This window comes from Microcaecilia unicolor, chromosome 2, assembly GCF_901765095.1.
Source record: "Microcaecilia unicolor chromosome 2, aMicUni1.1, whole genome shotgun sequence".
In the NCBI taxonomy this organism is placed as follows: Eukaryota; Metazoa; Chordata; class Amphibia; order Gymnophiona; family Siphonopidae; genus Microcaecilia; species Microcaecilia unicolor.
Genome location: NC_044032.1, coordinates 270,779,132 through 270,851,220, shown reverse-complemented (window position 1 = coordinate 270,851,220; position 72,089 = coordinate 270,779,132).

Genomic DNA, 72,089 nt, shown 5'->3' with positions numbered 1-72,089 from the left:
GATAATTCATCATGGCTTGGGAGATTTTAGAGCAGCTATTAAACATGATATTTCTTGATATAAATAAATGCTGAACCAGAAACACTTCATTTTCAAGTTCTGCTGGATACTGATTCAGTGGTTGGTCATAGTGAAAACCCTTTCCTGAACTATTATGTATATCTACCACACTGAGTGTCATGATTATAATTTAAGAGCCCGATATTCTGCTGGTGGTGATCGGTGTTCTGTTGACCGCCACTGGTGCGAAACCTGGAAATTTTTTTGGCGATAATGGAAACTAAAAACGCCCAGCTCAAAAACGTCCTAATCCGAGCCATTTGGTCGTGGGAGGGGCCATGAGTCGTAGTACACTGGCCCCCCTGATATGCCAGGACACCAACTGGGCACCCTAGGTCAGTGCGGTGGACTTCAGAAAAAGCTCCCACATGCATAGCTCCCTTACCACTGGTGCTGAGCTTCGAACCCCCCTCCTCTAAAACCCACTACCCACAAATGTACAACACTACCATAGCTCTTAGGGGTGAAGGGGACACCTCATGTGGGTTCAGTGGGTTTTGGAGGCCTCCCATTTACCAGCACAAGTGTTACAGGTGGGGTGGGGGGATGGGCCTGGGGACACTTGGCTGAAGTGCACTGCAGTACCCACTAAAAGTGCTCCAGGGACCTGCATACACGCAGGCCTCTAGGACTGGTTGCTGCTATAAAACATTGGCACACCAGTTGACACCTGAAGAATAATCTCTCCGAAAACGTCCTTTATTGGAATAACCGCCTTTGCTCACAGTTAACTGCAGGGCAGAGGTTGTGCCCCACTGGCAACGAGTCTCCCTGGTACTGAGATGAGCAGTAGGTCAGAGCTGGCAGAATGCTGTACAATGCCCTCTTTCAGCCACATTCAAGGTAAGAACTACGTTGTCTAACGTGGCTAACACAGGAAAGGGAACTAAAACTGGCTTACAAAAATGGCCACTACCGCATGGACTACAACAGGAAACACAACAGGGCACACTCTGACCAAGTAGGCAGGGGAAAAGCACCATGGGAGAAGAGCCTACCAACTACCAACATCGTGAGACTGTAACACATGCTAATGAAATCACGGAGCCCAATACCCTACACCCACCACAATGCAATGCTGATGTGACCCTGTACTGCACCCGAGAGCCACATCTGACCCAGGGAAAGGCTGTCACAGGATATAACACATTCTGCTGTCATGGAGGTGGGTACGGCATTTGAGGTTGGCATACAGGCTGGAAAAAAACATTTTTTAAGTTTTTTTTTTTTTGGTGGGGGGGGGGTTAGTGACCACTGGGGGAGTCCGGGGAGGTCATCCCCGATTCCCTCCAGTGGTCATCTGGGCAGTTGGAGCACTCTTTGGGACTGTTCATGAAAAAAGGTCCAAAAAAAGTGACCCAAAATCGCGGTAAAAACGTCTTTTTTTTCCAATTATCAACTAAAGACGCCCATCTCTCCTTGGCTGATAACCACGCCCAGGTTCCACCTCCACCACACCTCCAACATGCCCCCGTCAACTTATTCGTTCCGCAACGGAGTGCGGTTGGAAACGCCCAAAATCGGCTTTTGATTATACGATTTGGGCGCCTTTGCAAGACAAACGTCTATCTCCTGATTTAGGTCGCACTATAGGCGGTTTTCTCTTTCGATTATAAGCTGGATAGTATATATAAAAACATGGTCATGTCAAAGCTGATAGTATTATTACAATGTATAGATGAAACGTGGTTCCTCCTGAGGAAGAGTTATGAAATGCGGTCCAGCATTGGGAACCGGCTTGAATAGGAGAAGTACATCTGTCCTGAAGGCGGTTTAAGCACCTCTCTTCCATGACCTACAGCTGACTATAAAGGATGTTATTGGGCAGAGCGCTACTCACAGTTGCAGCAGTATCCAATTTGGGCATTGATGACATTCCAATTGACAACAACTGATTGGTGTTGTGATATACGTCATGCTTTTTTATGTTTGTTTCATGGACTAGCTGCACTGGACAGTGATCTATAGCGTACATACTGCTAATTAAGATATACATCAGTTCACTTCAATAAGTGACCCATAACAAGTACAATGTTGGGTTTTCATGTTTATTATGTGTTCCAGCAGATGTAAGATGATTATTTATATTTAAATCAACGAAGTAGGTATAATGGTCGAGTGGTGGATGAATGATGATTAACAAATGTTTTTGTGGATTATTTGTGTCAAGTGTTTTGTAAGGGCACATAAATGTAATAAAATGAGTTTTGTAAAAATTTACAGCGGGTGTCTTATTGTGATAGGCTGAATATATGTTGGCCAGATTATCTTTCTAATGCTCTTTTTTTTTCTTTCTGTTTCTTTACTACCTTTAAGACTCTTAGCTATACACTCTCAATTTTTTTCCTCTTTCTAAAGAGGGGAGAAAGTTGAGGGATGAGCTCTAAATGAAAAATGGAGGCTTCACTGTGGAGATTCATTTCTTAGCTCACCAAATCAAAATAATAATGATGACTTGCAATTCATTTGCCATGACATCCCATTTCAGGGTGCCCATACCCAGGAAGCTGGTGGATTTCTCCTTCCCCCCTCCCAATCTCATTTATGCAATGCCTCTTTCCCTGCTGGTTCCTCTTGCAGCACAGTTTGGCCTACCTTCTCTGGTGCTTCTATTTCTTTCACAAGATCTCAATCATTGCAGTACTTTTCAGGTATGCTTCCCATTTCTAGGGATGGGTTGTCATTTGAAACAAATGTCATCCACTTATAAGAGTGTGTGCAATTTATAGCATAAGGTCATTTGCACATATAACTTAATAAATTAATTAGATTCTAATTGACCATAACAACCAATTATTGCTAATTTGTGTTAGAGCTAATTGGCACTAATTGGCAGTTATGAGCACAACTGCCCTTAGTCAGTATTCTACAAGTTGCGTGCTCAAATTCCAGAGTGCAACTGGCAAGTCAAGGGCATGTCAGACAGTTACATACATAGGTTATAGAATACTAGCATTTAGCTGCCTAATTGCATAAAGTTAGGTGCGACTTACGCCAGCCCTTTGGCTGGCAAAAGTGCTTGAGCTAAAAGTTAGGTGCATAACTGCAAATTTATGCTATTATAATGGCAGTTCTGCGCACATCATGTTACTCTCAAACTTTATATGATCCATAGATAATTACCCACATATTTATTTATTTATGTGTGCACACTGCATGATCTTTAATTAAATTAATTTTCATATGGAAAAAAACCCCACAAACACAAAACAAAACTTTATGAGTGCCCACCCCTGCCCATCTCTTCTAGCGAGCCTTCTCACAATATCTAACAATAAATGCACATTAAAAACACAACAGCTCTGGCCCCTCTACAAAGGTTGTTCTTTCATGAAGTTCAGATAATAGTGTTCTTTCCTGTTCAGCTTGATTTGACTTCCCATCTTCTACTCAGATCACTAGGATAGTTAGAGGCTTAAATCCATCAACTCCTTTCACTGATCCATTTCCTTAAACAGTTCATGAATCCTTCTTACGTTTTATGTTATCTATAATTAATACCAGTTTTCCTTAATGCACTTTCCCTGATTGCTGGAAGCAAGCTGTTGACCATCAACGCTATAAAAATTAGTGCTGTCCAATTCACAATTCAAATCGATTTGCCAATTTGTTTTTGGTGAATCATTTTGTTTTGTTTTTTTTAACAGAGGAAAGGCAGTGGGGCATGCAGGAACAGTACTCAGTTGCACTTGCTCCTGTTCGCTGCTAGAGAAAACGAACCAGTTGTTTGAAAAAGTATAGAACATTCTGGTACGGATTGCTACCAGAATTGTTGTATTTAAAAGTAAAATTAAAGAAGGCTCAGAATCAGTGATACTCCTCGATAATTGTGGTTAGAACTGAGGGAACTTCTAGCTTGCTGCTGGTTTCTCTGAAATCGGGGGGACCACCTTGTCTCTTAAGGCCAGGCTCAACAGCAAATGTTGAGTCTTTCTTTTCAGGGTTGCCAGTAGCCATAATAGAATATAGTTGAGCAGCAAAAAAAAAAAAAAAAGTATAGCATAGATAGCTGAAGGGCAAACATATTTGGTAACAAGTGGGCCCCTGCAAAACAGAGGCTAAGTGGACATCTTGGATGCCTCCTAGTCCACCTGGGTCACAGAGAGCTGTTTCTATTAAAGTCCCCAAAGAAAACAAAGGGATAACTCAATATAGGAAGAGGGGAAAATAAATTATTACAAGAAAGAGGTGATGAATCTAGGAATTCTTTCAGAATTCATAGGTTAAAGGTACAATCGTCGTTATACTTTGGATATAGGGCTATATCTATCAGTAGATGAATATTTAAATTGCTTGTTCAGTAAAGGGGGGAAGAAGTGTGTAATCAAATTTAAAAAGTAAATGCAATTAGCTGCTTTTGTTGCCCGTTATTTAACAACTGAGGTGAGGGTAACTCAGTGTTCCCCATATTCATATAGGTATTATCCCGAAACTGCTATAAACACTGAGACACAGCACCTGTCTTTTAGCGAAAACAAGGTGAACTCATTTGTTGCAAATAGCATTAATTAATTTGGAAGGACTTCAACAAGAAATGCATTATATGTATTGCCAAATAAGGAAAGCAAATTCTGGATATATTCTTGATTTGTTTTTGTGTCCAGGATTTTTCCAAAATAAATGGCTGACCCAGTCCAGCACTCAATAGATTTGACAGAGAAAGAGAAGAATCAAGTGCAACATGCCCTGTTGTCTAGTGTTCACTTATATGGTCAGTATTTGAACAGTTGTATGATGATACTGAACTAAGATCCTAAGGTGACCTATCATCTGATTCTAATTTTGTCCTATCTCTAATCGCTTCTTCTTCTTTAAGGTTGTTGAAAAGATGGTGGCTGAAAAGATAATTGATTTTCTACAACCCCCCCCCCCCCCAAAAAAAAAAAAAAAACAACAATACACTACGTTCTAGACAGAAAGCCTAATGTTGCTATCACTCCACTGAATGCTCTTTTCTGGAACTTACAAGTAGTATAAAATTAATCTTGAATAGTGGTTGTGATGCTCTTCGTTTCTCTCGGCGTCTCTGCAGCTTTTGATTTACAAAAATACTCACTTAGTCAATGTTTAGGAGATCTAAAAATTCATGGTTGGCAGATCTAAAAATTCATGGAATTGTACTAACCTGATTTCAGTCCTATCATACCAATCGGTCATTTCTCATCTGCTGTTCTTCTGGCTCCTCAGTCATAAAGGGGCTCATTTTTGAAAAACGGCCAAAAAGTGGCAAAAGGATGTTTGTTTGCCAAACCTCCAAATCGCTCTTTTTTGAAATTCCATTTTAAGACATTTTCCTATGCAGTTCATATGCAGTGTGTTCACATCACAAAGGGACGTGTCAGAAGCATGTTGGAGGTGGGACATGGGTGTTCCCAAAGCTTGGGCATTTTTCTGCCATACTGGAACAAATCAAAAATGTCTGTCCCTAAAAGTTAGATTTTTTGGTCTAGACCTGTTTCAATCACGACTAAGTCATGAAAAGGTGTCCTTAATGACCACTGACTTTTCGTATTGATTTTTGCTACATGTTTAGCTTATTTGCTGATTTTTATAAAAAGAGGTTTTATTCAGTTATTTATTGGTTTACTTAATTATTTATTTATTTTTTTAGTTTCTACCAGACAGGTGAATATCTTGAATGATACCTGCTTGGTATGTAATCCATATTTTTAATCTTTTTGTTGCACTAGAATTGGCGACTAATGTGTTTGAACTGCTGTGGGTTCTATGGGGCCAATATTCAGACTGCTGGAGGTAGACAGGCTACCTTCTGTGTTCAACGCTGAGCTCGGATATTCAATGCCAGCTGTTTCCGTTGACTGACATTGAATATCCAGTGTATTTTTGTCTGGTTTCAATATAACCAGCCAAGCTGAAATTCAATATGTTCATATGCATTATGCTAGCTAAACCAGCAGCCCAACATCAGAAGAAAGACATTTTTTAATCAACTTTTTTATTGCAAAAATAAGCAAAATCATAACTTACTGCATGCAGCAGTTGGAACTCAGAAAGTCTTTCTGCCAGGGCAGGAGAGTCTTTGTACTGGGTATTCACAATTGCTGACAGGTTGATAATATAGCAGAGAGGTGGATTTGCAGTGTCTGAAGAACGGGTTGATTTATTGCAGAAGTGGAGTAATGTAGCACAGAAACTGAGGAAGTTGAAAAGTTAGATGAAAAGGAAAATGGGGAAAAGAGTCTGCTTTCCAAAGAGGAGAAGAGACAGAGGGCAGCAGCATATACAGAGCCAATATTAAGACTTCTCTACCTTGCAAGGAGGAGGGGCAAAAAGAAGACCCACAAAGTTAGAGGGCAAGGAAAGGAAACAATAAGGTCAGTGCCTGACATGAGGGAACAGTGCATATTACTAAGGAGTCCTTATACCAAGCCATGCTAAAAAGTGGCTGATTCTGGTGTCAGCTTGTGGGGTTTTCATGTGCTGTAGCTACTTTTAGCATGACAGTAACATGTCTGCCTTGCCATATTTTGTTGTAATGGCCACACACTCATTTCCCTATTAGTGTGTAGCTATTACTGCAGGAGCCCTTCCCGCCACCTATTTAGGAGGCTGTAAGGGCTCCCACATTACTCCCCATTAGCATGTGGTCATTATCGTGGAGCCCTTACTGCCACCGTGATGTGCCCAATTAGCACAGATTTGCTTGTTCTCCGCCCCATGGGCATGCCTCCTGTGCTGGAAAATAAAATGTTTTCCACTGTGGGATTAGTGCACACTGAGTAGGAAACTACCACGGGATTTTAGTTCCACCCAAGCCAGCCCCAAACCACATTCCCTTGGAATGGTGCTGAAATGAACACATGTGAATAGCATCTTTGTGAAATCAGTATTTACTTGGATATATTGGCTATAGTAAAAATAACTGATTCAGGCCCTCAACCCAGTTCCTGGTTAATTAAATACTGTATCAATATTATTATCAATATTATTCATTCCAGTTTAAGGGCCCTTTTTACTAAAGCATAGCATGCACCAACAGAATTAGCGAACGCTAAATGCTAGGATGCAGAGGTATAAAATGAGCATTTAACGCATGTTAATTTCATTAGTACACACTAAGCTTTAGTAAAAGGGCCTTTAAATTAGGGATGTACATTCATTTGAAATGATATGGGAATTATCAATGACATTTGCCATGTCATTTCATATTGACTTTAACCCAAAATCACAGGAGAAAACCTGAAATGACATTTTTCTTCTTTGTCGATAATAGTGTTCAATAGGCACCTTTTGAAGAATGATGAAATTGCTCTGAAATTAACATTTTGTTAAAAAGTTAACTGAAAAGAAAGCTACAAATGACATGGGAAACTAAACAATTACAAATCTAAACAGCTGATAGCTTGCCTCCATTGAACAAATTGAAACCAGAAAATGGCAGGCTATATAATATCTACAGAATATATAATTTAGCAGAAAGAGCAAGTGCCCTTAAAGAACTGTTGTTCACAGGTGGATGCTGTAGCTTACTATTTTAACTGGCAAGCTCTGGTCTTAAATATCTAGGAGTAGAATTATCTGAAGGCATGCTGGATACTAAGCAATAGGGAATAGAGAAAATTGAGAACTAGATTAACCAAGCTATTTCCACCTGTCTCTTAAACATCTTATTTAGTTGAGAAGGCTAGACTATCAATATGGTAATAGTCCCCCCAAGTAAATTATATTGTAAGCATGTTCCTGCTCATGTTTCCTTTAGTATTTTACAAAAAATGTGAAAACTAGTTGCACCTTTTTTTGTGGTACAATAAAAAAAGATTGTCTTGTGCAAATTGAAAAGGGTGCACCATTGTGTAAATTGTAATACCTTCAGCAACATGATGTGTTGTTGAGTACGTGCCATACTTTGCATTTTAGCAATAAGTTATAATCTGTTCCATGGCGCAAAACTCCTCTGCATCTATCTGGAACAACTCTTTTGTTAAAATAAGTAACAAAATGATATATTGGACAGACTGGGCTATGCATCGTGCTTGGTATATACATGAGCTGTTTAGCATGGGTTTCAGGACTTTGCAGCTATGAAGAAACAGTGTGTTTTAAGCCTGTAAATGTATTAGATATGTTCCTGCTTTAATTATGTGCTGAAGTGTATTTCGCCTATTTGGCCAGCAGGTGGTGTTTCTTTGCTGTAAAGCTGTTATAGGAAACTGAATTTTCTTTTTCTTCAACACAAGCACGAAGCAAGTAGCAGTATACGTTTACAACTTGTTGACTGGGCTCTGATTGGCCTGGAGTTTAAAACATTACTCAGTAGTACTGGCTGTTACTTCAGTCTTAGCCTGGGAGGAAAGAGAGACAGATCTCTTTGCTGAGGCTCAGTGAATTATATGTCCTGACCTTCCCAGATACTGTTTAGACAGTATATAGATGTTTAGTTAGTATTATAATTGATCCTTATTTCAGTTACCTGTTATTGTTTGCTGAATTCACATTTTATTTTCATTGTTCCTGCCTGTCTGGACTGATAAAGAATCCTGGTGGTTTGTGTATTGGGTCTGTGAATGCTTTCTGGGAACTGTGGGACAACTGTGAGTGTGGCCCCAGTAAACTAGAAATCACTGGAGATAATTTGAGAGTAGGAGACTCACCCAGAGGCAGTTGTGTCCCGGTCAGTAGGAGGAGGGTACTAGTGTAGAGCACAAGCAGCAGGTGCAGGTGGACCTGAGCTGTGCTGGGGATAGACTCTCTAAGTGGCTGTGGGGTAACCCCAGGTGGGTGGCTAGGCGTTTTGTGACAGACCTTTGCCCTTCTTTTTTGGTGGCAGCATGGTGGGATTGTCAGGCTCAGTGTGGAGAGTGAAGGTCACCATCCACTGAGTGGTTTAGAATCTTTTTCATGTGTAACCTCCAGACACAGAGCACAGTGAACAAGTGAAGCAGTAACAGGGTCCTCTTCCTGTTCAGTTTTTTTTTTTTTTGTAGTATTAGGAGATTAGCAGTGTGCTGATGGGTAGTCAGAAATGATATTTGATGGCACTGTCCGGTTTACTGTTACTGAATATCGTTGGTTAAGCAGCTCAGCAATTTAAATGGCCTGGATCTCCCCCTGCCCGATTAAATCAATCTGAATATGAGGGGAATCGCACAAAGAAAAAGGAAATAAGCACAGGAAGGAAAGTGAGTGAAATTAGAAGAGACATGTAGTTAGAAGCAGTTGCATGGCGAATATAGGGGAGAGAGAGAGGATATTTTAGATTTATCTGATATTTCAATAGAATTGTCATTTTTGATGTTATATCATTTAAACGTTTGAAAACTGCAGAAAACGTAGGGGTCCTTTTACTGAACAGTAGTAAGCCCATCTTGAGCATGCCATGCGCCAATCTGGAACTACCGCCAGGGTACCGCAGGAGCCTGGCCATAGTTCCCACCCCTAGCGAGCACCATTTCCGGCAATACAAAAAAATGTTTTATTTTTGTAGCAATGGAACTTAACTGGCGGTAATCAGGCTGCACTGCACACTGCCTGATTCACTTACTTCATGGCAAGTTCTTTCCCAAAAATGGAGAGACGTTTACCCACTAAGATAAGAGGGCCTCAGCATGCGTCAAAACACATGCTGATGCTAGCACAGGCACCTTTTTACTTCAGCTTAGTAAAAGGACCCCTTAGAGAAAAGACTCCTCCTTGGGCCTAGTGACAAGTGAGGCTCATTTAGCACCAGCTGAAAGAGCTTTCACTGTGGTGCTGCTTGAAATTCTTTCGTTAACGTGATCAATATTAGCACTAGAGACCGAGAAAGATATAGAAAAGAAACAGAGTACAGTACGTGGCATCAAACCAATAGCTAAGAAAATTAAGCCTGCAAGATTTGGGTTTTTTGTTTTGTTTTGTTTTTTTAAATTATAGATGTACCCACTTCAAGGAGAATCTTTCCTCTGTCCCACTAAAAGTAAGATATAAGAATGACTGTTATTTGAACCACTTATTACATTGTTACATTTTAAAATATTGGGGGGGGGGGGGGGGGGGGGTCTTTTACTTAAGCCTGCTTTTTTTTTAGCACGCGTTAAAAATAAGCACATGCTAAATGCTAAAGATCCCCATAGGAACACATTGGTTTCTTTAGCGTTTAGCACGCACCTATTTTTAACGCGAGCTAAAAACACCAGCGCGCTTTAGTAAAAGACCCTCTTAGTTACTTTGTGGCTAGTGGAAAAACACCCCATATGCATTTTATTCTCCCAACACAAATGTAGCTAAAAAAAAGTTTCTTTACTAAATCCCTAATATCACTCTACACCCACATCAATCAATATTCTCATGAGAAAGAAAGCCTACCTTTATAACTAGCAAATCAACCAAACCTGCTCAAACTGAGAAATAACAAAAAAAATTGACCTTCTGTGTGCAGCAATACCTTTTCCTAATCTTTCCCCCCGCCTGCCTACTCTGTCCAAGGATATTTTATAGGAATGATACAGATAGCAGTCCAAGGCAGGGGCGTATCTGCGTGGGGCCTCAGGGGCCTGGGCCCCCGCAGATTTCGCCCTGGACCCCCCTACCGCTGCCAACCCTCTCCCTCCGTTGCTCGCCTACCTTCGCTGGCGGGGGATCCCAACCCCCGCCAGCCGAGGTCCGCGTCCTCCTGCCCCTGCCGGCTGCCTTTAAAGAATTCCGTCAGCTGGCGGGGGACCCCCAACCCCCGCCAGCCAAGCCGAGGTCCTTTCATTTTTCCACCGAAGCTGGCGCCGACGAAAGTTTCTTTTGAGTCTGACGTCGCTGCACAGAGTTGCAGCCAATGATGTAAAACTGATAAAGACTATGCTGTGTGTAAAGATGAAATCCTCACATAAAGCCCTGAAACCAGTTTTATGGATTGTAAAATAGAGATCTGATTAACAAACAATGTTGATCAAAGAAGTCTGTTCAATGACCTTGGAGAAAATACAAAAGTTTGGGCTTGGATGGAAGTGCCTTTTTCCAGATGCTAGGAACTGCCCCTACTGAAAGGCTCCGAGTAACAAGTTGAAGAAGTAGAGGAAATCAAACCATGACTGGGGAGGAACGAACCAGAATGGATAGGATTGAGGGAAAGATAAGATACATAGATGGCAAGCTTTGATAGTTGGATCAAGGAAGGAGAGAAAGTATCCAAAGTGGAACAGTGAACATGATTTTGAGATATAGGCACAACAGGTGCAGTAGGTGGTGATGGTAGTGGAAAGACCATAGGTAATGCATCTTGCCAGAGGGTAATTTTAGAGGAGAAATGGGATGCTAAGGTCTCTGCAGGAGGGTATGATAGACCAGAGTTCAAAGAGGGCAAAAGAGACAGATGAGAGACCACTTAGAACAGGTTCCTAGCAGGATAACGTGAAGTACAGTATAAGATGAGTGAAAAGAATTTAGCTCTGCAACTGGGAATGGGTAGAAGTTGCTGACAGATTTGAACATATGGAGATGAAGTGATGAACTCTTATGCAAGTGGTGCTTAGCTTTAAAAAAAATGACAATAAATGAGATGGAGTTCACTGTGATACCAAGGCTGTTTGCAGGAATGAAAAGTGTTTAGAATCAGCTGAAACTACACAGGGGAAGTTGAGAGAAAAGAGAAACATTTCAACAGGAGGGAAGAAAAGTCAGAGAAACAAGTAAAGAGGGGTGTAAAAGAATTAGGATTTCGTTCAAGAAAATGGGATAGAGGTTGAAGTACAAGTTGGCTGAGGGGCAGTGAGGAGGGTATGAAAACCTGAAGGTCACAACTGGTTGGATCAGCACAGAGGATAACTAGAGAATGTGGCTGCAGAGTGAATACTGGAATTCAAAGTAATGATTAGACCTAACGTATGACCAATAATGTGGGTAGGAAGAGATTAACTGAATAATCCCAGTGTCTTCAATAAAAAAAAAAAGAGGCAGATGAGTGAGGAGATGGGAAGTCAACACGAATATTAAAGGCACCAACTAAAACCAATTTTGGAAATGGATAGTGGTTTCAGCCAGGGAGATAAGGAAAGCCTCCCACATAGGGGTGAAGATAGAAGGGGCAGTAGTAGACTAAAGAAGAAGCAATTTTAATAATTACAATTTCTGGATAAGAAAGGGTAGTGGGGGAAAACTTCAATAACAGAAAAAGCTGTAAGCAAACCACCAGGCCATCACTCCTTTTTGATTTCCTGGCTAGGTGGAAGACTGTAAAGCCAGAAGGGAGGCACTGATAAAGATAAGCTTCTTCATCTCTGAGCCAGGACTCACTGACATACAGAACATCAACATTATGCTCAGTAAATAAATCCTGAATTTAGAGGCTGATGTAGTTTTAAGGGAGTGGAAATTGAGGAGACTGAGCGATAGAGAGCATAGTAGAAGAGGAAAGTAAAAAGGTGAGTGGAGTGACAATAAGTGCAAGGAACCTGTAGTGGGAGTTTTCAGTGGGTGATAACCCCAGTGAACGGGGATGGGGGTAGGGGTGGAAGAACACAGGTGCACCATTGATAAGGGGGGGGGGGAGTAGGTATAGAAAAACCAATGCAGCTGTTCAGCAATATGATCATACTATCATACTAATCAAGGGTAAGTGACCAGTGGGTTACCCCAGAGATTGCAGCTGGAACCAGTACTCTTCATTGTCTTTATAAGAAGCGGGGAAGGTCACAAGTACAAAGTTATTACAGATGACTATATTAAGGATAAAGTGTGGATTTGTAACTGAAAAATGCTTTGCTGACAGCAACAACTGTAAAAGGAATGAGGCAAATCCAAAACAAAATATTGCTGGATATGAAAGTTGCCAGAGAAGACATGGTCAAGGGAATTAAATAAAAAAAAAAAAAAAGCCACACACACTACATAGAACCAGTAATTCTTTGCAAGATGTATGTTTACCTGGTAAAAAGCATTGCTTTACTGTTTGAAAAACAGTCAGATTGAATGGTTTTGAAGCATAGGATGAAAGCAAGTGTGATAATATATAAAACCATTAGATATCACCCACCAACTTCAAATACAGTTTAAGCCATACCCCTGGATGTGCAACATAACTGCTTAACAAGCTATTACTGCTGTTAATTAGCTCCGATTGGAGTTGCACAATGCATCTGTGATTTTATTACCTAGTGCTGGGCACCCCAAATGCCATAGCAAGCAACCCAAAAGAGTGTGTGTGTTTGGGGGGGGGGGGGGCTCAGGCATGGGTGGATCAGGGACTTTCCAATAATTTGGATACAGTGTTACTAAATAGTTGGAATATGTGTTCAACTTGTGTGCCAAGATTTACACCTGATTTCAGCAGATTTAAGTCCTCACAGCCAAAGGTGGGCACAGGAATTGGTAGTCAGTATTATTCTATAAAGGGTGCTCAACAGGGAATGTCTTTTATAGGCTAGCACTGAGGGCCATTTACTGAATCCAGCCTTCAGTATCCAGTCATGTACACAAAGCACACTAAACGATTCAAATCTATTTATTTATTTATTTATTGCATTTGTATCCTACATTTTCCCACCTATTTGCAGGCTCAATGAGGCTTACAATGTTCTGCCATGGCATTCGCCATTCCAGGGTGAAGGATATTGGTATTACATAGAAACATGGATGTCATAATTGAATTAAGCACACAGATACAGTGAAAAATATTCAGAATATAAGGTAGAGTGGTGATATGTTACAGTTTTAGTTATTGATCATTGTTGTGAGCCTTGTTGAAGAGATAGGTCTTCAGAGATCTACGAAAGTTGGGTATCTCAAAAGCTCAATTACTTGGTTTTGCAGTCAACCTTACAAGTAAGAAAACTGAATAATTAAGAACCAGAATTTATTTCCAGTTCATCTGTCTGCATATGACCAAGGGTAGCAGGGCTTTGTAAAATGTCCAAATCCGGGGGGGGGGGGGGGGGGGGGGGGGGGCGGGCAAAACCATATTTTCGAAAAAAAGATGGACGTCCATCTTTTGTTTAGAAAATACCAAAGACGTCCTTGGATTTGGACGTCCTTAGAGATAGACGTCCTTAGACATGGAAATCTTTGATTTTTTGCGATTTCGAAACCAAAGACATCCATGTCAAAAATGTCCAAATGCAAGCCATTTGGAAGTGGGAGGAGCCAGCATTGGTAGTGCACTGCTCCCCTTGACATGCCAGGACACCAACCAGGCACCTGCAGTGGACTTCATAAACTGCTCCCAGGTACACAGCTCCCTTACCGTGTATGCTGAGTCCCCTAACCCCCCCCCCCCCAAAAAAAAGCCACTACCCACAACTGTACACCACTACCATAGCCCTTACGGGTGAAGGGGGCCCATAGATGTGGGTACAGTGGGTTTGTGGCGGGTTTTGGAGGGCTTGCTGTTTCCTCCACAAACGTAACAGGTAAGGGGGGGTATGGCCTGGGGCCCGCCTGTCTGAAGTGCACTGCACCCACTAAAACTGCTCCAGGGACCTGCATGTGCTGTCATGGACCTGAGTATGACATCTGAGGCTGGCATAGAGGCTGGCACGAAATATTTTTAAAGATGTTTTTTGAGGGTGGGAGGGGGTTAATGACCACTGGGGGAGTAATGGGAGGTCATCCTCGATTCCCTCCGGTGGTCATCTGGTCATTTCAGGCACCTTTTTGTGCCTTATTTGTAAAAAAAACACGTCCGGGTGAAAACATCCAAGTTTTACTTTAGTACATCCCTGCTTTTTTTGATTATGGCTCAAAGATGTCCCCCCTTTCACCACGCCTCTGACACGTCCCCTTGAAATTTGGACGTCCTTGCAATGGACTGCAGTTGGATACGTCCAAAATTGGGTTTTCGATTATACCGATTTGGACGTCTCTGGGAGATGAACGTCCATTTTCCGATTTATGTGAAAGATGGACATCCATCTCTTTCGAAAATGAGCCTGAAAGACAACCAAGACAGATGAAACATCCAAAATTCAAGAAAGCTGGAATTTGAGCTAAGTACAGAGAAATTGAATTCTACAAGACTGTGAAACCGAGAGAGACATTGTACATTTACATTAATTACTCATACTTACCTTAAGGACGTAGGACCTGACAAGAGAAAATGAAAAGTTAAATTAGTTTAATTACTTATTAACAATACAATTGATCTGTGATAAATCCTATAGAAGAAAAGAAAATTGGATTGTTAAGTAAAATTTTAATAGGAATATTTATACAACATTTACTGACAGTTATGTGCAATACTTACTTACAGTTTTAGTAACAATATCGATTTCTATAAGTAAGAGAAAAATTTTAGATGTAGACCTGGATCCAGGAGGGATTTTAATATTTATTATATTTATCATATTTATGGTTTTAAATGTTTTAACTAGTTATAGAAAATTCTTAGTGCAATAAAATCATTAATTGCACTTTAATAAATATCTTATTTATATCCACTAGCGTTTGTTCTTTGAATTTATGTAACTTAAATTGATTCTCTTTACAGAAATCAAAACATACCTTAACAATTTTCATCCGGTAACGATTTTTTAAGGATGATGTATTTTCTTATGTTCATTCTGTATTCTGTGGGTTAAATACAGTTAGGGCCCGGCTTCATACACGACTACAAATAAAAAGGTTAATGAACAAACTGTGTGAAGCTCATATAAATGTATCCACCACCATCAGCATACTGACTTAAAGAAGGAGAGGTGTACTTCTACTACTAACATTTCTAAAGCACTACTCGGGTTACACAGCGCTGTACAGTTTAACAAAGAAGGACAGTCTCTGCTCAAAGGAGCAGCGACATTGAAGAGGTGGGCTTTGAGCAAGGATTTGAAGATGGGTAGGAGGGGGCTTGGCGTATGGTCTCAAGGAGTTTATTCCAAGCATAGGGTGAGGCGAGCAGAAAGGGCGGAGTCTGGAGTCTGGCGGTGGTGGGAGAAGGGTACTCAGAGGAGGGATTTGTTCTGTGAGCGGAGGTTACGGGTAGGAGTGTAAGGGGAGATGAGGGTAGAGAGGTATTGAGGGGCTGCAGATCGCGTGCATTTGTAGGTTAGTAGGAGAAGCTTGAACTGTATGCGGTACCTGATCGGGAGCCAGTGAAGAGGAGAGGGGTTGATATCAGCATATTGGTCAAGGTGGAAGATAAGATGCGCTGCAGAGTTCAGAATGGATTGAAGGGGTATAGGTGGTTAAGTGGGAGGCCGGTGAGGAGTAGGTTGCAGTAGTCAAGGCGAGAGGTAATGAGAGAGTGCATAAGAGTGTACCATATCAATTTCAATAACATTCCTATTCAACACTGTCCCATTTACCAAAAGTCTGATAATAAAGGAAGTTTAAACAAGGATCAATACTATGACAAGAAAGATATTAAAATATCATCTTCCATCTTTTCATGCTTAGGAAAAAAAAAAGGATTTATTTATCCAGAACCACTATGAGCATTTAGCAAATGGTATCACAGGAAAACAAAAGAGGAAAAATGATTATAAACAGATAATGGATTTGCAGGTCTTGGAAGCCAGACTTCACAATACTGACATCTATTTATTCCTTTCAAATGATTCTACAAGGTTTTTTTGCCTACTGTTGATCTGCCAGGTCTGATGGGCTTGACAAGTAAATACCGGCAAGGGTTATAGAGCTTAAGGATAAGAAGAGGCAAGTGTTATAAATATTACTAAACAGTAACTGTGTTCTGATGATAAATCAAAATAAAGGGAGTTATTTCCGTTTCTCAGTCCTGTAGGACACTGGAAAGGAATAGCTGAGTATTTCATATCTACAACTTGGAATCCCTGCTTTACTGTAAACATATATACAGCAAATGTGCTGTTCTTTGATGCATTCATCAACAATAATTTTGTGCAACTTTTAAAATCTAGATAGTCAAGTAATGTTTGAAGTTGTCAAATATATAGGGCCGGTATTTTTATGCTCCTAACTTTGAGGCTCCTTTGCTAAACTGGTAAGGAAATTCATTCAATTCAAATTCAATTATTGTATACCACTAATATCCCCTTTCCAGGGTTCAGTGCGGTTTACATTCTATGGTGAGACAAAGCAAATAGAGTTAGTGTGACGGTAAGAGAAACTTTAGAGGACCATGGATTAATGCATGAGACTAAAAACATTAAGGAAAGATAATGAATAAGAACATAAGAGTAGCCATAATGGGTCAGACCAAAGGTCCATCTAGCCCAGTATCCTGTTTTCCAAACAGTGGGCCAAGATAGGTCACAAGTACCTGACAGAAAACCAAATCATGGTAACACTCCATACTACAAATCCCAGGGCAAGCAGTTGCTTCCCATGTCAGACTCAATAGCAGATTATGGCCTTTTTCTCCAGGAAGTTGTCCAAACCTTTTTTAAACCCAGATACACTAACCACTGTTACCACCTCCTCCGGCAAAGAGTTCCAGAGCTTACTATTTGTGTGTGAAACAATATTCCTCCTATTGTTTTAAAAGTATTCTCATGTAACTTCCTCGAGTGTCCCCTAGTCTTTGTTCTTTTGGAATGAGTAAAAATTCGATTTACTTCTACTCATTCTACAGCACTCAGGATTTTGTAGACCTCAATCATATCTCCCCTCATCCATCTCTTTTCCAAGCTGAAGAACCCTAACCTCTTTAGCCTTTCATCATACAAGAAGAGTTCCATCCCCTTTATCATTTTAGTTGCTCTTCTTTGAACCTTTTCTAATTCCACTATATCTTTTTTGAGATACGGTGACCAGAACTGAATGCAATACTCATGGTGTGGACATACCATGGAGCAATACAAAGGCATTATAGTATTTTCGGTCTTATCACCATCCCCTTTCCTAATAATTCTAGGAGGTAGAAGTCATGATAGATGAAGCAGTCTTTGGGAAGAGAATAGAGAATAAATAGGCTTAGCGTGCCCTCAAGTTTCAAGTTTATTTCCGGATTTATTATCCCGCCCATCAAAAAGCATGTCTGGGTGGCTTACAATGTAATAATGAAAGAAAAGGAAGAAAAAAGTCAAGTATGGAAGGAAGGGGTGGGGTAGAACTACAATTTCCTACAATTTCATATAGGAGAGAGGGGGATAGGAAAGAAGGAACTGAAACTGGTCTACTGGGTCTAAAAGGTCCATAGATTTGATTAGCAGGATTAGGAGTCCACATCAGAGAAAGGGAACATTTTAAGATCTCTTTCAAAGTTTTGGAGAGATGTCTGTTGCTGAAGAGACTGGGGTAACTTGTTCTAATGTTCAAGAAGATTGCCTTCCTAGTGTGCAAGGCATTTCCATATGCTCAGCCTATTTCTAATATGGTCGTAAAAGAGGCATTTTTTCTATTTGTTGAATTTCTGCTATGTGTCAATGATAGCACTGGCCATTAAAACAATTTACTTGGGAGCACTTATTGCCTTCTATTTAGGAGTGCTAAGGACTCCCACTTTATGGATGCACTAACCAGTTAGTCGTGCCAGAAATGTAAGCACTCTTGCTGAATAGTGCTGCCCCTCTTCAAAAACTTATTTTAAAAAATAAATACCATGGGGTCAATATTCAAAGTGATTTCATTGCAGAAATGGCTCTTGGCCAGTTAAATTGATTGTTCAGGGCTAACTGTTAATTTCAGTGGCACTTAACCAGTTACTGCTGAACTGAAAATTGGCTATTTTGGAGGCATTCTGTAGCACTGACTTTGGCTAGTTAAGTGCTGAACATAAGAATAGTCATACTGGTTCAGATCAATGATCCATCTAGTCCAGTATCCTGCTTCCAACAGTGGTCAATTTAGGTCTCAGGTACCTGGCAGAAACCCAAATAGTAGCAACATTCTATGCTACCAATCCTGGGGCAAGTAGTGGCTTCCCCATGTCTGCCTCAATAGCAGACTATGGACTTTTCCTCCAGGAACTTGTCCAAACCTTTTTTAAACTCAGGTTATGCTAACCACTGTCACTATATCCTCCGGTAATGAGTTCCAGAGCTTAACTATTCTTTGCGTGAAAGAATTTCACCCTATTTGGTTTTAAAATTAATGTCATTGAGTGTCCCCTGGTCTTTGTACTTTTTGAAAGAATGACCCATGTAAGCAAGCGCTAAGACTACTTTTGACACACAGTTTGGTTAAAAGGTCCCTTGTTTTGTTTAAAAAAAAAAAAAAGCCAAAATACCAAGAACATTTTTTTCTGCTCTAATTTCTTTATTTTTCATTTCATTTTAGTGTGTATTTGCAAATAAAAATAATAAATGAATAAACAGATGCACCCAGCCCCACACATATCCCAAAGCCCCAGGCCCCATCTGGCGGAGAAAGTGTTGAAGGTTTCTGACTGTAGTGGCCCAGCCACATGCCAACTCACTGGGCTGTGAAGACCACTGTGAAATGAGCTATTATGCTGGGCAAAAGGAGGCAGAAAGGTCAGCATTTTGGGTATGGTGGAGAGAGGAAGGAAGGAATTGGAAAAGGGGAAATGAGGGAGGAAAGGAAGGGTGAAAAAAGAGAAGTGCCTAGTGCTAGAGAAGAGAGGCAATGGAGGTGGAAGACAGAGAGAGGGTGAGAGGGGATGAAGGATGAAGCAGCAGATACTTTTTTTGCAATTTTTCAGAAGCCATTTCACTGGGTGAAAATTATTTACCTGAGAAAGTTGCCTACCTGAAAACGTTTCTTCCCTTATCCACATAAAAGTATGCACGAGGTACAAACCATGTGCACACTTTTAATTGGGTAAGAAGTAGGACGTGTCAGTGACATTTTGGGGGTCAATAGAAGAAATTACAGACAACAGATTTCCCAGTCCCTCCTTGGCTACAACATGTTCAATTTGTGAGGATTCTGGAAATCAAATTGTAATACCTACTAAAACCAGCTGCAATACTCTTTGGCAGAGAACATGCTGTGCTTCTTGCAGTGCTCTGTTGACAATGGCTTTACTACTTCTGGTTCTCTACAGCTCCCTACTCCGCACTGCCTCTGGTTTCTTTTTGCCTCTTCTGCAGTTATCAGAGCAAACAACTGCCTTCTCAAATTTCCACTAGGGGCTGCAGTCATTGATATTATCAGAGAAGCTAACAAATGTACATCCTTACTGTCAGGTTTTAAAAAGCTTTTCACACAAATAAATGGCTTCTGACAAATGTCTTTCACATGAAAAAAGACTAGAATTGGTGTGGCAAGATAAGACTATCTTTAGGGTACTAAGAAAGAGGGGTGAGGAAACGCAGTGTCTAAATTCTAGACTTGGTTTTTGTCCTCTTTCTTGATTGTGTTAGGATTCCCCTAGTGTTCCAATGGCAAGTTTCATAGACATAGCTTAAACAGGTTTGATATAAAGCTATCATTATCTATGGGCATTAACCAGGAACCAGTATCCTCCTCCCCTCCAAATAAAATGGGCTCTAAGGGCCCTTTACTAAGCAGTGCCACTAAAAAGTGGCACGTGGGTTCTCTTACGCTGAGGCCACTTTAACGTAGCAGTAGATGGCTGCAATTTCTATTTTGCTTAATGGCCACGCGCTAATGTCTCAATTAGTGCGGGGACATTAGTGCATGAGCCTTATTGCCACCTATTTATAGGTGGTAAGGGCACCCGTGCTACCTCATGCTCATCGAGTGTTGTGCAGTGATTTACCCATGCTACCAGATCAGCGAGGGCATGCCCCTGTGTTAAAAGCACATCCCGTGGTACTGCCTTTTAGCTGGTAGTATACACTTATTAGTGCTTACCGCGTGTGTGTTACATTTCCTGCAACTGAAACTAACTTGAAAAAGCAACCAACTAATCATACCAGATGGGTTTCACTTTTATACCAACCCATTAACTGTGAGTGGGCCCTAACAACCCCTTCTCATGGGGTATGCAAAATTTGTGCATGCAGCTTTTGCACTTATTATAGAATTCAGGGTCTGTCTTAGTTTCTACTTCCAAGGTTTTAATTTCATTTGAAAATAAGTGACTGATGAATTTGCTCTCCAGTGCGTATTTTGATCTGCCATTATCTTGCATCCAAGGATTTATTCAGATTTATTTATATGGATTTGCTCCACATCTTTTTTCAGTAGTAGTCAACATGAGTTACATTCAGATACTCTAGGTATTCTCTGCTCCCTGGATGGCTCATATCTAATTTTGTACCTGAGGCAAAGGAGGGTTGTGACATGCCTAAGGTCACATGGAAGAGAAGTGGGATTTGAATCAGGCACCTCTGCAAGTTAAACCTTATGTTTTAACCATATTAGACCTAAGCATTTCATTTGGACCACCAATTATGTAATACTCAGCTTTAGTAATCAAATCATCTGCTATGGCCTTTGAGGCTGTAGGATTGTCTAATTCCCACTGAATTGTCATACTTTGTTGGAGGTAAGAAGACTGCAATGGTTAGTCCCACTACCCTTTGCCCAAGATCACAAGGAGCAGCAAGTGGGACTTTTGAACTGGCCACCTCTGAGTTGCAAGATGGTGCTCTAACCACTAGGCCACTCCTCCATTCTATATGTTTGTTTTTGATATAATGTAGTTGTAAAACCATATTCTTTTTTTGCAAATGAGCAGGTCCAGAAAATTAATTTTGTGTGCATCATACTGTATTTTGAAGGTCGCGTAGATCTCTTGAAAAAAAAAAAGCTTTCAGACTCATACCATCTCCATGCCAAATTAAAAAGATATCATTAATGTAATGTCCATTAAAAAAAATAATATTGGATTTATAGGGGTGATTTCGCAAACGGGGCTCCTCAAAATGATCCTCAAATAGGTTAGCTATGTCAGAAGCCATGGCTGCCTCCATTGCTGCTCCATGTGTATATAGCTAAAACTTGTCCAAAAAACGAAAGTAATTCTTAGTCAAGGCTATTGTAACCAGTGTATGGATAAACCAGTTTGGAATCCTGTGGTTTGTAGTGCAATCATTGAGAGTTATTGTGATGATGTTTTGTTCTTGTAACTGAGGTATGTTTTTATAAAAAGCATCTATGTCAAGGGTCACCAGAAGTATATCAGATAGGTTGCCATCAAATTCGTCCAGTAGGTTTATCATTTGTCCTGAGTCCCTAAAGTAATATTAAATTTTTGGGACCAGAGGATGTAAAAATAAATCATCAAATATGGATAAGGTCTCAAGCACAGAACCCATACCAGAAACTATTAGCCTTCCAGGTGGATTGGTTAATAACTTGTGAATCTTTGGCAAAGTATATTTGGTAGAAATAATGGAATGTTTCACAAGCAAGAATTCTTTTTCCTTGGCCATAACTAATCCTCTTGAATATGCCAACTGATCTGCCTCTTCAATATCCATTAGGATTGATTCCGTAGGACCTGAACTCAAAAGTGTACAATATTGCTTGTTATCTAACTTTCAATCTCTGCAATATAATCGTCTTTGTTCTGTACCACATTTCCTCCTTCCTTCATCTGCTAGTTAATAATGATGGAATGATTAGTAGTCAGTGACTGTACCAACCTCTTCTTCTCGAGACAGATTGTAATGCCGTTATTTATGCTTATTCACCGGAAAGAGCAACTTCCCTTTGTACACATGTATTGAAAGTGTGAATCAAGGGTCCATTGTACCTGGAGGAATCCATTAAGAAGGTCTTTTGACAATGGAGATATTTGTATGAGGTGTGGTACAATTTGAGAAAGCCTGTATAATCTGTAATTTGCATGCGAATTAAAAAAAGCCCTATTTTATCTGGAAGGCATTGTATTTGGTTGTTGGGACAAAAGATAGGCTTTTCTGTAAGACCTGCACTTTTGTATCTGAGAGAATGACATATGATAAATTAAAAACTGGAATCTCTATTTCCAGCTGTTTTGCCATTGGTATTGTTGGTAATTGTACTGGGGAAACCTGCCCTGTCGGAATCTGGAATTGGCTCTCCCTCTCCATCTGCCACTAGGGGGATGACTGTGAAAAAAAAGGCTGATGTAAGGGGAGGTGTTCTCGCATCTGATATGCTTCCAGTGGGTCTTTGTCCCAAATCCTCTCTAAAAAAATATTGTGATGGTTCAGAAGGAGGTGAGGTGACAGCACTAGTTAAGGGTGAGGTGCATAATTCCCCTGAGTCACTCTTGATGTGTTTCCTTCTATCTGGGGACATGACTTTTCTGGGAACTGGAGCAGCATGCGCAAACATATACAATACTAGCACTTACATGTGAAAATGTACACTACCCACAAAGGGGTGAATTTTATATATGGTGCCAAAAAAACTCGGCGCCAAGAAAGTGCTATTCTATAAGCCACACAAAGTTAACTCTAGAACGCATATTGGGGGCCTTTTAGGCCCCCATGCTTACATTTTTGCTATTATCTGCAAAATTACTTTAGTTAGAATTTGCAACTCAAGGTATTACTCAAGTATGTCATTGTTGATAATATCCAGTTGTTCATATAATTTTTTTTCATAGGCATTATGGTGTAACAATGCTTGTTTGGTGAAAACTACATCTGTACGAATTGGGGGCCTTTTAGGCCCCCCGCTGTTTTTATCATGTTCTCAGAAAGTGTTTGTGTCTCAAGTTACTTTATTTGTACTCAGTAATGCTGGTGGAGGGGCCAGGGTGTGGATAATAACATGTGAGGATGTCATGTGATTTTTGGTGGGAGTGATAAGGCCATGACATCACCTCAGGTCCTCTGAACACTGAGGACAGTATACACTGTGAGCTAATTGCTGAAGGACCTGTGATAAGATAAGCTGTTGAGAGGAAATCTGTTTCATTTTCTAACATCTAGTCAGCAATGGCACAGTCTTCCTCCAAGTGTCTGACTGACCAAGAGATTGAAGCGATTATGTTTCAAAGCGATGATGAAAGTGAACTATCTTTGTCTGATGAAGAATATCTGCCACTAGCTAATCAAACATCCTCATCCAGTGATTCTTCTGATGATGAAGAAGTGAATCTAGTGGATCCTCAAGAAGTGATAAGTAGAACATCCAAAACGAATGTTTTTTGGGACAGTAATCCTACATTAGTCGGACGTACTCCAATACACAATATTGTGAGACAGGCTCAAGGAGCTGTGGAAGTCCAGTACTTTACCCCTAAAGATGTATTCTGTACTTATTTTTCTGACAATATTGCTGAAGAGGTCCTATTATGTTCAAACCTAGAAGGAAGACGTATCGCTTCAGCAAAAAATAAGTCCTGGAAAAATATCTCAAAAGAGGAACTTTATGCATATATTGGACTTTTCCTGCTGGCAGGGAGTCAAAAATCGTATGATGTCCCAATACGAGAATTATTTCTGGACCCACTTTCTGATCCACACTATAAGGCGACAATGTCAGTGGGCAAATATGAGGAAATTAGAAGGATCATTCGCTTTGATGATAAGCGAACTCGTGCAGCGAGGTTTGAAACAGACAAATTAGCCCCTATCAGTTATATCTGGAACATATTTATCAAAAATTGCACAAAACTTTACAATCCTAGTACTAATGTTACTGTAGATGAGCAACTTGTACCGTTCAGAGGACGCTGCAAATTCATACAATACATGCCCAGCAAGCCAGCCAAGTACGGTATAAAAATCTTCTGGATGTGTGATTCTGCAAATTATTATGGCATAAATGGCGTAATCTACTGTGGCAAAGAGGTTGGTGCACCAGTACAGAAGGATCTGGGGTCTGAAATAGTCAAAACTCTTGCTGTTCCAATATTCAATTCAGGTAGAAACATCACCATGGACAATTATTTCACCAATGTTGAACTAGGCAATTTTCTGCTTGCAAAAGCTATTACACTTGTTGGTACTATAAAGCAAAACAGACGAGAAATTCCAGCAGCACTCAAACACAATCGTCAGCGAGCACTTTATGAGAGTGTCTTTGGATTCAATAACAAAGCGACTTTGGTATCTTACAAGGCAAAGAAGGAGAAATCTGTAATTTTACTCAGTACCATGCATCACGATTGCAGTGTTGACAGCAATAACCAAAAATTGAAACCAGAAATCATCCTGCATTACAATGCAACAAAAGGAGGTGTAGATAAAATGGATGAGATGGTGGGAGAATATTCGTGTAAGAGGCAAACAAAACGATGGCCTGTAGTACTATTTTCAAATATGCTTGATGTAGCAGCCCTAAATTCATTCATTATTTATACAGAAACTCATCCTGAATTTCATGCACAGAGGAAGGACAGGAGACGCTTATTCTTGAAGGACCTTTGTCATGAACTTGTAATACCTCACATGATAGAGCGAAGCGACTTGAAATGCTTGCCAAAGAAAACTAAAGAAGCAATGAAACGGTGTGGCGTACAGTTTCAGATTACTCCAGAGCCAGGAGAAAGAAAGAACGAAAGCGTTGTTTCATGTGTCCAAGAAACATAGAGAGGAAAACTGAGTGATATTGTTCCACTTGTAAGGAAACTGTTTGCAAAGAACACTCTTCTGAAAAAATAACATGTCAGAATTGTTTGGAAGACTAATATAATAGAACAGAAAGTTAGAATAAAAATGTAGCTGCAGCTAGTTTGCTATAGATTTCTATGCATTTTTGTGTGTTTTCATGTCTTTGCGTGAAATTTGGGAAAAAAAAGATTTTTTGGTGTTTTCTTGTGAAAATTATAATTAAAATGTTGTCCACTATCATATTTTATTGAGCAATTTTGAAATAAACTTGTGAAAGTTATTTAAGTGTGTTTTTCTACATTATGTGCATGGGGGCCTCTTACTCTCTTACCTATCTATATGCTCCATCTTTGCTTATATCCTATGCTGTGTATTAAAATGTTCTATTACATATTGCGTTGACATTGCAAGTTGTATACTATCAAAAATTCAAAAATCTGCTCAAGAGTAATCACACTGTTTGCTCTAAGCTCTCGATATTAGCCTCACACCTCTAAGGACAATATTTCACCATATAAATCGTAATATTTAAAACAAATAACGCCTCATAAGCCCAGGGTACCAGATATTTGGACAGCCCCCTTAAGGGCTCTCCTCATTGGCTCCAGCCTCCTCCGAAAACACCTGCAAAACAAAACAACTCACTGCAGGTGTTTTCGGAGGAGGCTGGAACTGATGATGAGAGCTCATTCAGGGGATGTCCAAAGATCTGGTACCCTCGGCTCATGAGGCTTTATTTGTTTAAAGTATTACAATTTATATGGTGAAATATTGTCCTTAGAGGTGTGAAGCTAATATCGAGAGTTTAGAGCAAGTAGTATACCCACGCCATACTTTGTATTATTATTTGAATATTTTTACTGCTGTAATTGTCTATTGCTTATGTTTGATTTATTCTTACTGTACAACTCCTTGAGTGAATTCTTTCAAAAAGGCTGTAAAAAATCCTAATAAATAAATATTATGTTAATATGAACTGTTCAACACTTATGGTTAGTCTTGGGTTTTAGATTTTGGTAGTAAATGAATGAATTTTGGTATTTAAAATTATATTAATTGTTCAAGCTCTGTCTTTAACACAGTAGAGTGGGGTTGTTTAAAAAAAAACAAGCATTTGTGTTTCAAATTCATTCTGGGATTTTCTACAAACATTTAATACATTTTTTATTTTTATGCATTTATACTTTTCTGGTAGGTGATTATAGTTGCAAAGGTTGTTCAAATTGCATGACATTGATTGCTATTATGTGTGAAAGTTTTAGGTCTCTTGTCTTTTACAAACAAAAATGTGTTCTATTTAATCTTGCTATATAGTTTTACAGGACTGATTAATCTGCATACTTTTTAAAGTCAGACAGATGGCACATCACAACATTTGTTTAAGTTATTGTAAATAAGTGTAAGAAAATGAAATTTACCTGAGGTTCATGGGGTTTGGAAGTCTAGGGCTGGCAGAGCAGGTGCTAGCAGGATGAGTAGGAAGTTTAGCCCTGCCATGCCCAGAATTGCAGGCTGGTGATTTTCTGTGGCATGCCAGAGCAGCACTGATATCTACTGAAGAGCTGTGCATTGTTCTTCTGATGTCAGCATTAAATTTAAAGGGGCCATGCACAGATTCCTCCTCTTTCCAGGATTTGGGAATGGGGTGCTTTTATGTTACTAGAGGAGGTCAGAATATGTGAGGGAAGTATTAAAGAGTGTTTAGAACTATTTGGGGGAATTTTAGGGGAAATTTAAAGGGACCACAACTTAATTTTTAAAAGGGAATGTTTGAGGTAAAATAATACTGGAAAAAGATATGGGTTCATGTGGCGGGACATTTAGAGGTCCACTAAATTCAAATTGGGCTTTGGGGATGGAAAAAGGGATTGTAGCATGGATGATGAGAGGCTGAGGAGTCCTTTTACTAAGGTGCATAGGTGCCTATATGCATCCAATGTGCATCAAATTGGAACTACCGCCCGGCTACTGCATGCCTCGGGCAGTAATTCCATTTTTGACATGCATACAAACATGCGGTAGACATTTTCTACCACTTGGTGCTAAACCGTGGTAAGATCCAGTGTATTACGCGCTGATGCTTACCACCCAGTTAGTACATGAGACCTTACTGCCAAGTCAATGGTGGTGGTTAAGGTCTCAGACCAAAATAGAAGCACACTGGTTTTAATTTTGCCGCACGTCCATTTCAGCAAAGGCTTTTTTTCCCAGGCACACTGAAAAATGGACCTGCATGCGTCCAAAATATGCACCTACACCAGTGCAGGCCATTTTCAGCGAGCCTTAGTAAAAGGGCCCCTGAGTGTTTGAGGAACTGGACTTGGGCTAGATTTTATGTATTTGGGATTGATAGAGTTAAGAACAGAAAATGAATAGGGAAATCCCCATATTTGTTATTAAAGTTGTTTAAAGCTGGCAGAATTCCAACGCTTCAGTTTTGTATTTAAGCCAAGTTCCAAGTACCAACTTGAAGCCCAAGTGGAGTTGCCATGGAGATTCCATGGTAATAGCTCAGGGGTGGGTGTGTGTGTGTGTGTGTGGGGGGGGGGGGGGTAATACACATTTAAACATTTCTTATTTAGAAACATTTTCAAATTTACAACCCAAAGATAACTTTGCCAAGAAAAGTACCACAGAATAACAATTAATTTACAACGGGCAATCCAAGGCCCATTGCAATTTAGAACAGGCTTAAAGTCCACAAACAAAGGGGTGTGAGCAATTCACAGAACCTAATAGGAGGTTACAAAAAAACAAATCCAAAAAGAACAGGAAGAAATAGTAGGAACTATACCTAAATCTTTTAAGTCCAACTTTCATTTAGACTATCACTTAGGTATCTTTCCATCCAAAAATTGAGAATGTTCAAAGAAATGAAGTATTATCTATCTGCAAAACACAATTCCTAGGAAACCTTAACTGATATTTTGCCCCCAAAGCCAATGCCTCTTGTCTCATAAATAAGATTTTTTTTTCCTTTTCTCCTGTGTCCATCTAGAAACATCAGGAAATATATGAATTATCTCTCCCAACTACATAACACAGGCAGCCTGCCATAAATATGCTTCTTTATCCTGAAGGAAAACAAAAGATACCAGGAGGGTAGCTCTAAAGGCCAACTCCTACTGAGAACTTTCCAAAAGAGCAGAAACATTCAAACTATCTGAAGCCAAATCTGCTGCAATTGGCCATCTGCTTTCTCAACCAAAGTAGATGAAACAGACATAAAGTATAGTTTCTGTATAGGTGATAAACCAGGATATTTGAAAACCTCCTTCAAGGGAAAACACATTTTTTATAGCAACATTATAGAATTGGTCAGAAGAAGGCTGGTAAGGTGTGAAAAGAGCAGAAGTGTATCAGTGCTCTTGGCAAAGTTAGGCCTCATAGGCACCTTAATAAGTAATTGAAGTCATTTAAAGTTAATAGAGTGGAAAGTGTATGAAAGATTCTGTAGAGAAGGAATGTTTTAAATCTAATTTATGAGTAGAATACGGAACTTTTACTGCTCTTAGGAATGAGAAGATTTAGAGCAGGATTAAAAAATCTGAGCTGAAAATAATTTCAAATAAGAACATATAATTGCTGATGTCATATACTCTAAATTGGTTTATGAAGATATATCTATAAGCCTAAATGTTTAGAGTAAACCTTGGGCTTGGCACTAATGTAAGTTTATTTTAAAAATAAACTCTTGGGATAGGTTTCTCAGACAAATTACAGTTCAGTAAATTGTTGATTTCTTTGTAAGAGGAACTGCCTACTTATACATCTGGCTGCTATAACCCCCCCCCCCCCCCCCCCCCCACACACACACACACAATAAGTTAAAATCAAATATTTTAGAACCTGAACTCTAGTTTATAAATGTAAAGATATAAAACAATTGAACCACATAAACCAATATATGATAAAGGCTGATGAAGTCCTGATGAGGGGATCCTTCCTTGAGTACAAAAATGTTATACATGATAAAAAAGGACAGTCTTGCAAAAGTGGTGATTTCTAAATAAATTAACTAACTGTTGAGCAGCAGTTTGCTTAAGAGAACTGTATGGTATAGGCTACAATTGGTTAAACGATTGTGGAAGCAATTTAAAGAATGAGAGATGGGTTTGGCTGAGCCTTCTTCAGTAAGCAAATTTCAATTTTATTTTATCGTAGATAGGGAAAAGTGTCTATTATATCCAGTTTAATTATTTCCAAAATGGTGTGTGTCCGAAATATTTGGAAAGGGGGGGGGGGGGTATAAATTTTGTTAAAGTTAGGGAGTAGGTAGTGGCACTGAGGATTTTCTCTTCAAAATCAAATGGCAAAAGATAGATTACTTTTTGAATTTTATAGGGCAAGATTCAATGAAGAAAAGTTAAGTGTGCACACCTACACTAGTATCCAGAGACATTTCCAACTAAATCTAGCAATGTCAATCTTCATTTAGTAGAAGGAAAAAAATATTTTAATTTATTTATGCATTCTTGTATCCCACTGTTATCTAAAAACAAGTTTCAGTTCAAAGTGGCTTACAAATTACATTCTGGTTTACAGTAGCAATATTGGTTTACAATTTACAATTTGGTTGACGCTTATGGTAGTGCTTACACTTACAGTTTACCTTTTGGTCAGGTCTTATAGGATAGTTTATGATTAGTAATTAGAATGGACATCGATAGCTAAGTTATTTGTTGTAGAATCTTTTTAAAGAGGTGTGTTTTCAGTTCTTTTCTAAATTGAAGATAGTTCGTGATTCTTCTTGTGATCCTTTGGTATTGCATTCCACCATTTGGAGCCCAGGTAGTTAAATTCGGCCATGTAGATAAATTTGGTAGCTTCTGGTTTCTGGGCTTGCATTTCTTGGGGCTAGGTTTTTGTTTGGTTTTTTTTTGGTGGGGGGAGCCCAAGAAGTATGGAGACATGAAAGAGTTTCACTTTTAAAAGTGGCATAGACCACTATAAATTGGACATCTGTGCTTCGTCTTATATCCTCCATTATGCCTCACACTAAGGTCATGAAGATCGTAGCAGCTTTTGCACTAAATCGTAGCACTAAAAGACCTAAACCAGACCCACTGTCACTGACCAAGCTCAGTGTAGAGAAAATAGAAGCCACTAATATGGCTGAAAAGACCACTTTGTTTATTGAGAGTAAGTCTGATATTAAAGATATTAAATCAGAAATTACTAACTTTACTGCTAAGATTTCGGTGATGGATGCTCAGCTTGGTATGTTAGAAAAGAAGTATGCTCAAATCGATGATGTGGTCTCTAATCAATGCATGCACCAGAAGACCCTGCACAAGCTATAAACTACATTGGAGGACTTTGGTAACTAAAATTGCTGAAACAACTTGTGAATCCTTGGTATATACAAGGGTTCTGAGGGCCAAGATCCAGTCAAATTCTTGGAAGACTGGATTCCCAAAGTGCTTAATATATATTTTGATTGACCCTCTAAAACTGAATGGGCAAATTGAGTTCCAGTATGGGCCATCCAGAGTAACGCCAGGCCGTGCTTGATAGTGCTTAAGCTGCTTTTGTCATAGAACTGATTTGGAATATGACATGTATGACACTTCCAATATAGTCCTATATGCTCTGTTACACTTCCAATATAACATTAACTGTAAGCCACATTGAACCTATACTAGTTGGAAAATGTGGGGTACAAATGCTGAAATAAATAAATATTTCCCATATGCCATCGTTTTACAATTACACAGATGATGAGTGATTGCAAATTGGTCTCTCTGAAAGTTAAGGAAATAAACAGTCCCATTAAGCATAAGAAATTACTGCTCTACTCCATCCCTGTAGTTTTCATATTCCTTGCTAATTGGTTCATATGATGGGTGTGTGTGCTATTGTAACCTCCAAAAAATATTATGCAGTTTCTGAAGTACTTAGGGGTATGTGCCTAATATAGGTGTGTACATTTGCACCACATTTCAGTTGGTGCAAATGCCATGCCTAAAATTAGATGTGATTCCCAGGCATAATCACTATTCTATGAACCGTGCTTAACCCTAGAACGCATGACATTTAAAATATACATATTAGAACATAGATCCAAGATGGCGACTTGTTGAACAGCCTAAACAGACGCACTCCTGACCTGCTCGTGAGCTAACCTGGTGGTGAACCTTACCCGATTGTAAATGGGTAAGAGGAGAGGCAAAGTCCGAGAGGCTCCCCATGTATCGGGCGGGATGCCCCAGTCACGCCAGACGACGCTGGAGCAGTTCTGTGTTGGGTCTGGTCCCATGTCGGCATCGACTCCTTCTCCCCGTACTGGCACTTGAGCCCCGTCGAGCGTGCAGCACCCCCGCAACCCGGAAGTGAAGCGTTCGAAGCAAGTCCTGGAGCCAGGGCCACAGAAAGAGAGCCGGGCGAACAGGGAGGGAGCCTGCATGAACCGACAACTGGAGCCCAAGCTAGTCCAAGATTAACAGCTGCTCAGATGTTAGAAAAAACAGTGAGTACCTTGGAGCAAGCTTCTAAGGCCCCTCTTCCGGATTTTTTTGGTTGGGAATATCAAAAAACCTGCTGTAGTGACATTAGAGTCACTGTGGACTTAACTTCGACTACTCAATCAGCTTTAGAAAATTTAATTCGGAAAAATATGGAGACCATAAAAGTCCTTTCAGAGACAGCATTAAATCAGATACAAACTAATATAACCCAAGCTTCTGAGGTTAAAAAATTGACAGAGAAAACTGAAAAATTTGAACTTTTGGGCCAATCCTTGATTAAAGACAAGAATTTTACCTCACGACGCCTGGAGTATTTGGAGAATCAATCCAAAGATTGACTTTGCGTTTTATAAATTTTCCTCGGTCTCCTTTGGTGGTACCAATTCAAATGGTTAGAAAATACTTTATGGAGACTCTGGGAATGCCGGAGACTTCGTTGCCACCTATAACACGTGCTTATTATATTTCAAACTGGTGGGAAACCACAGAAAATTTACAACAAGGTGCAATGAATCTTACGGCATTCCTAGAGTCCTCTTTAGAGGTTTATACTCAACGAACCACATTATTGGTAACTTTGCGATGGAAATGGATAGGGACGCTGTCCTTAAGCTTTCTTTGAGGCATTTAGACTCCATGTTTTTGGGTTCAAAGATTAGAGTTTTTCCTGATTTAGCTAGAGATACTCAACAGAGACGTAAGATTTTTTTTATCTTTACGTCCTAGAGTTAATGCTATAGGCGCAGATTTTCTTTTACGATTCCCATGTGTATGTAGGATAAAATTTCAGTCTAAGCAATATCAATTTTTTGACCCAAAACAGTTGGAAGATTTTTTGATAAGCAGAGAAGAGGTAAATGTACAAGTTTAGTCACATATGCAACACTGTATGGTAGAGCTGAGTCACCCGATTGGGAAATAAGCTGTTCTTTTGGATTTAATATGTTTTGGTATTATATTGTATTTCTTAATGTCTTGGATCAATTACCTAAATTGTGGGCGTTAGTATGAATATTATTTTCGCAATGTTCATTTGCAGACTCTATTTGTTTCTTTGTAATTTTCATATTTGTGTATTATCACTCATAAGTAAATATTATGAATGTTAAAATTGATAAATAAAGAATTGTTGTTCGGAACCCTGCCACACTAAAAACACATCGTCGATGTAGCGGCCCCAATACTGCACCCAAGCAAACCCTGTGTTAGTATAAATATGCTGTTCCTCAAACTGCCCCATAAATATATTCGCAACAGAAGGGGCAAAGGACGCACCCATGGCTATCCCAGATATTTGTAGATACAGCTCATCATACTAACACAGGGTTTGCTTGGGTGCAGTATTGGGGCCGCTACATCGACGATGTGTTTTTAGTGTGGCAGGGTTCCGAACAACAACTAAGAGATTTTGTTTTTAACCTTAACAGGTGTCAAGTCTGCGGAGGACCCAGCTTTCACTTACAGATGTAGGGCAAGAAATGAAGAAGAAAGGCAGAAAGTAAAGAAATAAATGGAAAGGAAGGCCTGGAACCGGAGTTAAGAGGACAGATAGCAGCAGAATCAGATACTGGGCCAGCGTGATCAGAAAAACAAAGTCACCAGACAACAAAGGTAGAGAAAAATCATTTTATTTTCATTATAGTGTTTGGAATATGTCCACTTTGAGAATCAGGTGCTCAACATTAAAAGTTTATATTTATTTATTTACTTATTTATGGCATATTATCCCACATTAAACATGAATTAGATTGGAACCTGGGATCATTAAATTTTTTTTTTTCCTGGAGAGAGTAATGCATTGCCTCCCCCCCCCCCAAGCTCTCTCCCCGGCTATAGCCAGCTCTGCAATTTTGAGGGGGGGGGGGGGCGCAGAAGTGGACCGGGGAGAGAGCCTGTTGTTAAACATTTACCAGCAAACCACTGTCTAGTGCCCACCCATCCAACCTGTTGGCCCACCCAAAAATTGACTTCTGGCTATACTACTTACTACTACTTAACATTTCTAGAGCGCTACTAGGGTTACGCAGCGCTGTACAATTTAACAAAGAGAGACAGTCCCTGCTCAAAGAGCTTACAATCTAATAGACAAGTGAACGGTCGGTCCGATAGGGGCAGTCAAATTGGGGCAGTCTGGATTCACTGAACGGTAAGGGTTAGGTGCCGAACGCAGCATTGAAGAGGTGGGCTTTAAGCAAAGACTTGAAGCCGGGCAGGGAGGGGGCTTGGCGTAAGGGTTCAGGAAGGTTGTTCCAAGCATAGGGTGAGGCGAGGCAGAATGAGCGGAGCCTGGAGTTGGCGGTGGTGGAGAAGGGTACTGAGAGGAGGGATTTATCCTGTGAACGGAGGTTACGGGCGGGAACGTAGGGGAAATGAGGGTAGAGAGGTAGTGAGGGGCAGCAGACTGAGTGCATTTGTAGGTAAGAAGGAGAAGCTTGAATTGAATGCGGTATCCGATCAGAAGCCAGTGAAGTGACCTGAGGAGAGGGGTGATATGAGTATATCGGTTCTGGCGGAATATGAGACGTGCAGCAGAGTTCTGAACAGACTGAAGGGGGGATAGATGGCTAAGTGGGAGGCCGATGTGAGGAGTAAGTTGCAGTAGTCCAGGCGAGAGGTAATGAGAGCGTGGACGAGAGTTCGGGTGGTGTGTTCAGAGAGGAAAGGGCGAATTTTGCTGATGTTAAAGAGGAAGAAGCGACAGGTCTTGGCTATCTGCTGGATATGCGCAGAGAAGGAGAGAGAGGAGTCAAAGATGACTCCGAGGTTGCGGGCAGATGAGACGGGGAGGATGAGGGTGTTATCAACTGAGATAGAAAGTGGAGGAAGAGGAGAAGTGGGTTTTGGTGGAAAGACGATAAGCTCGGTCTTGGGTGTAATAGTCCTGTTTGGCAAGGAATAGTGAGGACTGGAAGGAGGATAGCATGAATTTGTAGTGAAGGAAATCTGAATGGGTGCGAGATTTCCTCCAGAGGCGTTCAGCAGATCGGGCGCAGGAGCAAAGGTAACGGATGCAAGGGTCAGCCAGGGCTGGGGATTAGTAAGCCTTGTGGACGGGAGGTGGATGGTGCAAGGGTGTCCAGAGCAGAGAGAGAGAGTGGCATTGTAAGCGGAGACAGCCTCGTCAACAGACTCGGAGGACATGATGGAGGGGGAGGAGATTAGAAATACTAGATGATAAGGTGGGAGGGTCAATAATCTGGAGATTCCTGGAAGTAGTGGTTAATGTTGGGCGGGGCTGAGGGGGAGGGTGAAGAAGTGTGAAGGTGATCAGGTGATGATCACAGACAGGAAGAGCTGAGGTGTGGAAATTGGAGGGTGAGCCGGAAGAGGAGAGGACGAGGTCAAGGCAATGGCCATCACGGTGAGTAGGGGTGGTGGAACATAGCTGGAGGTTGAAGGAGGATGTTAGAGTGAGGAACTTAGAAGCGTGAGAGTTGGACAGGTCATCAACGTGTATGTTGAAGTCTCCGAGAATGAGGGATGGAGATGAGGGTTCAAGAAAAACAGAAAGCCAGGCATCGAAGTCGGTGAGGAAGGAAGGGAGGGATTTATCAGGGGGGCGGTAAATGACTGCCACTCTGAGTGGCAACGGGTAGAATAGACGGATGGAGTGGACTTCAAAGGATGAGAAGCAGTGAGACTGTGGTAGGAGGAGGGGTTGGAAGCTACAGGAGGGCGAGAGTAGTAACCCGACGCCTCCTCCGCGGCCAACTAGGTGAGGAGTATGGGAGAAGAGATAGCCTCCATGGCATAGAGCCGCAACTGAGGCAGAGTCGTCAGGGGAGAGCCAGGTTTCAGTTAGGGCAAGCAGGTGAAGGAATGAGAGATGAAGAGATCGTGGGTGAAGGGAAGTTTGTTGCAGACCGAGTGGGCATTCCACAGTGCACATGAGAAGGGGAGGGAAGAGGGGGGGAGGAGGGGAATAGATATGAGATTGGAGACATCCCGGAAACGTTTGCAGGATAGGACGAGGACAGGTGTGGGGGACCTGGATTGGGATTGATGTCTCCTGCGGATAGCAGGAGGAGGAGCAAGAGAGTGCGGAGGAGGGTGGGGGAGGTAGGGCGACGAAAGCGACGAAGACGGGATGCGCTTAGGAGGAATGGGGATGGGTTAATGGCAGGAAGGAAGTGTTGAAGGTTGAGAGCTAGGAAGGAGGAGGGGGACAGGAGAGATGGTGAGGTGGTGAGGGACGGGGGTGAGTAGGGTATTGCAGTAGTGAGCAAGATGGGAGAGGACATGGGTGGGCAGTGAGTTCCAGTGGTAGACAGCGGTAGGGGGAGGGGAAAAAGATTAGGAAGGGACAGGGCAAGGAAGAGAATGTGTAAAGGGGCCATAAGTAGTAACTGAGGTGTTACGGGTACATATGTAGTGACTGAGGTGTTAAGCGATAGATAGAACGGCAGAGCTGGATTAGAGGCTTAAAACTGGAATGGTAGGCAGCAGGCAGGTAGGCACTGCCCAGTAAGAACAAGTCACACCCACTATGTTTTGAAAAATGTGGGAGGAAGGAGGTGAAGAGCCTGAACACAGAGGACAGAGCAGTTATCTGCGGGCAGATTAGGTTGCTGGGGAGGGTATATAAGACCTATCACCCTAGGGGTGGGTGGGAGGGATCTAAGTCTAAAATGTACAGACAGAGCTGCAGCACAGCCAGTTAATCTGTAAAAAGGTGGATTTCTCAAGAAAAAACTGGTATAGAAGGCTGCCCCTCTAACAGAGAATCAGGTCACACCCACTAAGTTTGAATTTGTGGGGAGATTCAGAGACAGAGCTGCTAAGTCTAAAATGTACAGACAGAGCTGCAGCACAGCCAGTTAATCTGTTCCACTCCCAAGACAAATCCCTCCTTTCAGTACCCTTCTCCACCACTGCCAACTCCAGGCTCCGCCCTTTCTGCCTCGCCTCACCCCATGCTTGGAACAAACTCCCTGAGCCCATACGCCAGGCCCCCTCCCTGCCCATCTTCAAGTCCTTGCTCAAAGCCCACCTCTTCAATGTCGCTTTCGGCACCTAACCACTACATCTCTACTCAGGAAATTTGATTGCCTCAACTTGACATTTCGTCCTTTAGATTGTAAGCTCCTTTGAGCAGGGACCGTCCTTCTTTGTTAATTTGTACAGCGCTGCGTAACCCTAGTAGTGCTCTAGAAATGTTAAGTAGTAGTAGTAGTAGTAGTGGTAGTAAATGTGAGCCCATCAAAACCCACCCGAAACCCACTGTACCCTCATGTAGGTGTCCCCCTTCAACCCTTAGGTCTATGGTAGTGGTGTACAGTTGTGAGGAGTGGGTTTGGGGGGGGGGGTTGGGGGCTCAGCATAGTAAGGGAGCTATGCAGCTGGGAGCAATTTGTGATGTCCACTGCAGTACCCCCCAGGGTGCCAGGTTGGTGTCCTGGCATGTGAGGGGGACCAGTGCTCTACGGATGCTGGCTCCTCCCACGACCAAATGCCTTGGATTTGGTTGTTTTTGAGATGGGTGTCCTCGGTTTCCATTATAGCCGAAAACTGAGAACGACCATCTCTAAGGATGACCTAAGGACAACCATCTCTAAGGTCGACCTAAATATTGAGATTTGGGCATCCCCGACTGTATTATCGAAACGAAAGATGGACCCCCATCTTGTTTCGATAATAGTGGTTTCCTCGCCCCTTCGCCGGGACGTCCTTAGAGATGGGTGCCCTTAGAGATGGTCGTCCCTGTTCGATTATGCCCCTCCACGTCACTTACATGCATTCTTATAAAATAGTGCTTAGGTTATTTGCTGCCACTTACCCATGTAAGTGTGCACTCACCTGCAAAAGCTATAGTATTCTGTATCCTTTTGTGCTCAAGTGCTGTTCAAATGTGGGTGCCCTGTTATAGAATTGTGCTTGTGATATGTCACGCTCACTCTTGTCCCCCGTTATTCAGCCAGCGGCAGACAGTGCTTTTGCTGTCTGCTGCTGGCGTTAAACCTAGATATTCAATCCCGGGGCATTTCTGGTGATCGGCATTGAATAACCAGTTTCATTTTTGACCACGGCAATTGCTAACCAGTTGTGCTTAGCTATTATTGAGAGACCTTCTATTTATGCACTTATTTTAACCACTATATGTAGCCAGTTTGGCACTAAATATTCGCATCTAACCAGCTAGGTTGCACGATATCGCTGGTTAGCGACTAGCCGCTAACTACGGATATTCAGAGAATGATAACTGGTTATCGCTGTCTGAATATCTGCAGTTAGGCACTAAGGGGGGGGGGGGTCTTTTACAAAGCTGCACAAGCATTTTTAGATTACAGTAATTTCGGCCATTTAGGCATCTCAGCAATTAACACTTTTGTGGCTTCGTAAAAGGCCTCCCCAAAACACTATTTAACTATCCAGGAGCTGGGGGATGTATGGGGGGGGGGGGGGCATTAGCCTGGCAAGGGGGTATACAGGGAGGGAATCTGGAGGATCCCAGGGCACTTTTCTTAACTGACTTATGTGGGCCCCAGCTGAATATTAGCCAGGACCTGCATAAGCTGCAGCAGCCAGAATCAATGCAGTTAGCCCCAAATATTCAGTGCCAGTTCTCAGGAGTGGAGGAGTGGCCTAGTGGTTAGGGTGGTGGACCTTGGTCCTGAGGAACTGAGTTTGATTCCCGGCACAGGCAGCTCCTTGTGACTCTGGGCAAGTCACTTAACCCTCCATTGCCTGCCACATTGAGCCTGCCATGAGTGGGAAAGCATAGGGTACAAATGTAATTAAAAAAATATATATATATATATGTCCCAGCACTAGATAACTGGGGCTAATTTAGCCAGTGATGGTCAGCATTTAAGAAAACGCTGACCATTGCTGGCTAAATATTGGCCAAATAGAATTTATCAATACATTTTCTAACACAAGCTTTAAGCCATCAGATCTTCCCAGCCATAGGAGCCAACTTTTCAAAATTATTGGGGGTGCTAAGCCCAATGGAAATAATCCCTCCCTGGACACATACAAGAAAGTTTTCCAATATTGGGGGTGCTCAAGCACCCACAGCACCCACAGAGTCAGCTCCAATGTTCCCAGCAGAGTAATGTTCACCTACCGGCAGAGGCTTCTTCTGCTCTCACTATTCTCTCAGAGAAGGGATTACTGACAACGGATGCCAAGGTACAGAGGAATCATACTTGCTTGGGGAAGGCCTGCTACACACTGATGGGGTTCTAGGGCATGGTAGCAAAGCGGTAAAAATCTCCCCCTACGCGTATTCTGTTTATACACACAACGTGTGCATAAATTTAAGCACTCTGTTATAGAATTACCCTTCACGTTTCCATTGCAGAGTGATTCTTAGACAGTGGAAGTATCAAGTGCTATATACTTCATTGCATAGATTTTTTAAGGGTTAATTTTAGATCTATTTTGTTGAAACATTTCTATTGCTTTTATGATCTGTGATGTATGTTCCCTATTTATTGATTATCCATGAAAAGTCTTGAAATCTGCGGTAAACCTTTATGGTAAAAATGTGGAATATAAGTCCCCCATATTATATTGTGGTGTATCCCAGACCTCACTAAACTAAATTCCTGTGTAGCATTTCTCTGCAAAAGTTACCCCTCCCTAATATAGCTAATATATATTTTATGACCACAAAGAATTTAAAACATTGGTATTTTATAACCTCATTCCATGGGATCCTTTTACTAAGGTGAGCTAACAAATTTAGCGCACGCTAATCTTAGCCCATGCTAAATGCTAAGAAGCCAATTTATTCCTATGAGCTTTTTAGTATTTATCCTGCACTAATCATTAACATATGCTAAATCCATTAGCACACCTTATTAAAAGGACCCCTATGTTACCTCTATAGCTATTGGCTTATTCTTTGTTTTGTCATTTTAACCAAAATACCTTGGCTTACAAATGTTTGGGTCATCTCCCGCATGAAAGTAGTACATTACAGCTTAACTGATCTAGATTTACTTTGTATCCTATTAATCACAATGTTCCCAAATGTTAAAAGAGCATAATGGTTTATGAATTTCATTCAGCACGGTACAATTTATTTTTTTCACTTTGGTGCCAGGAAACCTATTTAGAAGTTGTGATCATTAATGTGGTACTTTTGTATGATAGCTGCAAGATCACGTAACTAGCAGTAAACCCAGTGGACTAACAGGCAAAAACTGCTCTTACAGACCGAGGAAAGAGGGAAAGAGAAGTGATGGTAGAGAGAGAGAGAGAGGCAGGGATAGAAGAAAAAAAAAAGGCAATTAAGTTAATGCAAGTGGGTGTCACAAGGTTATAGATATTTCAAGAGCTGAGCAATTTACCGTCTGGATAAAGAGGAAAGCTCTTGCATAAAATGTCCCCCCGTTCAGATTTATTATGCTTTTAGTTGTGTTATATGTGATACAATTAGCGAGAGGTGCCAATACGGCATTCTCTCAAGGACGTGGTCATTCTGTGCCATCTGTTATGAATTGCATTGTCCTTTCCACAGCCAGCTAGAGGGGAAAATTTTTCTGTGAGAAGCACACCTGCACATATTGACAGCATGATGTCTGAAATTTAAAAATACCTAGGATGAACGAGAGTCAGGTGTGAAACAGCAACAACAGTCCACAGAGAATCAGTGATGCTGCTTTTCAAATGTAGGCCTCTTCCAAAGAAGCATATCACAACATATCAACAGGGTACAAACTAGCTGCATCCATTTTAATTTTAACCTTTTGCTGGGCAGGTCATTTTCTTTTAGATAAATATATGAAAAAATAATCAAGATGGCTCTTCAATTGGAAGGCCAAACTGAGGCAGCTGGTAGTGAACTCTTACAGGACTAGTTGAAAAAGGATTGGGGTTAACTCTTTTCCTATTCTGCTTCCAGTATGTTCATCCCAAGATAATAAAGTCTGGCTGTTAATTTTCTACCAACAATGAAACATGGTGAGGCTTAAAACTATCACATTAAAGAGGTAGCACTTTTATTTGTGCTAAAGGAACTATTTAATCTTGTTGACACCTCTCTGGGGTTTACTTCAGAATATCCATAATTAAAATAAGTACCTCAATTACATTTTACCATAAGCAATTCATCTGGGCACAATACAAGATATAGTTGGGAAGTACTTGAAAAAGTCATAATATGGACTCATCCTCAGTGAATGTGTACTTTATACCCTAAATTAATATTCTCCTGCAATAACACTTTATTACAGTACAGTCTTTCTACACCCAGCATTTTTAAAGCATCCATAAACCTAAAAAGTGCAGTCAATCTTTGTCGCTCTGTATTTTATGCACTAAGTTAAGAGAATTATCAAATCGGGCAGGTGGCACTTCAGCACTCTCCTTTCAGTTCAGACCATACATAGTATATATTCACACTTGACCAGTTATCTGATAAAGAGTGGAATTTATTGTGGCCGCAGCATTCTACAATTTATATCTATGAATTATTCACAATAGCAAGCAATTTCCAATCATGTATACATTTTACAGTAATAAACAATCAAAAATATGACTTGATTTCTATCTAGAGCATTTGAGGCAAGTGGCCTAGCCTTTTTGAGTCACACAGTTCTCTCTCTTTCTGCCATAATCACGCTGTAGCTTTTAGCTCCACCTGGGGCATATACCGGCAACATGTCCAGGCGCTAACATCACAGCTTTGCTCAAGGGATTGCCGTAAAAGCATCTTCCCTCTCATACCCGTTGACTCTCTTTCTTGAAGCCTTCAGCCTCCCCATTCCGTCCAAGTCTGAGGTAGGCTCCGCTGATCATCTGCTAATCTGGCACTGGCCCCCCTCCGCACAAGAGGGGAACTGCCCTTGATCTTAGACATCATCCATGCCACTGCTAGCATGGGAGAAGCACCACATGACCTTTGACCTTGCTTTGATCTGAAACATAGTGCTGTGTACTCTTTCAGGCTAGGACCCACCGCCTGTGAAATGCTGCGACAAGTCCCTATCTCCTTGATATGGGGCAGGTGGGGTGGGAGAACTGTGGGAGGAGCAGGCTAAAATGGTGAATGCACCTTGCAGGCACTGCCCTTCTTGCTCCCAGAGATCACCTCTTTCCCCACCTCCCACTTCCTGTCTTGTTACCTGCCTCCCTATAGGTCCTCTATTCTTTAGTGCCTTCCCCTTACTTATCCCTTTCCTAACTTGCCTGTGCTTGCAGCTCTTCTATACTTCCCATCACCCTCCCCCTCCCTCCTCCCTCCTATTCCTGCTGTACTGGGCCACCGCCCGTTTGTGCTTGTGACTGCCTAATGCTGGGTCACTGTCCTTTTCTATTAATGACAAATTATAGAAAATAATATTGCTTATCAGAATTAGAGGGACAGACACCTTAATTAATGCATATATTTAATGCAGAAAATATAAGTACTAGTGTTTCATCATAAAAATAATTCATGCTGTTAGACTGCCATGCTATGTTAAGTATTACTATTCATTCCTAAAAAATACAGCACAGTGTCTTGTAAAATACACTGTATTGTTAAATAAAGAGGTATACAATATATTGTTAAAGAGGTACTCACCATATTATTGTCTACTGCTAATTATATGTTTTCCAGAAAACAGCTTAAAACGCTCGTATTTAGGAAACATGTATTGAATTCTAGAGGACAATATCTTAGTAAGATCTGGCTGATTTATGTATTTTAATTATAGAATTATTTAAAGGTTTTTGCTGTTAGTTAATCATTGTACCTCCTGGTGATTGTCTAGTTTCTTGATTTTTGTTATTCGCATAGAACAGCAAGGTTGACTGCGGAACAGAACTTGTTATGTTACGTTATGCTAAATCAGTATGAGGCATTATCTTAAGAACATAAGATAAGCCTGGCTAAAAATAACCAAGATCCATTGAGTTCAGCAGTCTTTTTCTAACAATGGCCAGTCTAAGTCACAGTTGCCAGTCCTGGTCCTGGCTTATGCCATTTAGGGGACATTTTTACCATATGGCTTCCATGCCCTAGACCAGTGGTTCCCAAACCTCTGGTCCTGGAGGCACCCCAGTCAGTCAGGTTTTCAGGATACCCACAATGAATATTCATGAGAGAGATTTGCATGTACTAGAGGAAGTGCATGCAAATCTCTCTCATGAATATTCATTGTGGGTATCCTGAAAATCTGACTGGCTGGGGTGCCTTCAGGACCAGGTTTGGGAACTACTGCCCTAGACCCCCATCAGTATATAGCAGACCTTCCCTAAATAGCAAGTGTGATTCCTCTGTACCCTGGCTTCTGTTTTCAATATTCCCTTCTCTGAGTGAATACTGAGAGCAGAAGAAGCCTCTGCTGGTAAGTGAACATTATTCTGCTGGAAAGATTTGATGGCTTAAAGCTTGTGTTAGAAGAAGGATTGCAAGCTTATTGATAAATTCAGTCTTTTTTTAAATGCTGACCGATCACTGGCTAAATTAGCCCCAGATATTCAGTGCTGGGCCATGTACGAGCACTGGCACTAAATATTTGGGGTTAACTCCATTGATTCTGGTTGCTTATGCAGCACTGCGTACGCTTTGTAGTGCAATAAAATGCTAAATAGTAGTAGTAGTAGCTTGAGCTTATGCAGGTCCTGGCTAATATTCAGCTGGGGCCCATATAAGACACTTATCAGAAGGAGGGGGCTGTTTTGAGGGGTGGGAGGGGGATCAGAGGGGCTAAATCACCATATTCAGGCTTATGTGGGTGCCAGCCAGTGTTCAGTGCCAGGCAGTGGCGTTCCTAGGGGGGGCAGTGGGTGCGATCCGCCCCAGGTGCACGCCGCTGGGGGGGGGTGCCACGCGCGCCTTCCTTCGTTCGTTCCGTGCTCCCTCTGCCCCGGAACAGGAAGTAACCTGTTCCGGGGCAGAGGGAGCATGGAACGAACGAAGGACAGCCGCGCATGGCACCCCCCCCCCAGCAACGTGCACCTGGGGGGTTCATTCGCAGGGGAGTGTCCTTTCACCTGGGGGGGTCGCGCTGCATCCGGGGGGGGGGGCGCATCAGCGATATGCCCCGGGTGTCAGCCCCCCTAGGAACGCCACTGGTGCCAGACCCAGCAGGGCTAGCCAGTCGAATATAGGATAGCTTTTGAGCAGTCCTAAATTTGCCCAGTTAGTTATGCAGGTGCAGGATCTGAATAATGCCAGCACCCACATGACTGCCAGCTCCTCCTCAATTCCACCCTCTGTACTGCTCCCAACCTGCCCACATTGGACTAGGCTGGTCAGAGCCAATATTCACAGCACTGACCATTTAAGTGCAGCTGAATATTGATGGTTAGGCTGCCCCAAGCGATTGCAGGAGCCTCTCCGTCCCATTTCTTTTGCTTTGAAAATGAGAATTTTTCTTTTGATTTGTAGGACCTCAGTGCCCTTTATGTTTAGTAGCAAAGGCTAGATGGCCGAATTAAGGTTCTCACTTATAATCATCAGCCCACCAACTCTATTATCTAACATAATAAGAAGTGGGGAAAAAAAGACTATTGAGGTAAAAGCCCACCAAATTGAAAGGCTATATATCAAAAACTTCCAACAATTGCCAAAAATCTCCACCTATACCAAAACTTTGTGGCCACTCAAATACTATTTTTTAAAAAATGTTCAAATTTAAACCTGATATTCAATGCCGGTGAATTTTGAACTAATTGTAGTCTGCAAAGACCTTGGGATCTAGAACCTCGAAGAAGAGAATTGCAATAATCTAGGTGGGAAATAACTAAAGAGTGGACAAGAATTCTAAGTGCAGGAAGTAGTAAAAAGATGTCATACGAGATATATTAGTTTGAGTTTGAAAAAAAACAAGTTTTAATAATATTAGTTTTATGATAACAGAGGGACAATGTATTATCATAGGTAACACCAAGGATTTTAATTGTTTGTGAGAAAGGAATGTGTGTCCCTGACATAGTATTAGGGGAGAATATGGATAGAATTTCAAAGCATCCTAGCAATAGTACCTTGGATTTGTCAGGGTTAGTCAATCTGTGATCTGTGTGAGTTTAAAGTTAAGATTGTTAATTTCCAAAGGATCATCATTGGGAAGAGTAGCAAGGGTTTGAATGTTGTCTGCATAAATGAAAGCAGTGAGGCCAAGGGATTGAATTAATATCAGTAATGGAGACAGAAAAATTAAAATAGTGTTGGGAGCTAGTATAGAACCCTGCTGGACCCCCACATGGCAAGATGAATGCATCTGAAGTAATATTATGCCATTTTACAATGTAAGATGTACACTTTAGATAGGTGATGAACCAAGTAATGGCTGTATCAACTATGCCTATAGAGCAGAGTCTTGAAAGAAGAAACCATGATTGACTAAGTAAAATGCCACAGAGAGATCTAATGATATAATGAAACTAACTCCCCTATTTACAAAGCCACCAGTGCGCTTATGCCGACAAAGCCCATTTACTTTGAATGGGCTGTGTCGGCATTGCCATGCAGCTTTATAAACAGGGGCTAAGTTTTTTTGGTCCAAGGTTTGCAGTATAGTTGTTTACACACCAAGAAGAGTTGTTTCAGTACTATGATGCCTACAAAATCTGGTTTGATTTGGGTATAATACATTTGTTTTCTCAAGGTAGCCTTCCAAGTTTTTTCTGCTATTTTAGATATGCATGAAAGGTTAGCAACTGGACTGTGTCAAAATCAAGCTTAGGGTATTTTATTCTTGGGAGGGTATAGATTGATTTCCAAGTAGAAGGGAAAATGCCTTTTCAAGCGATTGAACTAGTATTAGATGAAGGAAAGTAAATAAAATAGATTCAGAATGCTTAATATAATGTGATGGAAAAGGATCATGAGAAGCTGTGATTGGTTTCAGATTGTGTAGACTCTGAGAAATAAAGTGAAGAGAAGGAGTATTAAATGTAGACATGGAACTGGAAAGAGAAACATGAGATGTCCTATACATCAATCATATTGATTGGCGTAGATTGTGATGTATTATTGAGTAGGGTTGATCTTAAATTATTGATTTTCATAGAAAAGTCAGTAGGAAAATCATCAGCTGTTATAATGGAATTGGTAAGAAGATTTGGACAAATCTGTTATCAAGCATCTCAGAATTTAATACTTGAAACCAGGGCATGTGTAGTCTGCAGCAAGTAATAATCACATTTAGCATCTTGAATTGCAATTTTGCAGGCAATAGCTGTTGTTTTATATTTGAACAGGAGCTCCTGGGATCTAAGGACGTCTTTTACTAAGCCGCAGTAGTGATTTTAGCTCACAGTAGAAACAGCTGGCGGTAAACACTGATGGCCATTATATTGCTATGGGTGTCTTGGCATTTACCATCAGCTGATTTCTACTGTGAGCTAAAAATGCTACCATTGGTTAGCAAAAGACCCCTATGTTTTTTCCAATGTATCTTGACTTGTCTAAGTTGTCATTTAAGAAGGTGGAGATTATTATACCAAGGTTCCTTTTTGGATATTCCGGATAGATTAGTTAAATGTTGAAGAAGTGCTAAGGTATTAAAGATGGTAAGAAGCACGTGGACCAATATTTTAAATTGGGTGTCAAATGAAAAAGTAGAGAAGTCCTCAGCTGAGAGAGAAAATTGAGCAGAAAACGTATCCCATGAACGGTTTCTAGTTCTTTGTGTTATGAGGTTTAATAGGAACTGGTACTGAGAAACTATGGGCAATAAGCAGGTGACATGTCCAAGGAAGGAGTGAAAGGAGAATGTTGTAATTGCAGAGGAAGAGGAAGAAAAAGTATTATGTCTAGAGAGAGCCTTTACTATGGGTAGATATAGCAATTTGTTTAGTAAGAGCTAATTCGCTAATAGGGGAGAGAAAGCTATAGTAAATGGGGCTTGTGGATTGTCTACATGAAGATTAAAATCACCTAGAATAATTGGATAGAAGCGATTGAAGTTGGTAAAATGACTGTGACATCAATGGACGGAGATTGTGTATAAGTAAAAAGTCTAAAAGATATGCCATGGTCAGTCTAAACTGTAGAGTTTCAATAGATGTGGTTTTAATGGTAGAAACCTGTTATAAGTGTAATTTAGTATCATATATAACTGCTAGTCCTTCCCCTCATCTATCATTTCTATTGGCATACATATAGGAAAATCCTTGGTGTGTCGCTTGATTTAAATAGGTAATATATCTATGAGCCAAGATTTGTTAGTACAAGTGATGTCAATGGAACGTTGAACATATAAGTCTCTAATCAAAGTGTGCTTACTTCTTAATGAATGGGTATTAATAAGTATCAGTAGAAATCCACTGAAGTAGAGAACTCTGAAATCCCACTGGAATTACCAACAGCAGAAAAAAGACCATGGACTCCAGAAACGAGAGGGACAACCTTGATGTGGCTGTGGGTATTAAGAAGTGCCAGATTCAGGCATTTAGGAGTATAAAGAGCAGTAAGGGTTATTTCATTTCAGAATGGAGGAGTGGCCTAGTGGTTAGGGTGGTGGACTCTGGTCCTGAGGAATTGAGTTCAATTCCCATTTCAGGCAAAGGCAGCTCCTTGTGACTGTGGGCAAGTCACTTAACCCTCCATTACCCCAGGTACAAATAAGTACCTGTATACAATATGTAAGCTGCATTGAGCCTGCCATGAGTGGGAAAGCACGGGGTACAAATGTAACAAAAATAAACAAAATAGCTGGAATATAACCAAATATCAAGTGGTAAGCTCATCCAAAGCCTGAGAGCAAAGCAGCTAAATGCACTTAATGGGTTGTACCTTTAAGTTGTACTTCCATGCACATGCTACCTGCCGGTCACATCATGGGTTTCTCCAAGGGTCTCTATGAGTACCCATTTCATTCAATATTTTCTTGGCTGGTATTCAATCTCTGGGGTTTTTGTATTTATTTATTTATTTAGCTGTTTTGTATCTTACTCATCCAAAAGTTTTCAGTGGGTGCAATTAAAACATTCATAAGCATAAAACACATATAACAAATATATGTGACACCCTATTTTATATAGAATGTAGGGACTGAGAGATCCAGGTTAAGACAAGCTCAATTCTGGTAGTATTTTTTTTTTTAAAGAATCAGCCAATGTACCGTCTGTTCTAAAATAGATGGAGAGCACATGCATGTGCAGTGGGAGCAGCTGTTTTACAAAGATGCATGTAAAAATATGAACGGCAAGGATCCAGCAGCTTCCATAGGGAGGTGTCGGTAATTATACTTGGAAGTGGTGATTCTGCAATTTCCATGTGTATATTCTGACACTTCAACACATAGCTGCCCCATATTATAAACCCAGAAAATCATATATATATAAAAAAAAAATCTTCACTCAAAATAATTATGCTTGATTCACCAAACCACTTTTTACCACACCTTGATAACTTTCCCCTCTAAATCCCATATTCCATGGAAATCACAAATAATCGAATATTCTTCTAAAATAACTCTCTTAAAGGGGGATTAATCAAGGTGTGGTAAAAGTTTGCCTTTTACAACATCTTGATCTCCTATGGGATTCAACAACCTGTGGGATCCCGAATTCCACAGGTTGTTAAATCCTGCCTCAGAGGAATAATGCTGCTTGCCCAGCCACATCACAAGCAGTATTATTCCAGCGTCCCAGGATCATCAGGCTGCAAAACAGTGGTCTGATACGCCCAGTCCACTAGCTGAGGGTCCCCCAGACTACCACCCCCCACTCAAGCACCCCCACTAATCACCTCCTACACAAGCCTCCATGAGCTGTAGCCCTGCACCCAATCACCCCACTCCCCCTCACTCCCCTCCCCCTCTGGAAAGGTTGATGGTCCAAGGTGGGGGTCTTCCGGGGTCTGGGAGGCTTTTCAGGCAGAAGCCCTGTTCAGCACCACATTCAACATGCCACCCCTAACATTAGTCTTGTGATACTACCACTAAGGATCATATTTCATATAATATTTTTTACATGGAATATGACCCCTAGCAGTAGTACTGTGAGATTACCACTAGGGGCACCATTTTGAAGGCGGTGCTGGACAGAGCAGGAGTGACTGGACATTGCTCCTGGTGGAAGAGCCCCCAGACCCCAGAAGATCCCCACCCTAGACCATCAACCTATCAGGTGGGGGGGTTCAACTCAGGGGGTATGCTTTGGTGGGGGTCTTCAACTTGGAAGGGGAGCTTGAATGGGGGGGGGGGGGTGGTTAGTGATGGGGCAGAAATCTGGAGGGACCCTAAGTAGTGGCCTGGGAGTATCAGGCTGCTATTTTACTGCCCGATGCTCCCAGATGGTAAAATAACCCCAACAAAAAGCTGGGGTTATTTTACTGTGGCTTTTGTGCCCTAACACAACATGCAATGTATCATAGCAAGTTGTGATAGGGCAGTGGTTTCCAAACTTGCTCCTGAAGGCACCCCAGCCAGTCAGATTTTCAGGATATTCACAATAAATATTTATGAGGGAGATTTGCCATCACCGCCTCCGTTGTATACAAATCTCTCTCATGAATATTCATTGTGGATATCCTGAAAACCTGACTGGCTGGAGTACCTCCTGGACCAGGTTTAGGAACCACAGAGTTAGGGTATTTGCATAGTAATGAGATGCACAACATGCATTTGCATATTTTGTATCTCATTACTAACTAACCTGCAGTGACTTAAATATCGTAGTGGTATTTTTAGAAAAGCGATGTTAGGGCTGTTTAAGTCACGTTAAGAGCCAATTAATGTGATAAAGCCCTAACACCAATTGATGAACCCCCCCCCCCCCCCCCCCCCCCTTATTATATCATTCTCATGGTTAAAGTGGGAAGTTTTCAATGTGGGCTAATTATAGTACAAGTTGTTCTATTTTAGCACAGGATCTCATTGCATAAAATGGACCCTGTGCTAAAATAGCACAACTTGTAGTAAAATAACCTTTCTTAACATTAGCCCACATTGATAACTTCCCCCTAAGTATCTAATGCCTTTTAAAATTGGCTCTTTTGATTCTTATAATCCAACATCCAAAACTCCTTCCATGTCATACAAGCCAGTTTGCCAACAATCTACATGTACCATACAATTTGTGAAGCTATCGTCCAAGAGGTCTAGCTTCTCCATGTTCACCAATGTTTGGTTTTAACCATTGTGCAGGTTATCTCTGACATCTTGGAAGCATGATTCAGTGGTGTCACCACTGTCAAGGTTATAATTATTACTCAGTGTAGGTTAACCCCGCTCCCTTCTAATTGCCACTCTGTGTAGGATATCCTAGTCTTCTATCCTGGATGTGGTAGAATGTAGAGGAATTAAACAGATTCAATCTGTATCAAATCAGAAAAGATGATTGAATTAGTTTATGGAACAATGACTTAATTTTCACTGGAATTAAAAGAATGGAAATATTTGGAAATCTTTAAAAGGATTCAAAATACAAGAAACCCTGCATATAGAAAAGCCTATATAAAAAGTTGGAACTTATTTTAAGCCGGATCTAAAATTTTTCTACCATTTATAAAAGCTACTTATTTAACCTTAAAGTTTTTTGGAATTGACCCAGGATCTGACATTTTTTCAGTTGGGAAGGTATAATGCATTAATACGTATTTAAATAAAACAATGCAGAGTGATTTTGTGCTAGGTCTGCTTTTATGGACACCCAAATTAAATTTAATAATTTATGAAGCTCATTGCCTCTTCCTTGCCTTGCTAGCAACTCAAGAATCTCTCTTTCTGAGGTGTCAATAGTTGAGGGGATTTTAGATTTCTTCTTTATTGGAAAACAAATATATAATATGCTTACAGCTCAAGAAAGGTAGCCCTGGAAAAGTTGGAGGAATTTTCTTTAAGTGATAACCAATTATAAGTGCCAGATCATTTCTTTATTGTACTGCTTTATGATTCTCCAAGGGGAAATAAGGTGATATGGGTTCATAGTGGACTTTTCTTTTCTGTTTTCCTTTTGTATTAACTCTTTTTTTTGCTTCTTCTTTTTCTCATCTTACTGTGAGCTTTCTGGTGATGATACTGATACAATCCATGTGTTGACTGATCCACTCTTTACAAGTTAAGAAAAATAACAAGTTATTCCTAACATTAATATTGTTATCATGTAGCAGTAACATATAATAACATAATAAATAATAGCAGATAAAGACCTGAATGGTCCATCCAGTCTGCCCAAAAGTCACACTCATTTTCTAGTCATGATTAAACCAACAATGAAGGTGATATAAAATAATTGAATCAACTAATATCCAAATCTATGTCCGGTTGCAGATCGACTTCACCAATGAACAAACAAAGAGAACTGCTGTCACAAAATGACTACTAACAGCTGAATAGTATACCACAATAGCGGAAAAAGCCTCACAAAGCTTCCAGGTCTTGAATTGATCTGTTGAAGCTATGTCGGGTCAAAAAACCATACTTTCATCATTGGCACAAAAAAACGCTACTGCTTGAACTATTTTAAATTTCATTAATTTTACTTTATTTTCAATTGTTTAACTTATAAATACTATCAATGTTAAATAAACACCACACTTATCTTTATAGTGCACAGTAGCGGTTTTTTGTGCCAATGATGAAAGTATGGTCTTTTGACCCGACATAGCTTCAACAGATCAATTCAAGACCTGGAAGCTTTGTGAGGTTTTTTCCGCTATTGTGGTATACTATTCAGCTGTTAGTAGTCATTTTGTGACAGCAATTCTCTTTGTTTGATATAAAATACTTGAACACTGTCTCACTTTGACATTTCTGAGACATAAACTGGAGAAGTCCGCTCGGCTCCATCCTTAGGTTCCAACTACAGAAGTTGCCCTTGAAGCCCACTCCAGCCTATCCAAATCCATCTTGCCATTTGCGGGACACAGGCAGTAAAAGTCTGCCCGGCTCTGTCCTCACATTCCAAATTACTGGAGTTCCCATCAAAGCCTTCTCCAGCCCACCCTAAACTGGATTTCCATATATGGGACCCAGACCATACAAGCTTGCACAACACCAGCATTAGTTCTACACAGACAGAGTCGTCATCTAAGTGCCACTCGACATGCAAACACATATGCAACCATTTTAAGTTTTATTTTTTATACTATTTATTTTCTAATTACAAATCCTCTGCGTAGTTCTCCTGCCTTTTTGAATTCCATCACCGGAATATACATTAATTCCATTAATACACATGAGTCGTTTTACTAAACTGCAGTAAGGACTAGTGTGTGCTTACCGCAGCTTAAAATGGTTTACTGCAGGACGTGCTTAGGTGTCCTGTGGTAATTTTGTGATCTGCACATGTAAACTGAATGCTAAAATCTTTGGACCCTGTTTACTAAGGTGCACTAGTGTTTTTGGTGCACACTAAAAATTAGCATGCACTAATGCTAGAGACACCCATAGGAATATATGAGTGTCTCTAGCATTAGTACATGCTAATTATTTGCACACACTAAGGGATCCATTTACTAAGGTGCACCGAAAAATGGCCTGCGCTGTTGAAGGTGCGTGTATTGGATGCACATAGGTCCATTTTTCAGCTGCCCAAATGTCAGAGATGGCCGGGTTTGAGATGGCCGGCATTGGTTTTTGCCCATAATGGAAACCGAAGCTGGTGATCTCAAATGCGGCCAAATCCAAGGCATTTGGTCATGGGAGGGGCCAGGATTCATAGTGCACTGGTCCCCCTCACATGCCAGGACACTAACCGGGCACCCTAGGGGGCACTTCTAAAAAGTAAAAAATAAAAATAGCTCCCAGGTGCATAGCTCCCTTACTTTGGGTGCTGAGACCCCCAATGCCCCCCAAAACCCACTCCCCACAACTGTACACCACTACCATAGCCCTAAGAGGTGAAGGGGGACACCTACATGTTGGTACAGTGGGTTTCGGGTGGGTTTGGAGGGCTCCCATTTTCCACCACAAGTGTAATAGGTAGGAGGAGATGGGCCTGGGTCCACCTGCCTGAAGTGCACTGCACCCACTAAAAACTGTTCCAGGGACCTGCATACTGCTGTGATGGAGCTGCGTATGACATTTGAGGTTGGCATAGAGGCTGGCAAAAAATGTATTTTAAATTTTTTTTTTGGATTGGGGGGGGGGGGGTTGGTGACCACTGGGGGAGTAAGGGGAAGTGATTCCTGATTCCCTCCAGTGGTCATCTGGTCAGTTGGGGCACTTTTTTTGGGACTTGGACCTGAAAAAAAAGGGACCAAATAAAGTGGACCAAATTCTCGTCAAGGCCGGCTTTCTTTTTTCGATTATCAGGCGAAGCCGGCCATCTCAATGCACGCCCCCCATCCCGTCCCCGTCCTGCCTTCTCTATCGTGCCAACACGCCCCCTTGAACTTTCGCCAGCCCCACGATGGAACATAGTTGAAGCCGGTCAAAATTGACTTTCGATTATACCGATTTGGCCGGATTCAGGAGATCGCCGGCCATCTCCCGATTTGTGTCGGAAGATGGCCGGCGATCTCTTTCGAAAATAAGCTGGATTGTATCAACTTCTTCAACTAGCAAAACTTCCTTGAAGTATTTCCTCAGGAGTATCTTAAGGGCCAGCAAATGGTGAATTAGAAAATTTAAAAAACCTTTTTAACTCTTAACATATTTTCCAGTTTTTAATGGCATCTATCTATCTATCTATCTATCTATCTATCTATCTATCTATCTATCTATCTATCTATCTATCTATCCTTGATATCAGTTGTACTAGCACTCTGCAAAGTCTTTATCTGAGTTATATTAAGAGATTGAATTCTATCAATAGATTGAATGCTAGTATCCATATCTGTCAACGTAGCCACTATACCCAGGATTCTATATATCGCGTCTTAATTTCCACATGAAAATCAAAGCGTATTCTATAACAGTGTGGATGACTTAATTGGCTAACTAACTAATCAGTGTTGTCAATTGGATGTTAAGAAACAATTATCAGCATTAATTGGCATTTAGTATGATTTATGCGCACAACTTGCTAACTCCCAGATTCTATATAGCGCGCTTAGAGATCCGTGCTGAAATCTAGGCGTATTCTATAACAATGTGCATAACTTTAATTGACTTAGCAAGCTACAGTCCGATTACTGCCGGGTACACTCTGATGCTACAAAAGTAAATACATTTTTGTAGCACCAGAAATAATGGCATGCTGGGAGTAGGAAGTACCGCCAGGCTGCTGTGGTTGCCCGGCGGCACTTCTTGTATAGCGAGTGGTAAGTCTGCATTGGACTTACTGCCACTTAGTAAGAGGAGTCCATAGATTCCTTAATCCCTCATGTGAAGCACTGCTAAAATGTGGATATAACAAAAGAGAGGGAACGAAGTACAAACTAAAGTCCAAACAAAAAAAACAGCACCACGGGCCTTTAAAAATGGAACACAGTTCTTTAATGAATGAGCCTTGACAAAAAGACCCGACACGGGCCGTGTTTCGGTGACTAGCACCTGTGTCAGGGGTCACAGTGATGACGTGGAAAACTTGGGGAATAACTCGAATATATTCCTCTACAATATATTATTCCTTACCCCACGTCTCATATAGTAAAAGCTACAAAGCACCAAATGGATACAGAAAGTGAAAGTGCCTTGGTGCTGTTTTTTTTGTTTGCACTGCTAAAATGATCACTTTTTATTAAACTTGTACATGCCATTGTGCAGCTGTAAAAAGTGAATATGTAACATTGTCCCTATACACATGTATTCCCTTTGTAAAATCAGGAATACACGCAGATTTTGTTTCTGCTCAAACCTCACCCAAACCTCGCTCCCTTACAATCTACATGTAGTGCAGACTTACACATTTCTGTGATCCTGCATAAGACCCAGTGGTCAGCTTATGATGAATTAACCCCGGATACTCAGTGCCAGAGCTCAGAGATGGAGTGGAGGAGTGGCCTAGTAGTTACAGCACCAGTCTTGCAATCCAGAGGTGGCTGGTTCAAATCCCACAGCTGCTCCTTGCGATCTTGGGCAAGACACTTAACCCTCCATTGCCTCAGGTACAAACTTAGATTATGAGCCCTTGTGGGACAGAGAAATATCCAGTGTACCTGAATGTAACTCGCCTTGAGCTACTACTGAAAAAGGTGTGAGCAAAATCTAAATAAATAAATGACCAAATATTGAATGTCTGGGACAAATTTTCCCCACTACGATCAGTGTTTAAAAAACTCTGACTGCTATAGGTGAATATCAACCAGTACAGGCTGGATTCAGTAAATGACGCTCAAAATTCAGCACTGAAAAAATTTGGCATTGAACAATATTCTATAATGGGCATTCTGGGATGGGTACCCTTTATAGAACAGTGCATAGCTCTGGAATACAAGCTCAGCTTTGGGCATGAGGAGCTACACTGCCTGAAATGAGGTGTAAATCCCAGTGCACAAGTTGGGTGCACATTTGCACTATTCTATAACAATGTTTGCATCTTAAGGGAGCGCCCCTGACCTGCCCATGTCCCTCCCATTGTTACGCCCCCTTTGCAGATCCACATTGAAACACTTAGGCGCTATTTTGTAAATGGACGCACAAATGTGTTTTTTACACAAATCTGCCATTTCTGCCCCTTTTTGGTGTCTTGCATCCATTAGAACGCTTTTCCCTGCCAAAAACTTGGCACAGAAGTAGCACCTAATAGTAGGAGTGTAAGTTGTCATATGCATATAAATTATGAATATGTGTAGAGTCAGCATTGGAGAGTTGTGAAATATAGTCCATCTACATATAACATATATGTAAGGGCAATTGCTTAAATCAAATGCTGCGTGAGTCATATCAGAATGCCCATTTGCTCAATGGATTCTTTGAACTGCAAAAAGGACTTGAATAGATATCAGTTACATTCGGGACTCTCTATTAAGGTAACAGAATATGCCCCTGAAGCGAGCGCTAGCCAAAATGTGGCCACGTCGGGCAGGTGACTTTTGTACCAGCAAATGAACTAAACATTATTAAAGTCTTTTTACCATACTGCTTTCTTTCTTGATTTTTCCCCAACTCTATCTTCTGACTATGCACAAGTTAGGCTATAAAAATAGAAGGGTTAATTTGTACAATTAAGCACCAGCATTCAATGTGGAATGCTTGTGCTCATACGCATTCAATTAATCTAAAATGAATAGCATCACTGAATATATGAGGAGTCCTTTTACTAAGGTGCGCTGAAAAATGTCCTGAGGAAGTATAGGCATGTGTTTTGGGCAACTGCAGATCCATTTTTCAGTGTGCCTGCAAAAAATGCCTTTGTTTTATTGTTGCCAAAAATGGACGTGCGGCAAAATAAAAATTGGTGGGCGTCCATTTTCGGTCTGAGACCTTACTGCCAGCCATTGACAGCGATAAGGTCTCACGTGTTAACCAGGTGGTAATGACCTACACAAGTCAAATGCCACTTGGCGCACATAGCGGATGGGAGACTGAGTTCCAGAAGTAATTAGTTCTGAAAGACGAAAAGGTGACACAAAGAATCATTTCTAGTTTAAACAGTGGGTCGACAACATAAAATTTTGATTAAAAAGGTATTAGTATAAAAACATTACTTATTTGATAAAGTTTTTTTTTCTGATTGTACAAGCTTTCCCTTTTTTTGCTAGACGGTTTTGTAAACTGGATCTAGTCAGGGTACTAGAAGGAAAATATAAAAAACATATAAAAGTTTTGTGTAATTTAAGAAAAGTAAAATTTACCCTGTTCCGTCCCTGATCTTTTCTTATTCCCTAATCCATTTTCCTCCCTTAGGGGTCTTTTACTTAGGCGCGCTGGCATTTTTAGCACACGCTAAATGTTAAAGACGCCCATAGGAATACATTGGCGTCTCTAACGTTTAGTGCGCACCTATTTTTAGCACACACTAAAAATGTCAGCGCTCCTAAGTAAAAGACCCCCTCAATTTCCCTATAATTTATGTGAGACCATCATCTAGAATTAAGCCACACATGAGGTAAAAGTCATTGGCAACAAAGAATAAGGTAAAGGTAGAGTACAGTTGGCTCCTGGGGGGGGGGGGGGGGAGTATGGCTTACAAATGTGTTTTGAAAACAGCAATTTGGACATTTTAGACAACAAAGTCCATCTGCCACTTTTTTCGATGTTTTTCTGTTTCAAAAATGAACTCCATAATCTGGGCATCAAGATCCAAGAAAATGGCATTTGGTGGGAAGGAGGAATACACAGAATTGTCATTGTAAAAAAAAAAAAAAAATGCTACTAGCATATTTTTATTCATCTAAGAATAGAAAAACAACTGTCAGGTGAATTTTACCTCCCAGAACTGTTTGAATTTATAACTCTCCATGAGCTCAAAATTAGAAAACTGAGCATGAAACTCTAAAATCCAAATCCACACAAGTACATTGTAGGTGTCTTTAAAACATTCATATGGAGTAAAATTAGATAGATGTCAAGCATTAGATCATTTGCACATTATGAGCTACTTCTGTGTTTAAAAAAAAAGTCCTCAATGAGATTGAAAATCACTTTTGACAAGTAAGAAAAAAATGTGTTTTTGTTTACATTCATGGCAAGCGATCTGAAACCCTTTTGAAGTACAAAATGTATGTATGCATTTGTCCCTCTGAAACGCTATCGCCATATTTAGTTCCATAGATAAAGCATCCATTTCTATAAATTTATACCTGATGACCTTTCAATATTTAAATATGAAGATTCTAGAAATCTTAGCATGAGACATGTCTAATGATCTCTATGCTGATGCACTGAAGGCTCCCTCCTACAACAGTTCAGGCAGGTAGACATATTTTTGACACTCAGAGTGTTCAATCTTAGGCTCATTGGTAGCACCTGACAGTGCGCATTTGCTAAAAAAAAGTACAATGTGTCAATCTGAAATAAATGTAAATTATCACCTTTCTTCTTTGTTAATTAAAGTCTGATTAATGCATTCCAGGGGTTGCTGGTATAGTTGAAGGATTTTTCTTCAGGATAAAATCTGAAATATAATTCAGGCCTAATTTATCAAGTTGTAGGAAAGGTTAACCTGAGTGATTTCTACTGTTAAGGATGTAGTGATCTTTAGGGCCCTTTTACAATGCTGCGGTAAAAAGTGAGCTGCGGTAATGTGAGTGTGTAAAAACTGCCACGTGCCAATGTCATTTTTTTTTACCGCAGCAGGAATTTCCATTATGTAAAATGGAAATTGCAAATGGCCGCTAAAATATTGGTGCACGGTGATTTACTGCCTGAACCCTTACTGCCTCCTATTTAGTAGGCGATAGGGGCTCACATGCTAACCCGTTGATAACTGGACAGCATGTGCTAATGGCCAATTATTGATGGGCATGCCTACTCCTTGTCCCCCATGCTAGAAAACAGAAAGCTCTTTTCTGGTGTGGGAAATGCCGTGCAGCAAACACAGAACTACCACAGGGTGCTGCAGTGTGTCATGCTGTAGTGCTGTTTTTGCCATATGCTACTTGCACGGTAGCCCTACTGCACCTTTGTAAAAGGGCCCCTTATGGCCAGATTCTACATATGGCACCTAAAAAATCCACACAGACTTAAGCGTATTCTATAAGATTTAGGAGCAGTTTATAGAATACGCTTAGTTGATACCGTGGCACCTAAATAAAAACCTGGTATAAATTCATGCATGTATATTTAGGCGCACTGACCCATATTCTGTAATTATGCTTGGAAATGTTGGCCTGCCCATGAAATTCCATTAAACATGCCCCTTTTAAACTACACATATTTATTTTGAACTGTGAGCTTTTCAATTTAGGCGCAGTTCTTTATAAAAATACGTTTAGCGATTTCCATGCATAAATTCTGAAAATTGTCAATTAGTGCTCTTTATTGCTTGTTAAGTGCTGTTAAAAACGCTGATGGCTTGTTACACCAATTAAGTTACGTGCGTATTTCCGTGCGGAAATCTAGGTGCCATATATAGAATCTGGCCCTTAATGTCTTACCGTCAAAATAAATGAATATTAAGGAGAATTAATTGAAAGTCACCAATTTTTTTCTCTAGGTGGTTGTTATAAAATTTGGTCAACCAATAAGTCATAGCTTGGAAACATATTTGCTTCAGAAAGATATTTGTGAAGCAGTATCAAGCTAAACAGAACCAGAAAGATAGAATAGTATCAAGATAAATTGTCAGGTGTCTTTCATTTTTCTAATCTAATCTAATCCAAGGTTTTATATACTACAGAATCCAAAAAGGTCCTTAGCGGTTTATAATTTGTAGAAGAATCACTGCGTTTCAGTTTTTGTCTCTATTGTTACAAGCATGGGTCAGTGCAAAGTACCCTGACTGTACATCCAAATTCAGTGCCCCAGTGCTGATGATGCCTTCTTCCCCCCCACCCCACGGTGACTGACATGCTTTTCCCTCTGTCCCTTAGCTTCTGGTGATTCCCACCAGACCTCCACCACTGCCCACACTCAAAGGTAAACAGGGCCATCCTACAAGTGCCTGAATGTGGCGATGCTGACTTGCCATATGTACAATGTGTGGTGAAGCAGTCTTGCCTCATTCCTTATTGTAGACGAGAAGAGGCAAGACCAAAATATCACAGAGTTTATTAGAACACCACTGCGCACAGCCTGACCCATGGCTGCCCTGGATGGCAGTGAGGTTGGCAGTGAGGGGTACTACAGAAGGAAATCAGGAGGAGGGGATGGCAATAGAAAGTGATTTCATCATCCTTCGTGGCTTGCCACCTGGGTCATACTGGTCCTGTGATGAAACTCTATCATGCACATTCAGACAGCTCAATTTTGGATAAAAAGGAGTGGGAGGCATGTGAGAGACAAGAAAAAGTTGCAGCGTGCCCAATACTTCCCCACCTAAAATGACAGGATATAGAGCTAAGAAAAGTAGAACATCATTAATGCCAAATATTATAATATCTAAGGACATGATATTCAGCTAGTGGCAATCAGCATTTTGCTGACTGCTGCAGACATTACACCTGGGCCATTTCTTGGCACCGGCATAGAATTTCTGGGTTTCTGGAGCCAGCTAACGCAGAGCAGTTAAGTGCAATATTCAGCACTTATCCAACTATGGTGAAACGCATAAACATAGGACTGACTTTTATTAGGTTAATCTGGCTGGTTAAGTGCTGAATCTCAGCCAGTCAAGTGCCAACTCCGCCTCAAATAGCTAGTTTTCAGTTCACTGCTAACCGGTTAAGTGCTACTGAAAATTAGCAGTTAGCCCAGAACAGGCAATTTAATTGGCCAGGAGCCATTTTTTGGCCAGTTAAATCACCTTGAATATCAACCCCTAATATTTTTTAAAAAATGCTTTAAGAAGTTAAACATTTAAATTGAAAAAAAATTCATTTTACTTTTCTGTTTTTCCTCAGCTTGCATTTTTGTCTCTCTTCTGCTTTCATTTTCTCACTTCTACAGACCCCCTCCCCTGGTGTTTTCATGCTACATTTCATTATAAAAAAAAAAAATAAACAGCCCAGCGTCTTATAATTATTCAAAAATTCTTTTTTTCCCCAATGCTTCATAGATAAACCAAGTTTTTCATTCTTTTTTAACTTAATTTAAACCACTTGATTACTCTATGTAAGGACCACTGGCCGACATGTGGCATATTTCGCTATTGCTAAGTTAGGGTTCGGTCCACTACAAGGGCAAACAGACAATACTAAATTTCAAACATTTTTTACAACCTTATGTTTAAAAAAATATGCATATCATAGAAAATACACAACACTTACTGCGTTGAACGCTATCATCAAAAAGTCTTACACATGGCGATAATGACGGCATATTCTCATTACGTTTATATTAACAAGGAGTATTCTAGCCATCACAGCAATGAACTCCAAACTAATTGGTTGTTTAAACCCTTCCTATATAATAATTCTCACCACCAACGTTCTAATGTGTCTGCCTGTGTCCGTGGTGCCTTCGGAGTTGCTGAGCTAGGCTCCATAGCCAGGCTGATGTCACTCACAGCTGATTCCCAGGCAGGGGGAGGAGTAGTGAAATACGCGGAGCAAGTGGCAGGGAGCGGAGCAAGTGGCAGGAAGCGGCGCATCAAACAATGACCCTCCTCTTCCCTGCCTCCCCTCCAGCCACCCATGTCCTGCGACCCTCCTCTCCCCCTGACCCCCCCTGCAGCCAACCATGTCCAGTGACACTACTCTCCCCCTGCCCCCCCCCTCCAGCCACCCACGTCCAACTACCCTGCTCACTCCCTGCCCCCCCTCCGGCCACCCATGTCCAACGACCCTGCTCTCTCACCTGCCCCTCCTTCATCCACCCAGGTTGTGTAACCAATTCTTCGGGGCAGGCAGTTAATTAAATTTGCTGATGACACAAAGTTATTCAAAGTCGTTAACTCGCGACAGGATTGTGAAAAATTACAGAAGGACCTTACGAGACTGGGAGACTGTGCAGCTAAATGGCAGATGACGTTTAATGTGAGCAAGTGCAAGGGGATGCACGTGGGAAAAAAGAACCCAAATTATAGCTACGTCATGCAAGGTTCCACGTTAGGAGTTACGGACCAAGAAAGGGATCTGGGTGTCGTCGTCGATAATACACTGAAACCTTCTGCTCAGTGTGCTGCTGCGGCTAGGAAAGCGAATAGAATGTTAGGTATTATTAGGAAAGGTATGGAAAACAGGTGTGAGGATGTTATAATGCCGTTGTATCGCTCCATGGTGCGACCGCACCTTGAGTATTGTGTTCAATTCTGGTCGCCGCATCTCAAGAAAGATATAGTAGAATTGGAAAAGGTGCAGCGAAGGGCAACTAAAATGATAGCGGGGATGGGACGACTTTCCTATGAAGAAAGACTAAGGAGGCTAGGGATTTTCAGCTTGGAGAAGAGACGGCTGAGGGGAGACATGATAGAGGTATATAAAGTAATGAGTGGAGTGGAACAGGTGGATGTGAAGCGTCTGTTCACGCTTTCCAAAAATACTAGGACTAGGGGGCATGCGATGAAACTACATTGTAGTAAATTTAAAACAAATCGGAGAAAATATTTCTTCACCCAACGCATAATTAAACTCTGGAATTCATTGCCGGAGAACGTGGTGAAGGCAGTTAGCTTAGCAGAGTTTTAAAAGGGGTTAGATGGTTTCCTAAAGAACAAGTCCATAAACCACTACTAAATGGACTTGGGAAAAATCCACAATTCCAGGAATAACATGTATAGAATGTTTGTACGTTTGAGAAGCTTGCCAGGTGCCCTTGGCCTGGATTGGCCGCTGTCGTGGACAGGATGCTGGGCTCGATGGACCCTTGGTCTTTTCCCAGTGTGGCATTACTTATGTACTTATGTAGTCCAAAAAGTACAATTCTATAACATGGTGCCTGGAGGACACATGGTAGCAGTTCATTCTATAAAGAAAAATAGGTTTTCACTTTGCTTGATAGAATTCTAGCATAATCAGATATATGCATGCTTAACATTTAGATGGGAGCACTAATGCCAGCTGGTCTGTTAGTGCCTTTCATTAAGCAGCAGTAAGCCCACTGCCGGCTTACCGCGCGCCAATCCAGAACTATCGCCAGGCTGGAACTTAACCAGTGGTAATCGCTGCCCTGTTACTGCCGGGTTAGCGTGGGAGCCCTTACAGCCATCTCAATGGGTGGCGGTAAGAGTTCCCCACCAAAGTGGCTGTGCGGTAAATGATTCACTTACCGCATGATCATTTCTTTTTCCCCCAAAATGGACAGGCTTTTACCCACTGCCATAGAAAGGGGCCTAAGCACGCATCAAATCATGCACTGATGCTAGTGTAGGCCTCCTTTTACTGCAGCTTAGTAAAAGGACTTTTGGTGGTTTTTTTCACAGACAGCATTCTGTTTGATTAATAGGACAATCACAACGTAGTGGGCAATATGCCCTAACTTCGTGGTTCATTTCCATTATTCCATATTAAACACGTAAGAACCATTCTGACTCCTGAGGCAGGCGTTTGAACGCCGAAACACGGCCCATGTCGGGCCATTTTCAGATTAAAGGATGACCGTTAGCTCTATCCTGAAGACCCAGTGTTGCTTTTTTATTGTTTCACTTACCGCATGGCCATTTCTTTTTCCCCCAAAATGGACAGGCTTTTACCCACTGCGGGAAAAAGGGGCCTCAGTGCGCATCAAATCACGCACTGATGCTAGCGCAGGCCCCTTTTTACTGCAGCTTAGTAAAAGGACCCCTAAATGCAGCAGATTACTTACACTACATTGTAAATCATGGGCATGTTTAAACCACACCCAAACTCCACCACGTGTACACCCCTCCCTCCATTGCAAATGTGCCCTATGTCAGTTAAACGAGTATTTACAGAATTTATTATTCTACATATTTATATTAGAAATGGGCACATAAATGTTAGGGTCTGTGTTATAGAATCCCCCCCCCCCCCCCCCCTCTCACACACACACGGTATGCTGATTCATTACTATGTCTGAAACATTTCTGTAGTGGAAAATTGATTTAACACATCTTAACCTACAAATTAATAGATGTTCAGTTTGTGCAGGTTAAGTTCTAATGAGTATTAACATTTTATTTTAAAGAAATGTGTGAACCAAACTGAAAACTTCAAAGAAAATTGGCTAAAAGAGTTGGATTTTCTGAAAATGAACTGAAAATACTTCCCTGTCCAAAACTCTAATGAATCACTTATAGGGAAAAGAAGGGAATTTTTCTCCCACCTTTTCAGTAGTAGCTATGCAGGTGCAGTAGAGACTTTACTTATCTCGGAGGGCTTACAATCTAAGGGGCCTTTTTACTAAATACTGTTAAATGCTAACATGTGCTTAGTGTGGGAAAAATGCAAAACATTTAAGCTATTCTGCATGCTGTTTTAGATTCTTTCATTTGTAATTTTTCAATTCGTATCTTGTGTTTCTTATATTTTCATGACTTTATTTTTAAAAATTTTTACGGCTGCATTTCAATAAAGATTTTAATCGTGATTAATCACATAATTAAAGATATATTATTTATATACCTTTAATCACACGATTAATGATTAAAATTTTAGTCGAAGGACAATTTTAATCGAAGGATAATTTTGAGACTGCCCACAGGAACAATGTCTCCTTTTCATAGGGAAACCTTACACTTGCACAAAGTTTACCATAGAAAATATAGCCTATTGCAAAACAGGTGTTACATACTTACCCTCCCCAACCCCCCTCAGGATACTCTTCTCTTGTAAGAAGTGTGGCAAGGTTCCCCACCCGCCAACCACCTGTTTTTGCCATCGTAAGTTACATCCTGATGATATGACTTGCTCTAACTGGTTTCCTGGAGCTATGTAAATCCATTCTGCTTTGCCCTTTCATAGGTTTGTGTTTATAATTATTAATGATTTGGTATACTGCCAAAAGTGTGAGCATACAAGGCTGTGTACAGACTATACATAAGAAAGATCACCTACTAATTGATAGAACAGGGTAGAGAAACAACAGAGGGGACAATAGTAGGACAGGTCCAGGTCCTTGGTTACTGGCCTTGGCTTGCCTACATTCCTGAACCTGATCTGCCAGTCTGAACCAGTGATTGATTCCCAAATATGATTTTGTCTGCAGATTCAGTGCTGATCCTGATCCACCGGGGTTGACACTGCTTGTCCAACCACATTCCCAACCTACATTCTTCAGCTTCCTATTATCTGGCTACCAGTGACTAACACTAAACTCTGAAAGGAATGCCTTGGCCTCTTGATTTAAATCCTGGAAACTTCTGAATATTAGAGGACTCAACCTGAAGGGAAATGAAATTGTTATAGGTGAACATGCACAACCTAGGCCAAAGATCCCATGTTTTTTCCTTCTTAATTGTCTGGTTGTGACAGTAGGGCTGTCTTTCTGCCACATATATTTGTTCTTGCTATGAAGTATACAACAAAAGTAGGTATGAGGTTTTTCTCCCTGACATCCTATCTCTGCCTCTTTCTGGTAGGGCAAAACTACTCATTCTCAAAAAACATGCATACCTTTTTCCTACAATTAGTGGAAAGGGGGGATTGTAGTAGTCGGAATTAGTGTTATAAGTTTGTAAGTGAACATTCTATTCCTTAAAGATAGTAACATAATAAATGTTGGAAGATAAAGACCTGCATGGTCCATCCAGTCTGCCAACAAGGTGGCCAAAGTTGTATCTGGTACTCTTCATGGGTTAAACAACTTCTTTATTAAACACTGGCATCATAACCATGGCAGTTGGCAACTTGCCTTGGCAACATCATATGGACAGTTTTATGATGCAATCTTGTAACATACCATTACTGAAAAACTTTTGCTCAAATTAAATTGATTTAACCTGTGTCAACCTAAAAATTAACATTCATTAAGTTGATTAGCATGTGATAAAAGTCTAAGGGCTCCTTTTACTAAACTGCAGTATGCATACTGCAGCTTAAAAGGGCGTACCAAAGGATGTGCTAAGGTGTCCCACAGTGAATTCTGAATGCTTGCACACAAACCATGTGTTAAATCATTTTTTTAGAATTTTTCTTGGAGGGGCTGTGACTGGGAGCGGAGAGTGGGTGTGACAGCAAGAATCAGTTAGCCCAGCTGCATTCCTGCATGCTAACTGATTAGCGCAAGAATAGAACACCAGCCCTTAACACCTACAAAATAGATGGCAGTAAGGGCTCATGCTGCAATTATTGGTAATTGCCATGCCCTAATGGCAAAATTAGCATGTGGCCATCAATTTTAAAATGAAAAATTGGCCATTATCCAGCAACAGCAAAAATGGCCTTAGTGTTTAGGAATAACTCATGTAAGGACACACTAAGGGCAATATTTCCTGTAGTTATTAAAAGAACCCCTAAATGTGCATTTAAATTTTTTTACTAAAATGAATGTGGGATATCAACGGAATCAGTATCCAGAAATCAGAATAAAAGATGAAACAAACCAAAAAGGAAATGAGAATTTTTGCCATGTGCACATCCCCAGTCAGAATGCAGTTAATTTTCATGTATGAACGTTTAAGAAACGGAAAAATAATATGTTTTACACAATAGAAAAAGAAAATCTTTACATCCTTTTCTGGTTGTTCTTTGATTTCTGAAAAAAAGAAAAAATGAGAAGCATAGCAATGTTCAAACAAAGCAATTATTGAGAAAGAAAGGTCAGGTGAGATCTCTCTAAATACTATATTTTCTGTTTCATACTCAGAAACATGCACAACAGCTCCACCTAGTAGTGGTCTAGAATTGTATTAATAAGTACTATTAGTTTAGGTTTCTTAACCTTTTCTGATCTGGTCACCAGCTGTGGCTTTGCATGTATACCAAGAGAGAGAAAGTGATAAAGTAAGACCGAGGTTGGCTACTTACATGAATTTAAGCATAAATTATGTAAACCATGAAAGCTTCCCTGGAGTGGAGGAGTAGCCTAGTGGTTAGTGCAGTGGATTTTGATCCTGGGGAACTGAGTTCAATTCCCACTACAGCTCCTTGTGACTCTGGGCACGTTACTTATTTATTTGTATCCCACATTTTCCCACCTATTTGCAGGCTCAATGTGGCTTACATTATGCCGTGATGGTGATCGCCATTTCCGGGTACAGTATTTCAAATGGTAATACATTTAGTTGTATACATACATGGTAAAGAGGAATACATTGTGGTATTGCATACAAATGATTTTGCATCAAGGTGCATACATACATGGTACAGAGGAATGCATTATGGCATTGCATAGAGGTTTCTAAGTGATAAAATGAGTTGCGGCATAAGTTAGGTCGTCGACTATAGAGATGTCCATTGCCCCTGGTACAAAATAAGTACCTGAATATATTTAAACCGCTTTGAATGTAGTTGCAGAAACCTCAGAAAGGCAGTATATCAAGTCCCATTTCCCATTCCCTATTTGAGATTCTAGATGGAATGTTGCTACTATTGGAGATTCTAGATGGAATTCTACATGGAATAATACCACTTGCTGGCGATTGTTTTCCTGGTTTCAGTGAGAGTCAGTTTGGATATATTTACCAGAGAGAAAGGGATACACAGTATTTATGCTATTCCACTAGCAACGTTCCATGTAGAAGCCTGCCCTTGCAGATCAGCAACGTGGCCGCGCAGGCTTCTGTTTCTGTGAGTCTGATGTCCTGCACGTATGTGCAGGACGTCAGACTCACAGAAACAGAAGCCTGCACGGCCGCATTGCTGATCTGCAAGAGCAGGCTTCTACACGGAATGTTGCTAGTGGAGGAGTAGCCTAGTGGCCAGTGCAGCGGACTCTGATTCTGGGGAGCTGGGTTCAATTCCCACTGCAGCTCCTTGTGGCTCTGGGCAAGTCCCTTAACCCTCCATTGCCCCTGGTACAAAATAAGTACCTGAATATATTTAAACCGCTTTGAATGTAGTTGCAAAAACCTCAGAAAGGCAGTATAATCAAGTCCCATTTCCCTTTCCCTATTTGAGATTCTACATGGAATGTTGCTACTATTGGAGATTCTAGATGGAATTCTACATGGAATAATACCACTTGCTGGCGATTGTTTTCCTGGTTTCAGTGAGAGTCAGTTTGGATATATTTACCAGAGAGAAAGGGATACACAGTATTTATGCTATTCCACTAGCAACATTCTATGTAGAAGCCTGCCCTTGCAGATCAGCAACGTAGCCGTGCAGGCTACTGTTTCTGTGAGTCTGACGTCAGACTCACAGAAACAGAAGCCTGTGCGGCCGCATTGCTGATCTGCAAGAGCAGGCTTCTACATAGAATGTTGCTGGTGGAGGAGTAGCCTATTGGCCAGTGCAGCAGACTCTGATTCTGGGGAGCTGGGTTCAATTCCCACTGCAGCTCCTTGTGGCTCTGAGCAAGTCACTTAACCCTCCATTGCCCCTGGTACAAAATAAGTACCTGAATATATGTAAACCACTTTGAATGTAGTTGCAACAACCTCAGAAAGGCAGTATATCAAGTCCCATTTCCCCTTTGTAGTGTATGAATAGCCATAGATTAAGGGGAGATTGTGCAGGTGACTCTGTACTGACAATATATGTCAGACAGTCAGTGCCAAGAGGTAGGGGTGGACCAAGAAGCCTCGTCAGCCAAGGGTTGATTGAAGTAACTTTATTGCACCACATACATGTATTTGGTGCAATAAAGTTACTTCAATCAACCCTCGGCTGATGAGACTTCTTGGTCCATCCCTACTTCTTGGCTCTGACTGTTGTTGTATGCATGTGGGTTCTTGTACCCTGACCTGTGGGTTGCTGTTGTGACAATATATGTGCCTACACTTGCATGCACCATGTGTGGGCATTACTAGAGGCATAGTTTTGATGCAATTGGATTAGAGGTGCACAATTTTAGATATTTATCACTTATAAAGTCACCCCCCCCCCCAACAAGGCCATGCATTCTCCATTACAATGTTTTTATTTAAATGTATACAATGTAAAACAAATAATACTTATCCATGCAAAAAATCTAACCAAAACTATTGTTGAAAATGCATATACATGTAATTCTGATATTTACACCCACCTACTCTCTGCTTCCCATTCTGTCCCAGCACATAAAAATACATTTTTTAAGCAAGTGGAAAGTACGTGCTGAAGCCCAAATTACCACAAGACGTTTGAGCATGCCCCATGGTAAGGCATTTTAAGCTGTAGTAAGCACTCGTTAATGCTTTCTGCAGCTTAGTAAAAGGCCCTCGTAGTGTGCAAATGCAAGGAAGCATATATGTGGACGGAGCTTGGAAAAGGCTTGGGAGGGTCCCAGTTATGCTTATAACTTAAAGAATACTATAAATTATGCAACCTGTAACCTGTCATTAAAATCATCCATAGTACTGAAGATTGGAGGGTGGCCAATGTAATGCCAATTTTTAAAAAGGGTTCCAGGGGTGATCCATGAAATTAGAGAAAAGTAAGCCTGACTTCAGTGCCAGGGAAAATAGTGTAATGTAATGTAATTTTCTTGTATCCCGCCAACCACTAATAGTGGTTCAAAGTGGGTAGCAAAATATCAGAAAAGAGAAAAACATTGAAGAAAAGATCAGTTAAGATAGAAATTGTTTAAACAGATAAGTCTTAAGATTCTTACAAAATTGCAAATAATTGAAAGAACTTCGAAGTGTAACAGGAAGGGTAAGTCAAAACTGAGGAGCTAAATAGCAGAAAGACATTGTGAAGATTTTCTTGTATTTAACTCCTAAAAAAGGTGGAATTAGCAAACGCAAAGGGTCTCTAGATTTAGATAAACCATGACATTGGGAAATGAGATCAAATTTAAAAGGTAGTCTGGAGACGAACCATCAAACACTTTAAAAATAAAACAAGCTACATTGAAAAGAGCGCTACAATGAATGGGAAGCCCATGCAAAGAGGTCAAAGCTGTAGTAGAACTATCATGTCTCTTAAGTCCTAAAACAAGTTTGGCTGTTGTGTTCTGCAATAATTGTAGTTGACATTAATTTAACAGAAATAGAAGCATATAAAATATTACAGTAACCGAGATGAGTCAATGTGAGCTATCAAAGCATAGTTTAAAGTGGCGAAGCTGATGTAATTTAAAATAAATGAGTTAAGTGATTTACTTGTGGTTCCAATGTAAGTGAAGAATCAAGTATAATTCCAAGAATCTTAGCCTAAGCGTATTCTATAAGATTTATATGCAGTATATAGGATATGCTTAGTTGATATCATCACACCTAAATCTGCGTGCCCATTTACACCGATGAAAACCTGATGTAAATCCCAGTGCATAGATTTAGATGGACTGGGCCGTATTTTATATCTACACATGTAAATTTTGGAACGTCCACAAAATGTCCTTAAACACACCTATAAACACACCCCATTTGAACTGCATGCAATTATTTTGAACTATGTGCTTCACCATTCAGGCACAGTTCATTAAAGAATGTGCTTTACCGAGTTGTACACATAACTTGCAATTATTGTCAATTAGAGCTCATTATTGCTTGTTAAGCGCTGTTAAAAACACTGATTGGCTTATTGAGCCAATTAAGTTACGTGTGTAGTTTTAGAATGCACCTGGATTTCGGTGTGCAAATCTAAGCACCATATATAGAATCTCCCCCTGAGGGGATCGGGAATACGATCATTCTTCTTAGCTAACCACAATAATTTGATTTTATCAGTGTTTAGCTTAAAGCAATGAATTCTGCTATGATAATAATCTTATTATCTTTACATATTGTTGTTTAAAATGTTGTTTACTATCTTACTTTTAAACTGTATAATTGTACTTCATGCACTGTAGCCTTTTCTACAGATTGTGTAAGCCACATTGAACCTGCAATTGGTGGGAAAATGTGGGATATAAATGTATTAAATAAATAAATATTTAATCAGCTCAATATATTGAACTACCTTAGAGGTAGTTCAAACTAATTCTCACTAACTGGAACCAGAAGTAGCATATCATCTGCATATGAATAAAAAGCAACACCTAATGAAGAGAAACCAAAGTCCATATTAGTCATATATATTAAACAAAATGGGTAACAATGGAGAACCTTGTGGTGTACCACAAGGTGGTATCCAAGAAGCAGAAAGGTCGCCATTCATCTTAACCGAATAATTTCTATTACATAAAAATTCTTCAAACCACTGAATAACATTACCAGAAATGCATATAGAACTTAAATAGAAGGACTTCATGGTCCACTATTTCAGATGCTGCTGTTAAGTCAAACTGAGCAAAATCAATGCTTTACCTTTAGCCATGTAACACTTAACATCTGACACCAAGGCTAGCAGTGCTGACTTGGTACTGTGAAATGACCTAAATCCAAATTGTGATGGACTAAGACACTATCTATGAAGTCAGTTGAGAAGTGACAATACACTCAGATAGTTTAGCAATAAGGGGGGATACTGGCAATTGGACAAAAGTTAGAAGGTAAACTAGGGTCAGCATTAGGTTTTTTTAATAATTGGAGTAAGAATAATGCCACCTAGTTGTGATGGATAATATCCTAATCGAAAGAGTGAATTAAAAATGTGATCCATTACTAACGGAAGTGGTGATTTCAAAATATGAGCTGGACAACTGTCCAATATACAAGAGGAAGAAGCCAATTTAGATAGAAGAGAAGTCGCCTGTTCCTTATTGAAAGGCTGGAAAACAGTCCATAACCTGTCAACTGGAATAGCCTGGATATTTTATGAAGCTTGAATAGTCAGATCAATCACATCTGGAAGCCTAGGGGAAACTATATCCCTTATTCTAACAATCTTATCTGAAAAATACACTGCTAAAACTGAAGCTGAAGGATTTTGTTCCTTATCTATATTAACACAGGAGTTAGGTGTTAAATCCCTAAGAATTGTAAAAAGCTGCTTAGAAGAGATGAAGATTGTCTTACAAAGAAGCATATTAAACCTTTTTCACTTTATAGATTGCAGATTTATAAATTTTCATAACCTTCCTCCATTCTAACTTTAATGAGTCATCATGAAGACGATGCCAACGATGTTCTAAATGACCACACTCAATTTTCAGTTTAGCAAGATCGTAAGTAAACCATTTAACCTTATGAGAAATTGAAGTTACCTTTTTAGCTAAAGGAGCTGGAGCATATCTGGTTTCAGATAACACACAATGCCAATTAGTATAAAAATTCAATGAACAACAGACACTGTTGCATTAGCAGAACTATCCTGAGTAAAAGTTCTAAAGTCAAGACTATATCCTTTAACATGAGTAGGTGACAAGAATTACGTGTCAAACCTAATGAATCTAAAATAAACCTAAAACTTTCAACCTCAGTATCAGTATAATTCTCCAACTCAAGATTGATATCTCCAAATAATAACAAAGATTGAGATAAATGAAATTAGTGCAGTTGTTCATGAACCAAACTCCATTTACCTGGAGGATGGTAAATCGCTATTAAACTAACAGAACCTAAAAAATTGGAATCTGTTAACCTACAGCATAATACTTCAAGGTCTAAAGTAGAGACAGAATCAACTACAGAATGTTTGAAAAAAGACTTAAAACTTACAACAATGCCCCCCTGCCTTTCTTATCTAATCTTGAATGACCAATAGCTCTATATCCAGGGGGACAAAGATTAGACAGAATGCAAGGATCATAATAGTGGAAACTATTATAAAGAACAAAATTACAGAACAGGGTCAGCATGGGTTCAGCCTAGGGAAGACTTGCCTCACCAATTTACTTCATTTCGTTGACGATGTGAATAAACATGTGGATAAAGGCAAGCTGTTGATATAGTGTAGATTTTCAGAAAGCTTTTGACAAATTTCCTTATGAGAGACTCCTGAGAAAATTAAAAAAGTCATGGTAGGATCGAGTTTCATGGATCAGTCTCTCATAAAAATGCTGTGATTGCAATGTTTTGATAGCTGCACCAGCCAAGCTAATTTTGGGATTTTATATGAGTTGGTTACCCACTGCCCCTGACGCAGCCATTTGTACTGGCAGAACATGGCCATATCGGG